Source organism: Protomyctophum bolini (assembly GCF_963924005.1).
Source record: "Protomyctophum bolini genome assembly, chromosome: 23".
Classification (NCBI taxonomy): Eukaryota; Metazoa; Chordata; class Actinopteri; order Myctophiformes; family Myctophidae; genus Protomyctophum; species Protomyctophum bolini.
Genome location: NC_137884.1, coordinates 17,900,917 through 17,973,005, shown reverse-complemented (window position 1 = coordinate 17,973,005; position 72,089 = coordinate 17,900,917). Strand labels below are relative to the sequence as shown.

General features: G+C 43.2%; 2 protein-coding genes across 6 annotated transcripts; both read right to left on the bottom strand.

Annotated features, from left to right (window-relative positions):
• Nucleotides 1-31,321: 31,321 nt before the first annotated feature.
• On the bottom strand, nucleotides 31,322-34,902 carry phlda1 (pleckstrin homology-like domain, family A, member 1). Its single transcript, XM_080757454.1, has 2 exons — nucleotides 34,122-34,902; nucleotides 31,322-33,052 (listed from the first exon to the last, which is right to left on the bottom strand). The coding sequence occupies exon 1, from the start codon at nucleotides 34,665-34,667 to the stop codon at nucleotides 34,164-34,166; it is 504 nt and encodes a 167-aa protein (XP_080613580.1). The 5' UTR covers nucleotides 34,668-34,902; the 3' UTR covers nucleotides 31,322-33,052; nucleotides 34,122-34,163.
• Nucleotides 34,903-36,459: 1,557 nt separating this feature from the next.
• On the bottom strand, nucleotides 36,460-70,567 carry nap1l1 (nucleosome assembly protein 1-like 1). Of its 5 annotated transcripts, XM_080757850.1 has the most exons (16): nucleotides 70,457-70,567; nucleotides 61,495-61,534; nucleotides 59,472-59,560; nucleotides 56,667-56,769; nucleotides 54,592-54,733; nucleotides 52,021-52,113; nucleotides 50,435-50,626; nucleotides 48,017-48,088; nucleotides 47,623-47,762; nucleotides 46,657-46,802; nucleotides 45,931-45,950; nucleotides 45,024-45,146; nucleotides 44,878-44,910; nucleotides 44,272-44,322; nucleotides 43,313-43,347; nucleotides 36,460-38,833 (listed from the first exon to the last, which is right to left on the bottom strand). In XM_080757850.1, exons 2-15 carry the CDS (start codon nucleotides 61,512-61,514, stop codon nucleotides 43,342-43,344), a joined length of 1,230 nt encoding a protein of 409 aa, XP_080613976.1. In that variant the 5' UTR covers nucleotides 61,515-61,534; nucleotides 70,457-70,567; the 3' UTR covers nucleotides 36,460-38,833; nucleotides 43,313-43,341. The 5 variants fall into 5 exon arrangements, with proteins under 5 accessions (XP_080613976.1, XP_080613974.1, XP_080613977.1 ...); XM_080757848.1 differs by lacking the exon at nucleotides 43,313-43,347; XM_080757851.1 differs by lacking the exon at nucleotides 43,313-43,347 and having other exon boundaries at nucleotides 50,498-50,626.
• Nucleotides 70,568-72,089: the final 1,522 nt, after the last annotated feature.

Below are 72,089 nucleotides of genomic sequence, written 5' to 3'. Positions count from 1 at the left end.
AAAAAAAACGTTTTTGTAATTGTTTTTATTTTTTGTAGGTTTTCTGAGCTCAATTGAGGAATTGCACGCAAAAAACCTGAACTTTTAACATTCAGTAGAGTTTCTGTGGTCTGGGGTTTTCTGGCTCAAACAAGTGCTCGGATTTTCCTGCTGACTGTGATGTCACAGCAGATGTCACTGTTTCCACTGTTTTGCCTGTTTTCATTGCAGCTCAAAAGGCTTCCAAACCCCAGAGAAAACTCCAGACCACAGAAAATCCACTGAATGTTCAAAGTTCAGGTTTTTGTTTGGGGTGTAATTGAGGTCATAAAACCTATAGAATAACGAAAAATAAAGAATTATGAAAATTAATGTCATGAAAACATGAGCTTCTGCAGTGGTTCCGGTTTGCTGTAGCATACATCGGGCATTAGACTGTGTGTCGTATCAGCTCAGATACATACTGAAAAACAAAGAGACTCTTCTTGTAGTCTGATCCACAGTTATGGCAGCTGTGGCAAATGGCAAGCTGTGGTCTATAGTGCCTCATCTGAGAGAGAGAGGAGGCTTTCCCCATGAAGGTAGCTTACAACCAACTGCCATCTGTTCCAATGATTACTGCTCTGCCCTGCAAGGAGAACCAGTAAATCACTAACATGTGGGAGAAAAACGGCTGCATGTCTCTCCGTCTCCATTGTCCCAACCACAGAAATAATAGCCCCTCCATACACAGTAGTGACAGTATACACTATGGTTAGCTGCAATGGCTGTGACCTTGCAGCTGACAGCACGGTTTGACCACCAATGTGGTCAAACAAAGCCTGTGGTAAAATTACACATCGGATACCAGTTCATGCAGCGACGTGCAGAGAGTGTTAGAGGGGCAGGGGCTGAAAATATCAGATCTACAAGCTCTCAACGCGTCGCGTTGTGACGGGTTGAGAGCTTGTAGATCGGCTGTTTTCGGGGTGCAACCCAGCACTCTGTATCTACTGGAGATGCAGGTGTTTAACGACATGGATTTCGAAACAAATGTGTTCAACGCAAAATGGTGCGTTCCAAGTTCAGGAGACTTCGGAAAAAATGCTATTTTCCTGAATGCTGCCTTCCGGCATGGCATGGAAAGGAGAGGCATTTGCATTTCTTCCACCATAGCAAATGCTGCATTTGTGGTCTGGAGAGGGCAGTTGTTTTACAGACGGGTACAAGGGCAGGGGCTGAAGCCCCCTTTGATGTCTATGTGTGCACGTCCCTGAGTTCATGGAACTCCCCTGGGTCTCCAAACTGCAGGAGAAGCAGCAATTATTTGTAGCATCTGGGGAATAATATAAACAAACTCATTTGTAAACAAGCTCAATCATCATCTACTGTATTAGCATTAAACTCAAATCCCAATCCGTGTGGTATCTGCTCCTGTGGATGGTTTGCCTACACCAAAACAATTAGGATTTACCAGCCCAATGATGGGGTGGTGATTCTCTAGCCAGGAGGCAGCTAGCTAACTAATTAAAAAATAGAGTGGAGTATTGTTCTATAAACAACAGATTGGATTCGTGGAATCTAGAGAAGACACTCAAAAGATCCCGTTGGGAGGATTTTGTTTGTGAAATGGATTTTTTTAATCCATCCCATGCACATCTCTTATTAACTCTAGTGTAGCAGCGGGCGTGGGTTTCTGGACCCACTGAAAAATCAACCATTCATTTTTCGCATAGAGATTTACAAAAATATTTATATAAATTATTATATTTTAAGCTTAGAATCAAGCCATCCAGGATGCTGGTGAATCATGACCATAAAGCCTTTGATTCTGTGAAATAATAATAATAATAATAATAATAATAATAACATTTAATTATATTATATACATTTAATAAATACCCTTTGTTTGTTTAGCAGGTTTCATTTTTCTTTCTTCACAGAATCAAAGAGTCGCGATCCTGGATGTCTTGATTCTAGGCTCAAAATAATTTATATAAATATTTGTTGTAAATCTCTATGGGGAAAAATGAATGGCCGATTTTTCAGTGGGTCCAGAAAACCGCGACCACTGCCCAGTGCCTATGCTCTATAAGCCTTTAACTTGACAGTGAAACATTGTGAAAATCAACATTAGAATGTTCAGTTCTCAAAGTCACAAAACCCAAAAGGCTTTATACAGAGTTGTTGATTAAATCAAGTAGTCAACAAATTCCTATTAGCCGACAGACAACATATTTCCTGAGTCACAGACTCGCCGAGTATAGAGGCAGGAAGTACAGTACAGTATGACATGAATTTGGAGACAAGGGGAAGTGAACATAATTGAACATAATTGCTAAACGTCGTGATGATAATACACAGGAAATACCCTCGAGTTTCATAACATTTCGCTGAGCCTCGGTAAATAACCCACGTAAGTCCTTTCATTTCATAAAGTTAATAATGACACAAGATAGTCCTTGTTCGGGAACGGAACAGTAAACTGTGGAGACGCGATGCCAAACAGCAAACCGTGAGCAGCGCCGCTGCCCGCTAGAAGTCCAGCTGGAATTGTGTTTCCGTCATGCCCGTTCCTCTACGCATAATTAGCCACTGCTGAAAGCAATTAACCCGCTCTGGACGGGAACCCCTTTTGGTGTTTTAAGCATTAGGATATACTTTAGCTGTTGAAAAATAGCAGATCTACAAGCTCATAGCACGGCACCGAGTGTCGAGTGTTTGAAAAATCGTGAAAATCTTTGAATATACATTCTTTCAGAGCGAACGTTTTTTAACTCAATCAAATCTTTGCTTCTGGGAGGTCACTGGAACAACATATTTTGAGATAGGGGACTGCGACCAAAGTCACAACATTTTGGGGGTCCTTGACATGGAAAAAGTATGAGAACTAGTAAACTACTGACAGAAACATAGGTTTGTTTTCCTAAATATTACAGGATTTAGAAGAAATGATTTAGAATCTGGTGTCGGGTCTTAACGGGTTAAAGGCCAGCAGCTATACGAGGCTAATGAGCAAGGCAGGGAAATCAAACTAGGAACTGATGACCACACAGATTATGACAACGAGTCCAATTATAATTACGATGCCCTTGTCAGCTTCGTCCCGCCTGGTGACTCTGACCCATCCACGCGTCTGTGGAACACATCAAAGTGTTGTGGAAACGCAATGCGTTTCCAAGAGCCCTGCATGGGCTTGGAGCTCAGGGGAAACCCACCCCTTTTTGCTTCCACAGACTAAAATAAATTAAATTACATTGGTATGCGTGCCATACAGTATTGTACATACAGGAGAGATCAGCATGGTTAGGTGTAGAGAGAGAGGTTTGCAGAACCTGAATGCATGGCCAATATTATGGCCGCTGTCGGGCACAAACGTGTGATTTTCATGAATGAATGAATGAATGAATGAATGAATGAATGAATGAATGAATGAATGAATGAATGAATGGCGTATTTTATGTTATATACAGTATGCATGTGTCGCACGACGTGGAAATTGTCGATCCACAAGCTTGTACACAACAGTCAATCTATATTATCTATAATCAAGATATTCCTTGAGGCTAGCCCACCTACAAGCTCACAACGTGTGGTTATTATTATTGTTTTGTGAAAAGTAACAGCTTTGGACATTCAAGGTTTCCCTCTTATGTCAGGTCTAGTTGGACCGCACACTCACTGATGTAGTACAGTACAGTACAGTACAGTGTATTTAGGCTCACCATTTTTGAGACGCACGCACGCACGCACACACACATAGACATGAGATACGAGTATAAATGCACACACAGATGTTGGCATACACAATATGCACATGCACTTGTGCATGCACTTGCGCACTCTCACACACGCACGCGCGCATGCCCACACACACACATGCCCACACACCCACCCACACGCCCACACACACACACACACGTTCTCTACTGCTGTCCCCTACGTTAGAGTCTCTCCTCTCCATCAGGGGACTCTTTGATGTATATTTGTGTGCATGGATATAAAGCACAGATCGTAAACAGCAGGACACCCCCCACCTCCCTACCGGCTCCATGATCCACGCAAACCAATGATGCATGCTATCCGGGGTGGGTGGGTGGGTGGGGTGCGGGGGCGGAGGAGGGTAGTGGGGATCGGGATTGGGCAGAGATGGATGGAGTACCCTTTTTCCTCCCTGCAAAGTCATTATGAAACACGTCACTGACAGAGTGCCCTGCCATTTTGCATTTCTGGATTGCAGTTTACCAAAAGCCAGGAAGGGGTGGGGTGGGTGGGGGGCGTGGGTTATATTTAGATGGACGGAGCACACTGGAGGGGAGGAAAAGGACAGACCACCCAACGTCTGTTACTGCCTCACACTTAAAAACCCAATATGTTTCTCCAACTGAAGTGTATATATTTACATAATATATACACGTATAAAAGTGTATAAGCATGTATGTTTTCATACATATATGCATGGCTACCTGTGGTGCAAAAGCAGCAAAATAAATTATATTGTATGACTTCAATACTACAAAAGAAAGGTTTGTGCTATATATGGGCTGACTGACAAATAAGGTAATGTTACACACCGACCATACACAATATACTGGCCAAATAAAAAGAAAGGAAAGTGTAGTGTATGTAATAATAATGATAATGTCTGCTCAAAGTCCAGTGGTGGAGAAAGTATACTCAGTACCAGCATCAACTATTTATTTTCAACTAAATGAAAAGTCGCTCAGTCAGATGTGTGCTTCTGAGATAGTACTGGATTACTTGCATTTACGTATTCAGAAGTACATGACATTTTCTAAAAGAAAAATAAATCACACCCATGTGAACTGAGCGGTACTGTACGATTATGTACCCATATGTACTGTATTCTGTGCAGTACTCTATGTATTCATACTGTACTCGTACTGTACTGTACCAAGTGTGTACGCATACTGTACTGTATGTACTCATACTCTACTGTGCCCAGACAGACAGACAGACAGACAGACACACCAATGTTACACTAGTGTAACATTGGTGTTACACTAAAAACTCAGCTTCCCATCATGCACCTGCACATGTGTGAAGCTCAACAGCACTTTGTCACATGTTGGTACCCCAGACAGGACATAGACACACAAAGTTAAATGTTGGAGACGGTGTGCCAACTGCTCATACACTAAATCAATCTTAGTGAAGATAGCAGGTCTACAAGCTCACAATGCATCGCATCGCAACAAGCTGTGAGCTTGTAGATCGACGACTTTCAGCAAGCAACACGTGTCGTGTCATGGTGTGCAATGCCTTGAATATTGCCGGCGATGTTCCGCTGTCCGCAGAAACAATTTGAAATTAGGACTGAAAAGGCTAGCTGGTCTCAACATCTTGCAATGCGACGTACTATTTTAAAATAGGGTTTAAGTGGTTGAAAGGTGCAAAAACACTCAAACTCCTCACATAGAGTATAAACTATAATAATATAATAAATGACAGCGAAAATTGACAATTTTTTTTGCCACCAGAGCATTTAACTGGAAAGAAAGGATGCTGTCAGATGATAGACAGCTATGAGAACACAGGCTGAGAGGTGGGGTCACCTTCACCTGAGACAAAACAACTGCTCTCCTGATAAACCATTCTTCACCAAAACATCCACAATAAGAGTCACATTCTGAAAGCCCTGTGAAAGCTTTCAAATGTAATCAACAATATACAGTACATCGCTGATTTGCTCACTTCCGAGCAAATCCATAACCCAACTACAGTGACCACATCCTCACTAGTCACTGCCTTTTGCGTGCCACACACACACACACACACACACACACACACACACACACACACACACACACACACACACACACACACACACACACACACACACACACACACACACACACACACACACACACACACACACACACACACACACACACACACACACACACACACACGAGCCATATGCTAAGTCTGATAAGAAAATAATGAGGCTGTTTATTGACGGAAGGCCTCCGTACCTCCTTCGGACTTCAAAGCAGTGTCTGATGACTTCTTATGAGTCATCCTCTCTCCGAGCAACCCGCTCAGCGTTCAACTGTCATCGGTGGTTCTTTCAGGAGCATTTGGACTGCAGTGACAGTCGTTGCCCATAATAAAACAGTCACCCTGTGACGCCACAGTTCTCTTTGGTCTACAGTCTACAAACAGAAACACAATGCTTTTTAAAAAAAATCTTTTTTGCAAGTAGAAATATATCCGGGTCTTACAGGGCAAACATTGGTTCGAAAACAGCTGATCTAGGCAAGACAAGGCATAATTTGTGTATAATGTTTAAGTATAGAGGGAAAAAAGTGGAAGATCACAAGGCGATTATTCTGTAATTAGGGTTGAAGTTGTTTGTGTTCTTTAATGAACTCTTCTTCTCTTGATCTTCCGGGACGCTGCACTGCGGCTCAGCGTGCCTATATTCTTTCCATTTCTCTGTTATGTCATATTGTGTGTATATGTGTTGTTACTGTATGTCATATTGTGTGTATATGTGTTGCATACAAGTCAAATATCAGTATATATCAAATTAGTCTGAAAGGTACTTTCTGGAACCGAAAATGGTTCTTCTATAGACTATGCCGAATGCTCTGAAGAAGCAGTTTTGGTTCCACTTATCACCTTTATTTTTCTGCGTGTTTAATAATATCGTATGGTGTGCTAGCCAGATGTTCTTAGCTGACGAATGACGTTCAGGAACTCCCAGCAGGCAGGCAGGCAGGCAGGCAGGCAGGCAGGCAGGCAGGCAGGCAGGCAGGCAGGCAGGCAGTAACAAAATCCAGTTGCTGCTGGCAGTCCCAATGTACTTTTAACCCCTCTGGCACAAGATAATAAAATCAACCAAACTCACCACAGTCTACACTACAGTATGTCCTGTCCTCTTGAAAGGGGAAAAACAAAAGCCTGTCCTCGTTTGTTTTTTTTAAAGGTTGAACTGAAACAGTCTTTCTTTACAAAACAAAATACGGAACTGTTCCCACGCAAATGTTTGACAATTATTTTAGCTTATTTTATTGAGACCATAAAATGAGTTTTCTGAAAGTAAGCAGACTTGCTGTACGTTTCATTTTATAATAATTATGGAACACAAATTGAATTCAACTGATTTTCCGTTGATTAATTACATCAGGCTAATCATTTCACCCATATGCTGCCCAATAGTGTCATATCCCCAAATTCAAGGTACCAAAAGTTAACTCTGCAAACTACATTCAAATTGACCACATTGGTACCCCTGAGTCGTTTTAAAACCTTGGTGAGCACACAGATCCCCAAAATATTATATAACTGTTTTTAGATCGTTTTGAAATTTGTCTTCTATTTGTAACCTACCTATGTAATTCACATACCTTTTGTTTTCCTTTTCCTGATCTTGTGATGTTTTTTTATACGATATTGTATTACTCGACGACACTGAAAATTCACATACCTTATGTTTTCCTTTTCCTGATCTTATGATGTATTGTGATGTTTTTTATACGATATTGTATTACTCGACGACACTGAAAATTAATTTAATGACTTCGAGAATAAATAAAACTTGAATGAATACACAAAGGAAACATTTGAGATTCTGCCATGTTGAACAGTTTACACTGGCCACTATCTGGCTGTTCTGTGTGACCGTTATCGTTATCAGGAGACCCAGGATTTTAAAAGGCCTCTCTCAACTCATGCCAGTTTATGAGCACTGGCAAAACATAGTCCACAACTTTTAAGATGACTGACAGGACCCATTTGGAACGTCTTAAGAGGCTCGCTGGGGAAGCTTTGATCAAAATCACATCCGACCTCTAAAACTAAACACCAAACGGTGACATCTGGACGACAGGGGCAGCACTGGCAGAGGTCCTCATCACTATGATTCGATATAGTCTGAACGTTCCTTCTACTGTAGTCTGTACACTATAGTGCTTACAGATGTTTTGCATCCTTGGCCAGACGTAGATAGATAGATAGATAGAACATGAAATTGTAACCACCTGGATTCAAACGCATGTCTTCTCTCCCCCCGTGAGACAATATTTTTTACAGCTCTAGCAGTGATTCTCAACCCGTTTAATTTCAAGCGCGCCCAGTTTGACATGCATATTAGTCTGGAGACCCCTGTTTAATGGCATTTCTATTGCAGGGACCCCAATTTAAATAGGCTAGTTAGTTAGTTGCTGCGAGAGTGAGGTCTAGCCGACACCAACTCAGGATTCCTGGATCGCTGCCCTCCACACATTCCTATCCAACATCAGGTTCTTGAGCTCTGCAGTGTTGTTAGCCAAGCTGTCGCGCCGCAGCAGGTCTACATATTGTAGCTGGTAAATAGGATAAAATCAATATTAATTTAACTCTGAGAGTGTACAAATGGAACCAAATGTTAGGGTCCATTTGATTCCATCTGTACACTCTCAAGAGTTACAGACTCTTGGGAGGTCCCTGCACACCACTTTGGGAACCAGTGCTGTAGGCATCAGGTAGGGCTACTCTGCTACTATATTATTATGCCATGTGTCCCCCAGATTCTTGTTCCGCAACAAACACACACACACACACACACACACACACACACAAACAGCTGACTCCACCTTATAAGCATTTATTTTCATTTAACCTTCGTTAAACCAGGCACCCATACATATAACCGTCCCATATGGCAAAAAGCGAATTAAGAACAGATTCTTAGTTACATTTTGTGGCCTGGCAAAAGGAAAGACCTCTTGAGGCCAGGGGAACTATCACCAAAAGGACATTAAAGTTAAAAAACAGATTAAAAACACCACAATATAATAATCACCAATAGAAAAAGGACACAATAAATCTGTACTGTACTGTACTAGCCCTCCTCCCTGGCCTGTGTGTGTCTGTGTGTTAGGCTGTGCAACAGTGACACTTGGTGGTGAACAAAGGCTATAAGGCTATTTCCGTGCTCGGACACATTTTCGTGCTTGTACACAGGGGACCCCCACACACATAGCTGTCTATAGGAGTGGTTGCACTTCATTTCTGCAAGAGACCAGAAAAGACGACAAATAAACTGAGCTAACAGCCTGAAGGACAGCAGCATGTGATGTCCATGATAGAATCTGAAAAAGCCCGGTGATACAGTTGTAAATGTTTTTTGTAGGTCATTCCAGTGAGTCTCTGGCTGCTGCTGCAGTCGACGACGAATCCAAACCAGTGTTGATTTCGTCAACTAAAACTAAGATGAAAAATGTTCGTCGACAACCTTTTTCCACTGACGGAAACTAAATGAAAACTAAGCTATGATGACTGAAACTAAGACTAAATATACTGACTAAATAGCTGATCTACAAGCCCACAACGCTGTGGGCTTGAAGATTGGCTATTTTCAGCAAGTGAAACAATCTCAATCTGTCATTATGACTGCATCAAGGCCTGCCTAAATACATTTTGTTCGACTAAATCAACTGTAGATATAGTCGACTAAACGACTAAAATCATATGATATTTAGTCGACTAAAACTAGACTAACACTAAAACATTCCAGGTGATCGTGATCAAATAAAAAAGTTGCTGCCAAAAACACTGATCCGAACGCAAATTTGGTTTTGGTAAATCTTCGACAGAATCAAGTGAGCATAACAGGTGTTGTATACAGCAAATTATGTACGCAACAGCTGACACAGATGGGGGTGGAGTGGGCGGGGGGGGGGGGCAGACCAAGGAGAGCAGAGCGATAGAGGACATCAGGCTTCCGTTGCAAGCCGATCTGTAAATGTCACGACGATAATCAAACCAGGGACGTGCGCACAGAGACATCAAAAGGGGACTTCAGCCCCTGCCCATTTACCCATCTGAAAAACAACTGCCCTCTCCAGACCAGGAATGCAACATTTACTACAGTGAAAGAAATGCAAATGCAACTCCTTTCCGTGCCAAGCCGGAAGGAAGGCAGCATTCAGCAGTCTCCTGAACTTGAACACAGTATTTTGCGTTGAACAAATTTGTTTAGAAATCCATGTCGTTACACCGGGTGCAGTACTTAGTTTAGACAGTTTTTGGTTTAGACTAGTCATTGGTTAGACCAGTCATTAGTCCTACAACTACAACCTATCTCAAACCCTCACCCTAAACCTAACCTCCCACGGGGCAGCACACCTAAACCTAACCTTAACCCATGTCTAACCAATGACTAGTCTAAACTAAGTATGCACCCCCGTTAAACCGCATCTCCAAATTCTCCACTAGCTAAAGAGTGCTGGGTTGCACCCCGAAAATAGCTGATCTACAAGCTCTCGACTCATTGCAGCGCGACACGTTGTGAGCTTGTAGATCTAACCCATTGAGACCTGGGGTTGATTCTATGGAGATAGATATGATTCTAAAAATGTCTTCTAAATCTAAAACGGTTTTCTGAAAAACCTATGTTGTTATATCAGTGGTCACTAGTTAGTTCCTTTTCACAGACAAGGATACCCAAAATGTATATACATTTCACCGGTCTGCTATTTTTTTTAAATCGTGAAAATGTGGCACAAATCTTTGAATATATATTCTTCCAGAAGACTCATTTTATTTTATCAGGCATAAATGGGTTAAGTTGATTGAGCTGTCTTTGCCACTGTGTCCACACAACGGACCTACCTTCATGGTGCGATGATGGAACTCTCCTTTCTGGTCAGTTGACTGGTCAGTCGGTCAGTATCAGTGAAAGTGGAGCACATTCTGTAGAGAGGAAACCCAATTTTACATTTAACCTTAACTTAATGTCACTGTGGCATGAGAAAGGACAGAGTGTTGTCTAGCCAGATTCCCAAAATGTCATTATTCAGTAACATGGTCTAGACTAGAGTAGTGCCAAGGTCAAGGGTGGGTGGAGATGCTAGGGGCATTCCCTGATGAAGGCTTAACCGCCCAAACGTTGCATTCTGTCCGCTACCTGCTGTCCTAAATAAAATATTGGCACTCTGGCTATTGGCGTGTGTGGCCACTTTCTTGTTGTTTCAAGATTCCCTCTTCAGGGGGAATTTGAGGACGCACAGCCCTGTCAACCCAACCACAAGACTTTGGTCTTAGAGGTGTTTAACTGAAGGTGTCAGCTGGAGATATGGCCCCGACGGCCGCTTGGACTATTCTCAATTCATCCTGAAGAATTTGACACTATAATAAAGTGTAATAAATCTGCTACAGAACTGGCTGTTACAGTATGTCTCAATTGTGACCAGGTGTGAGGTGTGTCTAATCACATTTTGCTTAATTAAATCCCATGATGATTCTCCCTGAATGCTTCCACTCTGCTGCTTCTAAACGAATTCAAACCATAACCATGTTTGACAATAAAAAGAAAAAATAGAAAACTGTGTTTCTATTACATAACATTTTTGAGGGGCCAAGGCCCCTCCTATATACAACTGTTGTCCCCACACGTCTCAATATTGGGAGGCAGACTTCGGTTCAACATTTAATTAAGGATTAAGGTTGGTGAGGGATCCGTTAAAACGACCGGATTAAGGTTGGTGAGGGATCCGTTTAAACGACCGGATTAAGGTTGGTGAGGGATCCGTTTAAACGACCGGATTAAGGTTGGTGAGGGATCCGTTTAAACGACCGGATTAAGGTTGGTGAGGGATCCGTTAAAACGACCGGATTAAGGTTGGTGAGGGATGCGCTGCTCCGTCCTTGCAGTTATGGTTAGGGTTGTTAGGGTTTGAGGTGGGTTGTTGTTCGGACCATTATGCCATCGACAATGAAAGGAGAAATTAGGTCAAATGTCTGCCAAATATGACGTAAATTTAACCTTCCAATCACATAAATTCAGTTGTTCATGAGATGATGTATAATGATAAGAGCGCCCCTCACTTCACAGTACACGGGTGTGATTTTTTCTACCTGGCCCTTCACTGCATGGAGAAAGAAAATCACACCTGTGTGAACTGAGTGGCTCTCTCTCTCTCTCCAACAGCGCCCCTACTGGTACTCATAGTCATATACTGTTGCTCATTAACGTCACACTCTCTCTCTCTCTCTCTCTCTCTCTCTACACAACAGCGCCCCTACTGGTACTCATAGTCATATACTGGTGCTCATTAACGTCACATAGGTGGGTGAACACAGACACGGACATTGCCGTTCCTTGGAGTGGTTGCACCACTCCAAAAGTGAAATATTGATTGATGCCAAGCCTGGACTGACCACACAGGTTACTACAGTGATGGATCTTTTCTCCGTGAAACAGATCTGTATTCATCCTCGCTGCCAGAACAAAAGGCTGAATATCCTCCGGGGATGCCAGCTCTGATTTATCAAACTGCCCTCCTGACTGCTTGTGAACGGCTGTATCCAGTCAGTGCCCCCACGGAGTCATATTTCCTCTGGAGTATATTCAGAATAATAGACCGTACCTCTCAGATCTCCCCCCTTCCTTCTGCCTGTAAGGGATCACAGGTGGCTCTGCAAACATGAAAGACGGCTACAGTACGCACACCTGCTGTAGCCTACAGTACACACATGCACTCAAATCCACAGTCATTTAAAACTGCAAAATGTGGATTGTTGTTCCGATACCGATACTGGTATCTGGTACTCGGGCCGATACCACCCTCAAGTACTCTTACTCGGTACTCGGAACCTGTAGCCCCGATACTCTGACCCGAGTACCAAAACATCTCCCTTTGGCTCCCATCAAATGAAAGTGTCATGGCGCAGCCCAGTCACGTGACCTTGTCCTTTCCTTCTCTAAGGCTCCTTGGTTGTAGTGAGAGGGAAGCACTACCACAGGACAGGTACGACTGAAGCATCGTGGTACCGTGTCTACTTGTGGAGCGGAGGGGAAATGTGTACTTTCTAATCATCATCATCATCATGTGAAACGTACACATTCTGCAAACTGTTAATAAATACTTCAATCAATCATCATCATCAGGTTAGGAGGAAGCGATTTTGTGACTGAAAGGTTTTGGGGGAGAAGTGATTGGACACCACCTACCCTACCCACTGCTGAGCGTGCGCGCGCGCACACACACACACGCACACACACACACACACACACACAAGTGCCTGTGACCTGCATTAGGGGCATGCGAAGATGGAAGACTAGTATAGACAGTTCCCAATCAATTAGCGCAGACTGCTGGGGAGGAAATGGATCTAAGTGATCTCTGCTGCTTCTGTTTCACATACAGACATCTCTCGTGTTCTTTCTTTCTGTGTGTGTGTGTGTGTGTGTGTGTGTGTGTGTGTGTGTGTGTGTGTGTGTGTGTGTGTGTGTGTGTGTGTGCGTGCGCTTCCCCCATGCACTCACACTGATCTAATTGTAAAAAGTGGTCAGGAGTGCTGCTGTGTGTGTGACAGCTGCCTGCCAGCCACTGGCTGTCACGTCAACCTTCACTTCCTGCACATGAAAATGCACTTTGGACGCTGACCTCTAGTCTGGGTGGTGTGGCATGCTGAGGGGTTTCCTGCTGTGACACAAGCTTATTAGCCTATAAAACTAGCGGAAGTGGCTTTTTTGTCGGCTCAATAACGAATCATGGGAAAAAAAACTATTATTTTGGTTGTTATTTTGGCAATCCGGGTCACAGACAAAGAGCAAAGCGGGCTAAGATGGTCTATACCCCCTCGTTAATTTTGCATCGGAGTCAGTTTCCCAGAAGCCCTTGCAAGCCGGCGGTTGGTTGATTTCCGGTTACGTCATCATAACGTATCCGCCTCGTCACAATGTCCGCGACAAAACCGGATTTTCATAATAACCATCTAGCAACGGTGAATTAAACACAAAACAAATAGCGGGTTTAGCGTATTACGAGTGGAATGACAATGGAATAAATGTTGTGTATGGCTGGTTATGCGCTCAAAGTGTTTTAACTGAACTAATTAAAAAACTACAATAACCAGAATGACTCAGTATAACTGCTAGGTGCAACAAGCTCTTGTAGCGCCCATTTTCCCATGTTTCCTCTAGCTCCATGTTAACTCAGAACATTAGCTTCTGTTGCCACTCGCTCCGCGAGTTGCTGTATGGGTATGGGTTTTTATGCTGTTCAGATTATGGGTTTTATGGGTAAGTCTCCCATTGGCTTTAGAGGCAGCCAATCATGAAAAACGGTCGTCAGTAGTGGTATGTGCAAATGTGGTCCAGGAGCATTTCAAGCACCAAACCAAAACGATGAAATGGAAACTGCATTGTGAGTTTAGTTTACAAAACTAACCAAAACGAACTGAACGAAATGCCCTTAGTTTTCATTAGTTCTCGTTTCCAACTGTAACTGAATATATATATTTTTTTTAACGGTATCTTTTGTTGAGTTTTAATTACACAGCAGGCCTACTGCTACTAAACTATAATGAAAAATCCCAAACTAACCTTGCTGTGACAGTTCCCCGAACATGACTAAGACTAAACCCACTTATAGAGTGAATCAACACACCCATTTTTGTGAAATTTACGTCATATGTGGAATATAGCTTACATCTGTCTGATCTAAATTCATTACTTCAGGAGCATGCATTACGTTGATGTGCATGACCCGGAAATAGTATTTCCAGGAGAGCAAAGAAATAGCCTAGACGCGTTCTAAAGATATAACGTATATGTTGATCTTTTGTGACTTGTGGTCACTGACTGAAGGTCATTGTTCAGCCATCTCCCATTGCATCTGTAGAAGGAGCAGGCAGTATTTAGCCAGAACCCGTATTTTAGGCATGCCTAAATATGGAGTCTGGCCCGGGCAAAGGCCTTTTGTGGCGGTTCTGGACAACCGTGGGTCCGACCGACTCGACACCTGGCACTGCACTCCCTGTGGGGGTGTGGAACATGTGTGTCGAATTTGAAGCAGGTGGGGCAAACGGTTCTTGAGTTACGAGGAGCAAGAATAAAGTTTCCCCATTTTAATTGATGATTATACTGTAGCATCATGCAACCCCTCCACAAGTTACAAAGCACGGCACATGAACAGATGGCTGGGAAACAATCCTGGTAAGGATTAATTCTGCCAAACTATATTCCTCAGAACCCATCTCCACCACCTCCCTCCTACCTAGATTTCTCCTCTCCTCTCCCCATGGGATTACACTGGCAGTGAGAGAGATCCAGCCAGCCACCCCTGTGCTGCTTGCTTGACAGCGCTCGGTCAAATGCATACCCATCTTCTCTCGCTCTCTCTTTGTTGCCATAGAAACAAACGTACTGTGGAAAAGTACAAGCGAATGGGTTAGTCTGGGAAGAGCATCACACAAGGGGGGGAGAGGGGTTGGTTGTTTACTTTAAAAAATAAAAAGCTTAACTAAGCTTAATTTATATACTCAAGATATTCTCAAAATGAGCTTTTCCACGATGTTCAACTGAGAAAAATGAAGCGAAGTTGTGAGAATAAGAACGTGACTGAAAGTTTGCCCAAAAAGACAGTGCTCTTTTTTTTCTCTTTCACAGTAAGGCTGGTGTTATTTGGCAGACTATCAAACCAATGCGTTCATTCCTTATAGGTCTCAGTTTGATCCGACAATGAAGGGAGGGACACTGCTGGGGCTTCGTGCGATCTAGGAGCCATCTGTTGGAAACGTTCTTGTTTCAGTGACAATACACCGTGTTGTTCTATTACTGTAGCTAGATTTCAATTATGCTAGTAATTACAAAAATGTCACTGTGCGGTAGAAGAAGGATAACAAGCAACCACACACGGTGTACAAGCACACGCACGCACACACACACGCACTTGTGTGCATTTTAATTGGCCATTACTACAGTAGGCCTACTCCTCTACACGGCTCATATACAGTATAGCCCCTCTATATCATAACATGTCTGGCCTGTATACTCCATAATGTATTAATGTTTTTCTTCTTCATAAAAAGCAGCGTATAAAGACAGTGAAGCAAAGAAGGGACGGCCTCGTCAGCAGCCCACAAACTACCACTTATTATGCAACCACGAGTCTATTTAGGGCATCTTCAGAGCATGCAGATCACCTTAGGGACCTGGTCATCAATAATGGATCGCTTGCCCCTATTTCAAAGTGGGCTCATTTAATCTCGATCACAGTCACAGAGAGAGATGTGGCACTACTAGCCGGGACGGGTTTCCATTTGGTGGCTTTGCCAAAGACCAAGTGGACCGCGTAGGGATGTCATCGCCATGACATTTAAGTTGATGATTAAACATTTTGTCCTATACAAATATTAATTCATCAATAATAATTGTGATTCATTACCACTCCAAGGAACAGCAATGTCTGTGTGTTAACCTATGTGACTTTAATGAGTACCAGTAGGGGGCGCTGTTGTGCCAGAAACAGAGCGAGAGAGAGATAGTGCTGCACTGTTGCCTGCTAATGAGAGAGAGAGAGAGAGAGAGAGAGAGGAGGGGGCGGCGGGGGAGAGGGGAGTTGCACCACTCAGTTCACATGGGTGTGATGTTTTTTATTTGTATTAAAAAATTGAACATTATTTTCTGCACATTCATTTTCTGTGTTGCTGGAGTCGTGAAACAAATACCATACTGGGGAATGGCGAGGACAGTGAGTAATTTAGAGAGAGACCAAACTGGAATCTTTTCTTCTTTGTTTGCCCCGTTGCTTGCAGGGCCGCTGATAACTGCACTCTCACAAATCATGTTGAGTTGGCGTACTGCAGCAGGTGGCAGGAAGCATGTGTACATGTGTGTTAACAGGGGTGGTCCCTGCCTCTGCACACACAGAGAGAGAGAGAGAGACAGAGAGAGACAGAGAGAGAAGGGGAGTGACAGAAAGAGCATAAAAGAAACAGAAAAATAGACACAAGGAGTGTGTAGATTAGAGGGTGGGACGAGAGAGAGAGAGAGAGAGAGAGAGAGAGAGAGAGAGCATGCAGGAAGGCACCCCCCTCCCATCCTCCCACTCACTGTCATGTTCTGTGACATTGAGAGAAACCATGATCATTTCCTCAACCCTCAACCCACTCAGCCCATGTTTTCTTACCGTCCCACACGCATCACCATCCCTCTGTCTGTGTCCGTCCCCCGTCCCCCACACACACACACACCTCTCTCTATCCCCCCCCCCCCCCCCCCCCCCGACTGCCCACAACCGCTGTCCTCTCCCCTCCCCCTATCACATGGCCCGCCCACCTGCCCACCCCCCCGTCAGCCAACACGCACAAGTGTCACAAACATTTTCCCAAGGCGGTGTGAATGAGATCATTGTCCTCCTGACCCTGGTAGTGGGGCAGTAGAGGAGAGGAGAGGAGAGGAGAGGAGAGGAGAGGAGAGGAGAGGAGAGGAGAGGAGAGGAGAGGAGAGGAGAGGAGAGGAGAGGAGAGGTAGAAGAGAAGAGAAGAGGAGACAGCTATATACTGAGAGAGCTGGACGGAAAGTGAAAGCAAAGACAGGAAGACAAGAGGAGCGAAATGACCTTGACGAAAGTAATGGGGGAAATAAAAATAAATTAAGATAAAAGACACCATTTAATTACGTATAATTAGAAGTGAAGTTGATACTGTAAAAGAATGGTTCTCAAAGTGGGGTCCGGGGCCCCCCCGGGGTCCTTGGAGGGGGGCACCACCAGCAAAGGTAGTGGCATCACAATATCATTTAACCACTTTAACCATATAAAAAAATAGCATACATATAGGACGTTATACTTCGTGTCGCCACTCGCCTTATAAGCTTGTACATCAGCTATTTTTGACTACTGTGAAACTATTTTTGAGATGGGGGTCCGCATGCAGCCAAATACATATCCTTTTGGGTGTCTTTGTTTGACATGAACAGGTTTGAGAACCACTGCTGCAGAAAGAAAGACAGTGAGAGTCAGAACAGGAGACACAACAGGACACAGTCAGAGACACATACGGTACACACAGGATACCAGAATATCCGCTGCGTGTTGTTTCGAGTCGGAAAACCCTGGCTGTGGTAAATGCGGGTCAGCCCGCCGGCCTGCGTGCTGCTAATAACCGTCCGGATGTGTCCTTATCAAAGGGACTCCTGTGGCTCTGGGTGCTGTCGAGGCTCGCGGAGAGAGTGACGCTGGTTATACAGCTTCGTCCCCCCGTGATAAGGCCTGGTGAAGGAAGCTGTGGTCGTCATTAACCCCGTGTACACACAGCCCTATAATCCCCTTCTCATGGAGCCTGCCCAGTGGGGTGGACAAATCCACTGTCCCCCTTTCACTGACGAGGTCCTGATAACACAGTCAGACACACACAGAGCATCACCCCCGGCCAGGCAGCCCAGTGGTCGTATTAACTCTCAACACTGAAGACCGTTTATTTATGCATGGCAATGCAGTCACAAATCCATACGATTTGCATGTGCCGTACGTATACGCACACAAACATACAGTGCAGTATACAAAGCGTTATTTATACACAGGTGGCATACCTTTCAGTATAGGCTCAATGACTTGAGCGCTACATTTGACCCCAGACTGGATCAAATGTCGAAGTATCTATACAGTATGTTTCTTCATTCACTGAGTAATAAAGGAAAACAGGATAGACGGTAAACATCAAAGGGAAAGTGTCATCTTCTCGACTGTTACATGTTGAGAAGAGCACAAAGAATAAGCAAAGAAGAAGAGAGGCCTCACTGCTGGGAATCAGGAAACAAAACAAAACACTCACTGACAGCGTGAGCAGAATTTAACCCATTTAGACCAGAGGAGTCGAGGACGATTCTACAAATGCCTTCTAAAATCCTGACAGTTTTCTGAAAAACTCTGTCAATGGTTCTCAAACATTTTCATGTCAAGGACCCCAAAGATTATACGTAATTGGCCGCCGACCCCCATCTGAAAATATGTTGTTTCAGGGACCCCGCAGAAGCAAAGATTTGAGCTCTAAAAGATTATATTCAAAGATTTGCACCACATTTTCACGATTTTTCGGCACCGAGTGATCTACGAGCTTGTAGATCTGCTATTTTTCAACGGCTAAAAAACACAACAGCTAAAAACACCAAAAGGGGTTCCCGCCCAGAATGGCTTAATATGCTATCAGAAGACGGTAGAGCCGCCCATAGGCGCCCACACTACCTGGGTATCAGATGTTACGGTAAACATATACTTTTACCAGAGCAGCTACTTCACAAAACCGTTGTGCGTCACTGAAAAGCTCATTGTTCCTAAACGAATGCTTATCGGATCAGATGACCGGCTGAAGTCCACATGACTTCTGCTCAGAGTTTGACTTTGTGTCGATGAGCGTTTCAATTTTTCGACTCGCTACCGCCTCAAGCTAAACTTTTGTTCAGAGGCATGTGATCTTGTTGTGCGATTTGATGTACGACGTGCCATCGAGAGATTTAACTAAAAGTCCTGATGGGATAAATGAATAACATTTTTTTTTCTCCACGAAAAGAAAACAAAAGGTGAAGTGTGTGGCAGACTGGGGCAGTTTCCTGTCTCCAAACTGTTTACCTCAGTGCAAAAGTCCCGCGGCAATGTCAAAGGAACAGACCTTCCTTGCTTTCATTTCACATACGCGCACACAAAGCCAAGCATACTGTATGTACCTGTATTTATTATAACACATAGGCTACGCACACGAAGCCAAGCACATGTAGCCTACCTGTATTTATTATAATGACAAACCACATCAATTGGCTCCGTTGCCTCAACGGGTGGTGGCTCATTGTTAATGTTTGAGAGAAGACCACAATGGAAATCTTTTTTTTATTTTGTTTTATCCCCAATTGTTTTTAACCAACAACATGTATGATTTGGTTTAATGCAATCTAACAAACTAAACTAAAACCTACAGAGCTCATGTGTTCAAATCTCAAACTCTTACTAAGGCCAGTGTAAGTTTTGAAAGCCGCCTGCACACAAAAGACGGAGTCAGGGCTGGACTGAGACAAGAATTCGGCCCGGACATTTTCACAGAATTTGGCCCAGCCTGGCCCACCACAACCAGCGTGCAGATACTCTGACTTTTCGGGTCGAGGCCCAAACAGATACTTGAAATACAAGCCCTTAACACCACCACATTTACAGTACAACTTATATGATACACAACAGACTGTAATTTTAACATTAGGCCCAGACCGGCCCACCAGAGGGTCGGCCCACCGGGCATATGCCTGGTACTGTACGTCCTGTGGACAGTCCACCCCTGGACGGAGTGCAAAACAGCTTGAGGGCAGATATGGACTGGCTGGCTCAATTTGTTCAGCACGTCAGATGTTGTTCAAGCCCAGAAGAAAAGAAAAGCTGTCATATAGGGCTGTGACGGAGGGATAGCTTATGGACCTTATGGCCAATGGGGCCAGTGCCCATGGGCCACAACCAGGGGCCCCTGAGCCGTGAGACCCATTGACAACTTTCTGTATATATTAATGCTCAAATACTCTGGCCCCCTCAGCCCCAGATCATTCATCGGCCAGAGTGCCGCCGTGATTCTTAATCTGTCCATGATCTCAGTGTTTTTCTAACCAATATCCTAAGGAAGAATATACAGTATACTGTTAGAAAAGCTCTTCAAGAAATGGTATACTGTAGCTCTCAGCTGGCTCAAAGTGCACTTATGTCCCGTTTAAAAAAAAGTCATATCTGTAAGCAACGATGCAACATGTTGTGAAAGCTACAATATAAATATAAAGTTTTCACTATTTTTGAAAAGGTTTGCCCAAATGAATGTATGCATTCATACAGTAAGGAGCCAGCTATAGGTTCACGCAAAAGAATACAGTATAGATAACTGCACCACATTAGACCCGACGTCTGTCTCAACTATAATCATAGCAATTTGTCAATTCATTGATTAGATGGTTTCATAAAGAAAAATCCAATTGTTTGTGCCAACTTTGAAAGCCACCACACAAAAGAGGGAGGGGAAGAACAGCTTGAGGACATAATGGACTCGCAGCGTTGGCTCAATTTGTCGATGATTTCACAATGGCCGCTTGCTAGACGAGATGTGCTAGTCATAGTTCAAGAAATAATACATTCAACATGGAGGGAAGGAATTGGAAGCATGACAAAACCCCTAATTAAACAAACAAAACCAACCAAGCCCAAACTGACCAATTAAGAGATCATTATCCAACTATAAAGCAACAGCTCTACACCACGCAAGAGTGACTTTTCATACAACTATGGTCGAGCATTAGAGCAATCTTATCTCATGCACAGTTCCTGCAGCCTCCAGTGATACCATTTTCATGCCAAAGCAAACACGTCGCATTCATTGCTCTAACTAATATGTGCTCTGAAAGATGACATTTTAACCACATAACATATGAATGCTAGCATCACTATTCTGGGGCGAACATTCTGCCTAAATAGTGGATCTACAAGCAAGCTTGATTGATTGATTGATTACTTAAAATACTGAAAATACAGTCAAAAGGATAGAGTCACAAAGAAAGCCGTTATAAGCTTGTTTCCGTTGTGGTCCTCTTGGGGGGACATGGGGAGTAAGGGCCGATTCATACTCCTATTTTATAGCCGAATAAAAGTCGGTTCGGCTCTGTAGAGCCTACAATTTGACGTCCTAAAGTCGTCTCTTCAGTGCTACTGAAAATTTCTGACGAGCCCAAATCATTTCGGCACTACAGCGCCGAAACAGCGGTAAAATAGGAGTATGAATCGGCCCTAACAATGCAAAACAGACAAAAACAAAATACCTTTGTATTTTGCCAGGAGACAAAAATTAAATAAACGATTTCATAAAAACTGACCAATAAAAACTGGATTTCCTTTTTTTTTTATTGTTATTTATCTATTCTACACTAAAAGGTCAGTATATACACAGTGTACGCGACGCGGTACCTAGGGTAACGCATCCAAAACTCCAAAAAAGAAATGTAACTGAGGGTCAAAAAGGGGCAAACTGTAGTACAGACCGGCGAGGGTGTATAGGCCAGGGGGAAAGGGAGGGGGGCCTATACAGACTGCCGAGGGAGTCTGGTCAACTAAGTATAGGCAGGGTTTAAGCCGCTAAGAAATGCTGACAAACTATACTATACTTTGTGAGACTGCTGCTGCTGTGCACTGGAATTCACTCATTCCTTTCCTCTCTTTTTATTTTTATTTTTTAAGATTATTAAAAAGCTTGAATGTCAGAGCACAACATAATTGGGTACATTTGGTGTATTTCATTATACTTTGTGACCCTGCCAGCTTTCGAGGAGCAGCCAGCAATCCATTTATCATTCCCAAATGTCAACGGCTCTCAGAAATTATGGATTGAATCTCTTATGAATCTTTCCACGTCCAGACAGTTTCTAGGGAAAAACATCTCTGCTGTACATTACTGGTCATTTATGCAAGGGAAACAGAGATATGAAGAAGCTAATTAAGTCATTTTGTGGACATTCCAATTCCACAGTCGTTCACTGCGCGGTGAGACTCTAGTCTCTCTAGCATTTTATTTAACTGTTGCATGGACCATATTGGACGTGAATATGAAGGACCCCAATGGAAACAAGCCATAGACTTTCTTGGGTTTAAATCCTCTTGTATTGAACTGTACTTAATTTCCTGTGCTTTTTTCTGCAAATTGTTAAGTATTCAATCAAATCAATAAAAATAAGCCCACTTATTGTTCTCAGGCAAAAGAGTCAGCGTCCATTTTACACAGACCAAAGTGAGTGACCACTGAACGCTGACCTTGACTTTGGATGGAGGAGGTTGAGTTTGCTTTGGCAAGAGAGACTTTAAGCTGCACAACTGCTGTTATCACTGCCAGACAGCCATATCACCTGTATGTGGGCGGACGCTCTGTGTGTTTGCATGTGTCATTGACTGTATAAACAGGTGTGTGTGTGTGTGTGTGTGTGTGTGTGTGTGTGTGTGTGTGTGTGTGTGTGTGTGTGTGCATGCAAGTGGGTTTCCAGCCAAATTTGTTGAAAACAACATTACACTTACCGGTATCTAACATCCTTGTACTCTAGGACGGATGTCCACAATGCTCGGCCGCCATGTGATTCACGTAGAGTAGACAGTCAGATAGTTCCAGTTACATTCCAGTTGATTTGGATGTGATCTGACGAAGATATAAAATGTAATTCTTTAAAAGTGCATCACAAATCTGTTGTTCTGCAGCAGCCAACTCCACTGTGATGCTATAGTGTTTTCATGTTAACCAGGAAGGACCTATACTGGTTGGTTGCGACGCTCCACAAGGCTACCATTGCAAGACACTGGTTTGGTGAACCACCTCCTTCTCTAACCCCAATCAGACAACAAGGGTGCAGGTGTGTCCTCTTACCATGTCTGCAGTAATTTAAATGGTAAATGCAGGCTGTAGATCAGGGGTGCCCAAAAGGTAGATCGTAATCTACCAGTAGATCACAAATGCTCTGCAGGTAGACCACATGACATGCTCCTAAAAATATATATAATTCAAAATAAAATAAAATGTCCTATTCCAGGACATTTGTAAAGCCAGAGCCGCTATTCCAAAGCCCCCTCAGGTACATTTATAAACTATTTTCAGCAATGAGAATACTTTTTTTGGTGGGTAGATCTTGTTGAGCTGGTCATTTTGAAAGTAGCTCTCAATCTTTTCAATTATGAAGGGTAACCCTGAACCGTCTATAACCTGAAACCTGTGAAGTTTTTTTTGTTTCCTTTTAATTATAACCAGAACCACCCTTAAGGGGCACATTTAAAGTATAAGTTGTGTGTTGCCAGCTAACTGCAGCACGCTTCCAACAATCCCCAATTGTAAAAGAGAATTCACACAGTCAGTATGGATGTTATGTTAATGTAACTGTGAGTGCACAAATGGAACCAAAAATGGACCCATTTGTCCACCTCTGCAGACTCTAGTTATAAATGGACGAATTATCACTGAGGATTCTACTGTGTAGACCTAAGTTTGTAGTGTTAAAAAGCCCAGACAATGTCTACTCTCATATCACAATATCAATTTATAGAAGGTCTGTGCCCACAGAATATTTAGGGAATGAATGCTGGGTGATCATTTGTTTATCACAAAAATACACACAAATTCCTTATTTTGTAGAAAATACCATTGGCTCGAGTAAAGTTACTAGAATAATTGCTTTTAAAAAGACATAAGTAATCAAAAGTACATACTTTTAAAAAGCATTCAAGTATTCAAAATAAAATTACATTTTATTCCCAGCTATTGAAGACAAAAGTGTGTAAACACAAACAGCGAAGACAAAAGTGAGGACGCAAATTGTGATTGGCCGGAATTAGATGATGTATGATGATGATATGTATGATGATAAGAGCGCCCCTCACTTCACACGGGTGTGATTTTTATTTTATTTCTATCAATGCATCGCTGTATTGTTTTCATTTACAAACGTGTTTGTAGAATCACTGCTACACAAAGCATGTAGACAATTGTATAAAGGTTTCAGCACAGCAATGCAATCGAATGCGAATCAACAAAAAGGACTGCAAGTTCCTAAAAGGCAATTTTCTTTTACCACTGGTAAACATTCAAGGCTCACATCTTGTAGATCTAATAAAGCTGTAAACAAAATTAAGTATACGCTTTCATATTCTCACATAGCCAGACAAACAACAGACATAAACATACAGCCCACTGCTTTGAAAACCCAATCCTGATACCAAGCCAATTATGCCGAATGGTTTCCAGTTTGTTTCCACCCAGTAGTATAGGCTATTAGCCCATTCACTGAATTTAGATGTCACCAGACAGACATATCAGTAAGCCAGGTCTCTGATCGTCTGGCTAGACCAGAGGGTTCTTCATCATGGCCCTTTAAAGACAGTCCCACTGGGATTTACCATCAACAAAGGGAGGGAGTTGGGTGAAAACACAGCCTGTGCTGCTGGCTGCCAATCTCTCCATTGTAGCCAACCTCGCCCTCCTGTTCGTAAACCAGAGAAGGTTACCGTTTTCTGCTATGAATTTTGGTTCCTTAATTTACCGGGATAAATTCCAGTGTACTAGTCTGCAGTCTGCATTCGATTCCGCCAAACCATCCCCTGAGTCTCATCCATGTTTGACGTGGTGAGTAGCAGCAGGCAGCGCTGATTGGTCAACTGCCATATACAACCCCTATAGGGAAGATATGGCAGCTGAACAAACAGCTTAAGCTTATCAGCCTCTTGGTCCTTAAATCACCCCATTCAGCGCAGGGGAAATCAATTCTGGCTATATCATAATATATTGATATATTGTCCAGTATTATGTGCAGACTTAACCACTTGAACCCAAGCGTCCATTTGGTCAGACTCCATAGCATATCATGTAGTGTAGGCTACAGTGTATAGACTGTATCTACCTCAAGTACTTACTGTACCACACCAGATAAATATCCAGTAAGATGTGAAAATGTTGAGAATTTGTTTGTTTTTTATTGATCTCTCTTCCCCCTTGCCCCTTCTTCTTCTTCTTCTCTTTCTTATATAAATAACAAAAACCATGGAGCTTGCACAAAAATGAATTTCACCCACTGTTTTACATAAACCTGTGATGATTTGACAATAAAGTGGTCTGATTCTGAGCATGGTGAACATTCAGCTCACATACAGATGGTAGTGGCATTCAGAATTTACGCTTCATCAGTATTTGGTGAATGTCTGATTCAAACTTGATCTTATTTTGTTACCTCTGCCTTTCATGTTCTGGTGAAAACAGCATGTACTCCGAGTACTACTTCTCAGTCACAGATTTGTGGAGTGCCCGGTGCAAGGTGACATTTCTGCTCTTATCTCAGACTTCCTGCCTTAATCAGTGAGGAGGCCACAGCTCTGCCAGCTGACCTGTGCGTGCTTCTAGCACATGGGTGGGCTGGTAACAGGTGCAGTGGGGCTGGTGTGTGTGTGTGTGTGTGTGTGTGTGTGTGTGTGTGTGTGTGTGTGTGTGTGTGTGTGTGTGTGTGTTATTATTATACTTGATCTTCATCCTCACCTTCCTCTTCCATGTTGCACCGCTTGCTAATGGCTAATTACGTCAGTGGTGGTCAAGGTCAAGGTAAACTGTATTGTCCACAAGGGAAATTTGTCTTGGGCTTTCACCCCAGCTGCAGCCACACACAAAACATTAATGACAAACAAAACCTCTCACATTCACTGCTGTTTCAGAGCCTCGTTCAACATCTTAGTTGACGCTGGTGGTACAAACGTTTTTTAAATCTGATGTACTTCCACTTAGGTTCTTTGTACCTTCTCCCATCTCTGCTAGAGCCGTACGTCAAAATCTTCTCTTATGGGGGTCCCTGGCATACCTTTTTAATGGGGGTCTGCGGGGGTAATTAGTGTCAATTTGGGGGTCCTAAAAATTACTAGGTCGGAGATCTAGGCACACATTTGGTAGGGTTTAAGTTTATATTTCAATCAATGTGGGCTGCTACCCTTCCCTTCCCCCACCCCTCCATTGTTGTTGCCGCCAACGTTTGGGGCGGGCCGGGGTTGGTGTGGGGGAAGAAAGCCAGCGTGAGTGCCTGAAGGCAGGTATTAAATTGCAAGAAGACGAGGGCTGCCATATGTCACCTATCTATGCCAATGAAGAATCACCACTGAACAACACCGTACATAAACCTATATGATAAAGCACAATCAAGACCTCAAGAGTTGCATGGCCTTCTAATGCGCCGACGCATGATTTCCCTTTATATGCTCTGAGAAAATTACACAGCTGAGAAATCAGTATCGCATGCACCGGAATCACGAACAAACACAATAGGGACAGATAATGAGCAAACCATACTGAAGGCTATCTTTCTCTGGGCCTCCCGTAGCTGGATGGAGGGACTGAATGAAGCTAATCTGGAGGGAAGAGGTTCCCTTTATCTGTCCTCCACCCACGGTGTCTTTCACACAGACAGTGGAAAGAAAACAAAACAAGGACCGACCGTGTGAACAATCTTTGCTGGGTTGATGGTCTGTTTCAGAACCTCACAGAAAGCACATGGAAACAGCCCTGTGTGTGTGTGTGTGTGTGTGTGTGTGTGTGTGTGTGTGTGTGTGTGTGTGTGTGTGTGTGAGATGTCCCACAATTATGTTTCCTGTTATTCTTTGCTCAGCCGTTTTGAATAACTGCCAGTGCCAGATAATTGGAATTGGGCTAATCCACCTCAATGGTAATTTAAAGAGACATATAACAGATATTGATTATTGCGACTGTAGGTCGCAGATTACTATGAAAACCTGAAAAGCCCGTCCGTCAGTTAGGTCAACCATATGGTTCGTGACACGTCACACCACCATAGGTCGATGCTCCATATATGGCCATCTTCATATGGTCTCCATATGAAGATCACAACACTGACCTCATCAAACCCTGGATAGCTAGCCATACATGAAGAAGACTGGATCTCCTAGATCACCTGCATCTCCTGCATATACTACATCTGCATTATACTGTATGGAGCCGGCCAGCAACTCTACATCTGACCTCAAACCCTTAGATCTCCATATATGGAGTTGACCTGTTCTGACATTGGAGAAGATGGCCCAGGACCGTGTCTGGAGAGCTCTTGTTCGTGGCCTATGCCCAAAGTTGGGCTATAGGCGTAAGTAAGTGTTCCGACATTCCATATAGTTGATCCTTCCCAGCCCGTCCTTCCTCTTCGATGTCTCCCTTTTGACTGATACCTGTCCATTTGAACTCTAGACGGTTCTCAACAGGCCCGGCCCTACCTGGGCCCTCATCAAACCCTGTACACTCAAGCCACGCTCCATATTTATGGCCAGTACAGAACAGTGGCGTATGCAGTAATTAATTATTACCTTGGCCTGGGAAAATCTGCCTGGGCACACTGTGCGCGTGAAAAATGTTGGCATTAATTCATTAATTAATACTAATTTTGAATTAATTAAATAAAAAAATTGCCTTCAATTTCCTAAAGATATGAAGTCAGGTGTCTTAGAGATTGACAGGTGTAATGTCAGGCTGCTACAAGACACTTCCCAAATGTAAACAAAAGAATCACACCTTCGTCTTCAATGTTTGTGTTTACACAAATGTTTGTGTTTACACAAACATTCAAAGCTGGCCATCCATTGTCAATGGCATTCAATGTTTGTGTTCACACGAGTATTGAAGACTGCAGAGTGTAACAACAGCTAGTTTCTTTCAATTCACTTCCAAATTACAAATTAGCAAGATAGCACCCCATAGCATAGGAGCAGACAACATTTCTTTTGTACAATCAATGAAAATCCATTCAGCAAAAAGTACAATTCAATTCTGACCTTTGATGTCTTCAATCATGTATCAATCCATAATCAAGGGCGGACGCTGTTGTGGAGTTGCCCAGATAGGCTACAACTGTTGTAGGCTACAGTATAGGCTAGCTCCTCTAGGGACTGCTGAGTGCTGACTTCCTTTCTTTCCAAAAACTTTGCAATAGACGTTTGACATTGTGAGGCTAACAATTAGAAGCCTCTTAGAGATGCTTCTCATTCATATTTAATCATAAAAAAGACGCAAGTTTGAAGAAAAACAAATCTGCCACATTCTAGAAACAAGCACATGATGACAGGGATCAGGCAGGCATGACCAATCAATCTATGCAGGTACAGATGGACAAACTAGGCAGTGCCAGTGGCTTCGGATCTAAATAGGAAAATGAATAATACACCCCACTGCCATATTTTGCTAAATTGAATGCAGTGATTGCATTCACATTATGTTATGCAATGACGCTATACTGTCATCATATATATGTCATCATTAATGGCTGTGCCGAGTTAGGTAATACCTGGGCCTATAGGCCCAGGTAGGACCATGTGTGGATATGCCCCTGGTACAGAATTCATTCCCCATGCCAAAGTGCCACAGCTCGCCCAGCAGTCTGCCGTCCCCCAGGCGGATGCTTGCACGCTTCTCGCCCTCAGGGCATCTTACTGGATTTTATCATATTGTATATGATGTAAACAGTAAACTGTGGTACAATGGGTTCCTCTGCTTTGGTGAATTGTAAATGCTTTGGCCCTCTGTGAAAGGGGCTGGGCTGTCTTCTGCTCCAATAGGCTCAGATCTTTGGCCCTCTGTGCAAGGGACACTAGTCTTCTGCTCCAATAGGATCAGATTTTGGCCCTCTGTGCAAGGGGCACTCGTCTTCTGCTCCAATAGGATCAGATTTTGTCCCTCTGTGCAAGGGGCACTAGTCTTCTGCTCCAATAGGCTCAGATCTTTGGCCCTCTGTACAAGGGGCACTAGTCTTCTGCTCTAATAGGATCAGATTTTGTCCCTCTGTGCAAGGGGCACTATAGTCTTCTGAGGCTCAGACTTTGGAACTGCATCCAAGTGTATCGGAGGGCAGTTAAATCACTTGATGCTTATGATCTACCTATCTTTTTTTGTGTGCCTTCAACAAAGAATAGTTTGTGTCACCAAATTCTGTTAGTGTTTTCTCTTTGACACTTATCTTATTGGATTACTGAATTGCATTTATTTTCTTCACTGATTATATTTTCATTATTTTGCAATGCAGGCACTTTTATGTGAAGCACATACACCACATTTTACAGACTGTGGATCAATTGCCTTCCAACTGGCTGTGCAATGTTCCAAATGTGACTCGGGTTGATACAATATAGGCTTGGATGGTTATCGATCACTGGAACGTCCTGCATGGGATTGACAAAGAGTATTCCAAGCGTAAAATCAACAAGGCGTGACAGCATTTTACTAATAATGCTGCAGGTCACTGTGACTTGACATATAGAAGCTTAACGGTATGTTTAAGACACAACAAAACGCTATGGATTCATTGTATCCCTCCTCGCTAGAGAGAGACTTAGATCCATATACTGTATGTGACAGATTAGTGTGTCCAAGCCCACAGGGAATATGGCAGCCTACATTAACACATTCTGCTGTGGAAATAGCAGGCCTCGCGCCCCTATGATCAACTCAAGGCTCACTGAAGAGCCACTTGCCCTTCAATAGGATATGAGATGCCGGTGGTAATGCCCACTTACTTCGGATCCCAGAACATCAAAGACTTATCAGAGGCCTTAAGTCATGCGTGTGGTGTTCCAGGCCCATAAGAAATCAATTCAACGCTGGGTCAGAGAGCAACGCGGTGTGAGGTTACTAAGCTCGGGTCTGACACTCACTGATATCTGAACTTTGAAGGAAGCCGCCATGGGGGAGGGGAAGCTAACAGTAAGGAATTTGAGCCATCTACTACGTACATTGTGCGAGAGAGTAGGCTATACAATCGTCTGTCAACAGAACTTAATCACAGGCGAACTCCTGGCACCTGTACTGTAACTGGCCTCAAGATTGCTGATCGTGTAGATTGCCATCCATCCGTCCATCCTGACATCTATACATCCAGCCATCCAATCAGTCAGCAGGCCATCAAAAGGCCAATCAAGGTGTTATTGTCGGTCTAAAATAGTCAACAAGATTGTATGCTGTCTAAAATATATTGTTTCAGCTCTGTGAGTTGAAACAATATCCTGTGAGTGTATTAGTGCACATTGGTGAAACAATATCCTGTGAGTGTGCATTAATGTGCACAGGGGTGAAACAATATCGGTAACAAATGAACAATGCAGTAATTATTTGGGGGACACCAAACAAGTTGGATTTAGTACAGCCAATTCTCATCGCTTCTCTCATCTTATGTGGCCAGTTTCACAAGTCAAGTAAAAAAAAAACGGTTAGATAGGAAACCCACATGCCAAGATGGAGCTTAACTGAATTGGCCAACTTGCATGCTGCTTTCTTTGCCTCAGGATATTTACAGTACTTCTTACAGATTATCTGGGTAGCACGCCACAACCCAGAGGCCCTTTAACAGAAGAACCTCTTGACACCAAACCTATTACTTCCAGATCCTCATGAAGCGCAAACGAAACAGGAAGTAGTCTATTTAAGGAAGGTCGGCATGACATTTGTCGTGCCAGAGAATAATCTCTCTCCATGTCAGGCTTCACAGCATTCATATAGTGACAGTCAGAGGGGACAAGTGCGGGCCCCATTCCACTGCTAACTGGCAGCGGGCACCCTTCTGGCATGCAGATGTGTCAAAAGTGATGCCGTCATCTGCATTTCTACCCTGGCCCGAGTTTAATAGAGTTTTCGAATTTGGAAGGGAGATAGAGCTGGAGAGACACGTGTGCATTTGACATTAGTCTGGCGGTTTATCTCCGTGGCAGCAGTTGGCAGCGAAACCATATTCTCCTCAGCTTCCACTTTTAGCTGCAGGAAAAGGGGGTGACAAGTTCAACGGTCGGTTGTACAGCATGAAAGGGTCGAGACCGACGACAGCAAGCAACAGTTAAACAGCTAATTTAACCACATGAACCCTAGCATCGCTATTCTATGAACTCCACTCGAAGTATAATAGGGTTTAAGTGGAGTGGAGAACAGATAATGCAAGTTTCGGTCTATAAGCTGCTTTTTTTTTTTTGAGAAATCACACGAGGCGCTGTTCATTTGAAATGGAATGTATATTTTCAGAGGTATGAAAACAGAGCTCACACATTCAGACAATCAGCTGGAGTGGCTGTATAAAGGGCACAGCTTAGAACTGGGTATGAGGGATGATGATGGCAGCGTTGAGGCATGTGTTCTGTTCGGGGAAGCATTGCTCCACAGTTAGTATTCAATAAAGGGCACCGCTATCACTCTGCTTGTGCGATGGCGGTGGCGATGACATGGAGACACGTGATAGGGTGGTGATGCACTGGCCGAGTTTTAGGGGCCTCGCAGATGGGTCGCACACCCCCGGCCACAGGAAAACAACACGTGCCAGAGCATCAGCCACTTTTCTAACATGATGTCGTTTCCATATATCTCTGCTGTCCAGAGGAAACCTCATAAATACATTAAGGAAATTAAAAATATACATTTTTAAGGAAATTAATAAAACCTTGTATTATTTTTTAAAATGCAATACTGCCTCATCAAAGTTGGTGTTGTGACATTAGATATTGTGAATTACTTGCATGAGGAGAGAGGTGGTGGAGTTGGCTGTTTTAGCAGACAGTTTGAGGGTCCAATGGAGTTAATAGGTTTTGTGCAATGCATTTTTTTACTACTTTCCATTTAAAAAGGGTGTAATTAAAAACTGTGTTCAATAAAACTGATTTATGGATAAAACATCAAAACAATCAAAAATTGAGTTATGAGGTTTCCTCCGGACAGCGACGATATGCAAATAATACTGAAAGCTCATCAGCCCATTTAGGGGAATCATCTCACACATTGTCTGCAGTGTATCTGTATCCATTATTACTCTCAAAGCTGACTCGGTTTGTTTCAGCTCAGCCTCAGAGGAGCTGGAGAAAGAGAATCAATAAAAAAGCTCCATATTATGGAACTTTCGCAGATTTAAGACTCAATACAAAAGCAAAGGAATTAAATAGTCTACGATACATATAACCAACGCTGGTTGCTGGTATACAATTGAGATGATATATTGCAATTATAAATCAAACAAGCAATCAAATAATACATAGGGCTATAGCTCAATTGGGTATCCCATCGTATCTGCACAATAGAGGAAAATGCATGAGTCTTTGGTTCAATTTAAAATGATAACAATGTTGTGTTTTAACCCATTTAGGCCTGATGTCAAAAACAAAAAAGTCTTCTTCTGAAAGAATATATATTCAAAGATTTGTGCCGCATTTTCACGATTTTTCAAAAATAGCAGACCTACAAGATCTGCTATTTTTCAATAGCTAAAGTATAACATAACGTTTAGTTAAAACACCAAAAGGGGTTCCCACCCAGAATGGACACATTTCTCTCAAAAGAAAATTATATCAGAAGGTATGTGGACGGCTGAAATGAGTAACTACATTAAATCCAACTAAACAGTCACTAGGCTTATTTCCAATGGAATTTGTTTTATAACACAGGATATGAACCTCTAAGCATATACTTCCAACTAACAACCATACTGTACATTCATCATCAATGACATAACACCTGGATAAAAAATATATACACATCTAATAAATACTGTAAGAGATATACCATTGCACGTGGAAATACAAGGGTTTTCTCATGCTTTGTCCATCAGTCTGTTTGTGTTTTTGTGTGGGTTTTTTTTTTGTAAGAAGTCTATATTGGAAAAAAATGGAATCGAGGAGAAGGATGCTGATCATCTCGGGGAAAAATCACTAAATGGAAGAGGACGGTGGTTCCTGGCAGATGGTTCTCGTCTCGATTGTGAAGCGACGTACAGCCAGGTTCTACGTGGATCCTCCTGTTGAAATGTCCAATTAGCCTGTGGATGTAGTGCAATCAATTAACACTGACCGACTGACTGTAGGACATGAGCAAATAACAAGAACACCAGGTCTCACATTGAAATCTCCTCCAATAAATAAATACATTGATTGCATTACATAGAAGCCATGGGAGGACATCACCACTAACGTTACGTTAGCAATGTTTGTTACCTCATCACAACATCACAGGCTTGCTATTATTATGTGTTATGTCACGTAGGCCAGTGGTTCCCAAAGTGGGGGCCCGGGGACCCCCAGGGGTCCTTGAGGGAGTTCCAGGGGGTCCCCAGCTAAATTATAGTTTGTAACCTAGACTCTGATACTCTCAGAGTTTAATTAACATTGATTTTACAATATACATTGGGATCTCAGAGATAGAAATGGCATGGGATGCATGTCAAACTGGGGGGGGTCTTTGAAATGAAAATAGTTGAAAATCACTGCTATAGCTGTAAAGATCTCTTATGGGGGTCCCTGGCACATCGCTGATGTAGGCTACTTCAGCTAGTGAGAGAATAGGGGACATTACAACATCTGGAGAGCAGCAAAGTGTGTGTGTGTGTGTGTGTGTGTGTGTGTGGGGGGGGGGGGGGATGTCGACAGACTGACTGACAGCGTTTGAAGTGTGCATGGAATAATAACTCTGTGCGCCTTGAATGATGCGTAATTTGGGATCTCATCATTCACACACTAAATTAAATCACCCACGCACCAGGGTTTAAAAATTTTGATCAATGTACTTATGCATTAGTCTTTCGTCGCAGATTATACTGGGCTATGAATGCATAAAACAAGCATTATAAAGAATAATGACATCTTAGCTGCCTTTCTAAAAAGCTGTCTCCATCAACACCGGTGCGTAAAGCCGTGTTCTCGGTAACCAGAGAACCCTGAGGCTCGTCAAAGATCAAACGGTCGGTGCCATGAAGGCGATGTATATCCAAGCGATTTGGCCGTGGGGGGATTTTCACCCCCTGTGAGGATAACTAAAGCGGGCCCTGCAAGCAAGGAAGCCGCGCCGAGAGGGAGATCCATATTTCGGGATGGATGGATGGATTGTCTTACCGCAAATGGCGAATATCCAAAGCAGCGGCCGGCCGGCGAGGGTCACGCAACGTTCGGCGAGATGCGAGCCATCTTCTGCCCCGGCGGGATCTGCACCACGAGCAGGTGCTGCTTCTGCCGGGTCGACTTCACCGCCAGGATGGCCTGTCTGTTCTTGTACTGCACCATCTGCAAAGTTATCTCCGCGTTCCAGCCCTCGTCCTGCGGACACCTGAAATCTATCTCCCGGCCCTCCGCCATGACCACCGTGAAGTACACGTATTTCCCTTTCCTCTCGACGCAGTCCACCGTCTTCATGTTGGCGAAGTGCAGCTCCTTGATCTTGCCCGTGTCGCCCCCTCCTCCTCCTCCTCCTCCTCCTCCTCCTCCCCCGTGGTGGTGGTGATGGTGGTGCTGCGGGTGGTGGTCGTGCTGCTTCGGCGGCAGCAGCAGCACGCCGTCCTCGGTGAGGACGCAGTGCTTCTTCTTCCACAGCTGCAGCAGCCCGTCGCTCCGCTTCTCCAGCAGACCCTCTTTGAAGATCTTGCCCACTCCGTTCTCCAGCATCCTGGCGTAGTTTAAAACACCAAACGGTGGTCTCCTCCTCCGCGTCTTATTATTCTGGATGCTTATCCTCCCCCTCGCCCAGGTGAAGGCATCGGACGCTGCTGTGGGGATCACTGCGGTGCCGGTGGGTGGGAGAGGAGAGCGGTGGTCCGTGTGTGTGTGTAGTGAACAAGCCGAGGCGTGTGAAGTGTTTCCCCTGCAGAGCGTCGGGAGGTCGTCCGCTTGGCAGGCGGCACTATAGAGTGGCTACTGGCTGCTCCGCACGTTGTGATTGGGGTTTTGTCAGCGTGGAGCGGCGGACGGACCGCCCCCTGTGTGACATCCACTGGGCTCATGTGGTGTCCGCGTGGAGCGGCGGACGGACCGCCCCCTGTGTGACATCCACTGGGCTCATGTGTCAGCGTGGAGCGGCGGACGGACCGCCCCCTGTGTGACATCCACTGGGCTCATGTGGTGTCCGCGTGGAGCGGCGGACGGACCGCCCCCTGTGTGACATCCACTGGGCTCATGTGTCAGCGTGGAGCGGCGGACGGACCGCCCCCTGTGTGACATCCACTGGGCTCATGTGTCAGCGTGGAGCGGCGGACGGACGGACGGACGTGTGACTTACATCCACTGGTTTTGTGGAGCCGCGGACCGGCCCCTGTGTGACATCCACTGATTTTTCAATGTCACAGTGGGGGCTCCAGTCCTGGCCCGAGTTTTAATAGGTAGTCGCAACGGATAGGGAGTAATAATGAATTAAATGAAACACGGTTTAATGGATTGTAAAATCGATACATTTATTCGTATTGGTAATCAAAGCGTTGCACACTTCAGACTGCTACTCCTGTTGCCTTATAGCAGTGGTTCCCAAAGTGGGGTCCGGGGACTCCCAGGGGTCCTTGACCCTTATGGGTCTCCAACACGTGTACAAATGGAACCAAATGGACCCGCTAAATTAACATCGATTTTACAATATAAATTGGGGGTCCCAGATATAGAAATGCCATTAAAAGGGGGTCTGTAGACTAATGCATGCCAAACTGGGGGTCCATGAAATGAAACGGGTTGAGAATCACTGCTATAGCCGTGAAAGTCTTATGGGGGGGGGGGGTCCCTGGCATATCTCTTCAAATGGGGGCCTGCAATGTCAATTTCATGTCAATTTGGGGGTCGTTGACATGAAAAAGTTTGGGAACCACTGCCTTAGACATGCAATAATAGACTATAATGCTTAATACAATACGTGTCTTGTGCATGCATTTATAAGGATGCTTAATACAAATGATCGGCTATAGCGCAGTGGTTCCGAAACGTTTTTATTTCAAGGACCCCCGGCCCCACCATGACTCAGACAGTACAGTACAAATGGGTCCATTTTGGTCCACTTGTGTTATACACACACACACACACACACACACACACACATCAGAGTTCCAGACCTGTATAAGGGTCCATTTGGAACAGCTTTGAGGAACACTAATGTGTTAAAGTGTGCGATTTCAGCTTGGATGAGTTGTAGGTTGAGACATGGTATTAATTAAACCGTTTCAGTTGGCAGGATTAACCTTAATTGTACCACTCTTGAACTGTGCAGCAAGCTATTCAATAAAGATCCATAACGTGATTGAAAGCGATTAGCAAATATAAAAAGTTCTAAAGGCACACTTCCATCTACATGAACTATTCCTAAATTGTATCAGATACAAGATAATCATATTAATCGGAGGTATAGGCCATTTATAACTTCTCATTAAATATATTTAACCACAAACGCAATCATCAAAAACAAATTAACCACAACAGAAACCACGTTGAACCAATTTATTCATACACGAACAGTTATTGAGTACATTTTATTTTATTTTTAGCATAGCATTTCGCTTTGACAACAGCTGCTAAAAAGAAAAATGAAAAAAAGGAGCCAAACAGAATCCTGTTGCACCCTTTCCAAAATAAACAGATTTGAGGTCTCCCGTCTCCCAGCAAAATGTGTAAAGTACCCTGGCTCTCCACTTGGGTGTGACAGCGAGAGGCTGACACTGGACACTATGCCAACCGACATGAACTGAACATAAGTTATTACAACTAAAAAGGCATAATAAGGATGCAGTGGGTATATGGGTTCTTTCGCTACTCTTACTTCACAATGGAACCCCCCTCCCCGACTCTTCACAATGCAACCCTCCTCCCTGACTCTTCACAATGCAACCCCCCTTCCCTGACTCTTCACAATGTCCCTGACTCCTTAAGTATTGCTCTGACATGCTTCAGTGTGGCCTGCTGGGTAGAGGAGTGGGCTACGCACAATAAGGGAGGGGGTCGGGGGGGGTTTGACCACAGAGACTGCATTTAGACTGTATACGTTCCTTCACAGTGATAGAAGTGAAACACGCCCTCGGCTGTTCAGGCCGATGGGCAGTGCCATGATGTGCCACCCAGTCTTACTTCAGTCAGTCCCACATGTCAAAAATAAAGAGTTTTGTGTTGGTAAAAAATAAAAAGGCATGTCTAATCTACACCAGATGCTTCAATTTGGACCCTTCTCTTCCATAACGAGAGCTTTCAGTTTTACACTTAAAGGCTCGATATACTTGGTTGCATGCGGTTTCGCGCACCAAAAAAGAAATAGTGGATCCAAGTCAAAATACCCCCACCGGGACAGGGAGGGTGGTGGTGGTGGAGGGGGAGTTGGACTGGTGGTTCCCCTGCCCAGAGGTGTGACACGTTGGATTTACTGCCGTCAAACAAAAGTGCTGCTCTTGGTGAGATTTGCACACACGGAATTACTGGGGAACAGCTAACCCGTTCGTTGACAGAGAAGGAAGAAGACACCACTGGTACACCGAGCGACCACACAGTAGTACAAAGTGCTATTATAGAAAAGACAACAGTCAAAACACAACCGCAGGTCCTACAGTTTAGTGTGTGAGGAGAGAAGCCTCAGAAACAAACATGGTGGGCTTGGGGGGCCCCCTACTGGCCAGCCCTCAAAACTGTCAAGTCACCGCTCATCAAAAAAAAAGAATTCTCTGGAATGTTAAAGAGAGAGTCCTGACTGGGCCACAAACAAGCCATGGGGTCTGGTGGGGGGGGGTCTGCAGAGGTGGTGGTCATGGGGGGGGATGAACGAAGTCAAGACAACATTAGGCAAGGGTGGAATACGGTGGCAGACTTCATCCTTTGCTCAGTTTTTTTTAGCAGCGCCAACACATGGTTCAGTTTCGTTTAGACTAGAGTGGGGGTCCCGTTGAGCCGGATAGGTGGAACGGACCCCTTTTACTTCCCATGCCTGCCAGTCTGCTTACTGGAATGTATCAAAGAGTGGAAAGTAGGTTAAATATGATGGCAAAGAGGTGGTCCAAAGAGAAAACTAAAAGCGCTCCAAAATGTCATACATGGCCCGATTAGATTAGCCCCGAACCGCAGGATGCAACCGTTCCTTCACACGTCTGGTTCTCTCCTTCCCTAGATAAGAACCCGATACACCTCATTTGCTGTGACCAAGTGCTAAGGACCCACCCTGCTAACGACGAAAAGTACTCACGTTTTAACCTCTTTCCTACTAAACCTGGAACTTGTAGCAGGAGGGGGTGGGGTGGGGGGGGGGGTCATGTATTGGGCTTATTTCAAGTTGCCGCGTAACGTTGCCGTCTAATTCACAGCTGTTGTCTAAGAGCAAATACAACAAAAGACTCCACGAGAACCCAAACTAGTTTAGCAGTGAGAAAAAAAAACAGTCATGCTTTTTTTTTTCTTCTTCTTTTGAAGGGAGAGGGGTTCTGCAGTCTAACTATACTGTACAGAGGAGGTGGAGAAAAACATATAATAGGTCTAGTAAAATACTATGCATGTCGAGCCACAGCTCCCCAGTATATTACCATGAGTTTTCGTAACAAAAATCTTCAAACTTTTTTTTTTCCTCTTTTTTTCAAATTATTTCTTCTACCAAGAAAAATACAAAACATTATTATAAGGCGTAAGTAACTATGTTGTTTTTTTCTCTCTCCTTTTGGTTTCTGTTTATTATTTTTTCAGATTTGTTTTTTGAGAAGCCGTTACTGTGCAGTTGATCCTCAAGGCCGTCGGAGGGGGTATGTCGAGTGGTGGTGTGGGTGGTGGTGTTGGTGTTGGGTGGGCAGGTTTCACTGCTGCTTGCACTCAGCCGGTGGGTTTGCGTCTTTCTGCAAGAGACCACAGAAATGTGGAAGAGAGTGTTGGTCAAGGAACGGCAATCTACATTTTTACACACTCACGTACACAACTACACACACGCGCGCACACACACACCCGTCAAACAGAAAACAGAGCCCGACGGATACGCGATCCATCAGTCTGTCCCGATATTATTGCAATATGCAGCAGATGGTTTCTTTACAACCACTTTCGGCTTGGTATATCTCGAATTTGGGCATGTCCAGCCGGAGGATACCGAAAGAAGATTTCAAAGAAGATTTTAAGTTATGGAATATTAAAAGTAGCATTTCTACAAGCTCACAGTGCTTGGTGATGTATTCCCGAGCTTGTAGATCTGCCATTTTTCTAAAGATGTGTTAAATAAGTTTCCATCTATCAAAAAGTTTAGTTTTTCATTCATGAGGTTGCTTACAAGTTAAATAGAATACTACAAAAAATAATCTTGGTCAAAACATGGGTGGTCTAAGACTCCAAAATTGAGATCGGAACCCCAAAAATCTGGCATCAGTCGGGCTCTACTGGGAACAATCAAAAGCCAAGCCACTGTGCAACACATTCAAAGTGACCAAACCATGGCCCTCGGCCGTGTGTGCATACTGTATGTGAACCAATGTGTTCATTGGTTTGACCTTCTAGAAATACAAGTAAAGTTTCTTTTGTTAAAAAAGGGACATGTACAGCACATTGAACATTGGTTCAACAGTGTTTTAAATGTGCTCCATAAGATGGATTGGGTGTGAACAGGCAGACTCGCATCAACGGCGCTTTCAGTGTGCCAGTGGTGGGACTTCCTTTAGATCTTGGTTGCAGAGTAAAGGTTTAACTTCTTGTTACTACTGGAAAACAAGGTTGTGGAATCTTAAGAACCATGGTTGGGAAACTTTGACAGGAAGAACAGGAGTCTCAAATATGACGGGAGCACAGTAAACACAACATAGCCCTAGCCGGGGAGCCACAGGCCCAAAAGCGGTTAAGGATTACCCTGTGACGTCATGACATGACTTTTTTCCATTCACTTGGTCTTTAAGGTCCACAGAATGAGAGGTCTGCTCTGCAGGAAACATCGCGAAAAAAAGTTTTGTATACCCAACCATAGACAACCAATATAAGGCAAAATGTCATCATACTGGGCTGGAGTGGCCACAGGGCATTTTCCCGGGGCATTTAGGCCTATGTTGTTCTGTAAAAGTGGTGGCATTAGGGCTTGTTTGTTTGCGTGTGTGCCGCGACGGAGCGGGCGGTAGAGTTTCTGCTATCTGCGCGCTGGTTGTGGTGGGCCGGTCTGGGCAAAATTCGCATGCTACAGCATGATGACATTTTGCCTTATATTGGTTGTCTATGGTGTGGTATACAAAAATGGCCACAACTCCTTTTTTGTGATATTTCCGGCAGAGCAGACCTCTCATTCTGTGGACCTTAATGACCAAGTGAATAGAAAAAAAAAAACACAAATACAAAGTATGTCATGACCCATCAGGTCCTCTCAATCTTTTGGTGCTGGCTCCCCGGCTCTGACACATTCAGATCCATTAGTACGACGTTACCTTCACGGATGCTTCTTTAGAGTCAAGGAAAACTCTTTATTTTATGACACAACATGGCCGTCATTTATTTTCATAGTATTTGCTAGAGTTGCTCCGATCGATCGGCCACGGATTTAAAATGGGCCAATTTTTACTCCAAATGACGAGATCGGTGATCGGCAATTTAACCCGATCAACCTTTTTACAAGTAGTACCACCTCAGAAATATCTGGCTCACCAAGTACCACCATAATATGTTATGTTAAAATACAGGAGCGTAGACGTGCTCCATCCTATTCAGCTATGCACAGTTAACACGGACATTTTATTTATTATTTGATTATTATTTGTGTTCCATTCCTAAGCCAATAATGCTGCTGCTCTGACGAAACGTCTAATCAGCCAAACTGATGATATTTCTAACGTTGATTAATCAGTCCTTAAATCTTCCATTAACGACTAGGTGTGCCGTCATGCTCATTTCAGCATGGCTGGGGAGCCTATTTCAACCAATGGCTTGGTCAGAAGAACTACCTCTAGTAATATTTCATGCCATGTGTCTTTTTCTATATACAGCAAGTAATACCATTTACATACCAGCATTTACAGATATTAGTTCAGTTGGGACTCTGGACATACGGGTTGAAACTGGCTAGAGGCGCTAGACACTCCTGTAAACCGGCTAGACACTCCTGTAAACCCATCTAGCTGTATCCAAAATCTCTGGTGCGCGAAAGATGATAAACAGGCCTAATGGCCAATAATCAGAAAATAAAGACTCCAAAGGAAAATTTATTTTACCACCTGAACGCGTGGCTTGCGGTAATTTATGATTAGCCTGACAGAGCAATGCTAGCACTGTTCATATGAAACCCACCTACAGTAGATAGTGCGTGCATGTGTGTGCGACAGGAGAGCATATTAAATGTCTCACATTATAAACAGATTAAACTATTACGGTGTGGACTTGTAGGTCAGTTGTGTTCCCTGCATGACACCGTTGTACAGCAAAGCAAAAACAGGCACTAACTAAGGCACAATACATAGAGCACTAACACAAAATATACCGTAGTTGGTTTCACTATTTAATTTAGCCTGTTGTTATAGCATTTGAATGCTTGGATGTTTATTATTGTACAACTATATATATACATTTTTTAAAATTATACATTTGAATATATTTCCAATATTAAAAATACAGTGCTGTACAGGGAAAACTGTCTGATACTGAACACACACTGCATCTTTAATCTGACTAAAATAATAGGCAAATATTCTGTGAAAATAGGCGAATATCCACCAAAAATAACAGATCTACAAGCTTGCGATGAGTCGTGTGCTAGTGGATTGGTTCAGCAAAGAGATTTGGTGTGGTGGGGTGGAAAAGGAGGAGACCAAGTATAGCCCCCTGAGGCACACCCCAGGGATCACGGCTGCCAACATCCCAGCGCTAAAAAGCCATATCTCTGGGAGAAGTAGCAATCCGCCCAGAGGTAGACTTATAATTGCACAAGGAAGAAGATAAAATAAAAATCATAATAAAAATAATGATAAGAGATGAACAATGACATTCACATGGATCGGAAAACACGACAAAAAAAACAAATATACATCCAAAATAAACCAACTAAAGCAGAGTTAAATGACTTGACAAATGATTTTCCTTTTGAAAAAAGGAAAATCGAACTCTTAGCCCACGTTTGAGAAGAGGGACACGTTCAACGTGGATACAAGGACTGGACCAACTTCAACATACAGAACAGAGCAGTGTTGTTTTCGTCGACTACTACATGGAAACGAAATGAAAACTAAGCTATGATGACTAAAACTAAGACTAAATATATCGACAATTTCGTCATATACAAACTAGACTAAAATGTTAAGGGACTGTTAAGAAAGTCATTTTACACTTGGTTGCGTGCTGAAAATAGCAGATAGATCTGCTATTTTCAGCAAGTGTAAAATCAGTCATTATGACGGCATCAAGGCCTGAGAAAATACATTTTAGTCGACTAAATCTACTGTAGATTTAGTAGACTAAAATCTTATGATATTTAGTCGAAAAGCTATTCAAGAGACTAATGACTAAAACTAAAATCAAAAAGTGCCGCCAAAAACAACACTGGAACAGATACAGGCACCAGAACGCAAAGCTCAACCAAAAATAAATAAAAAAAGGTTAAAGGGGAAATCCAAAAGTAAAACCAGCAACGCTCTAGGTTAGTCAGGGGGGTGGGGGGGGGGCAGGGGGTTAGGTCAGAGGCGAAAGGTGCAGGGATGGAGATGGCGGAGAGAGGGAGGGGGGGTGGGAGAAAAACCAAAAATGAGCGAGGGGGGGAAAGGTGGTTGCACTAGGGCTGGGCAATATCTCACTATGTATGAATATCGTGATATGAGACTAGATATATAATATCGTCTAGGAATTTGGATATTGTGATATGAAAATGTCCTGGTTGCAATCATGCAAGCCACATTCATATCCTTATGAACATTATCCTAATAATCCTACCGAATATTTATTTTTTTAAATCTGTATAAATCGTCACAATAACGATAAGGTATTTGGGGTCAGTTATGGTGATAATTGATTCGGAGAGAGACTCTTGGAAAAAAACAAGAAGCCAGAGTGCCAATATTTTATTAAGACAAATTAATCCAGCCTTCATCATGATGAAGGCTTAACCACCATTTTTGTCTTAACCTGCTGCGTCCTAATAAAGTATTGGCACTCTGGCTATTGGGGTGTGCGGTCCACTTTCTATTGGGGTGTGCGGTTCACTTTGTTTTTTCCAAGATTCCCTCTGCAGTTCTCTCTCCCGTGGGCTGGCACCACTACAAGGACTTGTAGGTGTGCGTTAGCATCTTTTGATTTGATTTGATTTGGTCCACGATATGGCCCAGCCCTGTTGTGCAGTAAGCAGACAGTTCACAGGCTGTACCTACCAGCACACGGTTATTTCTACAGACACCATTTAAACCTAGTGAGGAAAGATTTAAAGAGCAGCTCAAACAAAGGGTGCCCAAGTGATTGGGAGATGAAGAAACAGTCATGAACTTGGGGAAACTAAGCAAGAATACAGAATGTCAATATACTGTACAGCACTGGTTTACAACCTGGAAGTGGGCCCCCCAAATGACAGGCAAAGCAATAAGATTTGAATGATAATACTTTAATATAACAAAGTAATTTTTTATTCTTTTAAGCAATTTCTGTTTTCACTGCGATACTGATAAATACAAACTTAATGTTGGTTCCATTGATCCAAGCCACCACACAAATAGACATGGCCTGAAAATGCACTCTGATTCGGGACCCACTTGAAAACCTCAAAAGGTTGAGAACCACTGCTGTGTACAGCATAACAAAAGCGCTCATGCTCATTTTACTCTCAGGCATTCCTTACAAGAGAAACATTATGTGGGAAAGACTTATTTTCATGGGGCTGGTGTCAATTAATCTTAAAAGCAGCTTTAACGTGGAAAAAGCAGTATCGTCCAGATTAATCCGTTAAATCAATCAATTTATACAGTCTATGGCCATTATACAACTTTTCTTCCAAAGTATATTCCAATTGTCTATTGCGGAAGTTTTGAGTCAAGACATCTTAGCAGGCATTACAGCATGCAACAGTGTCACAACAGTCAAATACAATGGTGAAACCAAGACAGACAGACTGAAATAACAGGATTATAATTGATTTTTGGGTTAATTTCGTAGTCTGGCCAGGCATAAATCAAGATTGTCACAAAAAGGAAAGAAAAGCTGGTGCAAATTAAAACCCTGGTGCAAAACGAGAACAGTTTGTATTCTGTATGTTGAAATTTGACGAGTCATTGTTTAGAAGAGGTTTTTTTTTGACGTGGCATATGGCCATCGATGAGTGAATCTGGTGGTGTCTTACCTTGGGGTCGTAGTCGGGATCGTTTTCCTCGTCCGCTTCTTCCTCTCCCTCCTGAACGACATAGAGAGAGACATTAAACTATTTATTTTCAAAAATAGCAGATCTACAAGCTCAGAGCGCAGCACCGAGACACAAGCAGTGTCTCAAATACTAATGAGACAATGCTTCATTAGATATTGGATGGAGCCCGCGCACCACAGGCGCACAATGCTTCATTCCAAGTTTACAACATGATAAAGCTTTTTATTGTATTGTTCAGATAACGATCGGATCTGGAATGCTGTGCAACATTAATGCCTTGTAGTGCATGTGACCTGAAATACACTTATAAATAACTTGTAAGGTAAAATAAAATGTAAGGACTTAAATTACACACTTCTAATTTAACCCATTTTGGGCAGGAACCCCTTTTGGTGTTTTAAAGCATGATGTTATACTTTAGCTATTGAAAAATAGCAGATCTACAAGCTCAGAGCGACCGAGCGTCGCGCTATTAACAAAATCGTGAATGTGCCTCAAACTTTGGAATATATATTATTAGAGTGAACATTTTAACTCAAATCATTTTTAACTGCATCTGCAACAATCGATCATCATGAATCTTACCTCATCGTCGGCCTCCTCTCCTTCCTCATCGTACTACAAACAAAACAAATGTAGGGTTAGTAAGTTACAAATGAACAACTCTGGTCTAAGTCACATTTTTATGTACGCGCCAAAGAGAATTGCCGAATTGCTAGATGGACACTCACATCGTCATCGTCGTCCTCGATGGCCTCTCCGGTGAAGTAGAGCACCGCTCTGGGAACGATGCGCTCACGGATAAAGTGACCGATCTCAAAGTCTGCAGCCAGGATGGCCTCCGAGTCCTCATCCTGAAGGAAGCCACAATACAACCAGGTCTCTAGATCAGCACCATTCCAAACTCATACACTTATATAGAGGCTCTTCTGCCACTACAGTCTTCGTGGAGCGCAGCAACTTGTTTGACAACACCATAACTTAAAGGACAACTTTCGTTTTTTTCAACCAAGGTTCATGTTTTAGGTTATTAGAGAAAGTAAAACATGAGTGTTAATTTTTTTTTCATTTGCTGCTTTTTCGTTTTTGTGATTTTAGCCGTTTTTGACAGGGGGGCGGAAGCATTCGAGCATGGGGCTAAATATTTATTTTTTTACAACATTTTATAGCGATTTATTTTTTTAAATATTTACTATAGTCCTACTAGACCCCAAGAAATTACCTCTGGCCACAAAAGATCACAGGATCTACTGAATGTGAAGGTAGCCTACTGGGGGGAAGCCACACTGTGTCATAGGCTCAATATGTCCGTTTCACACATTCAGTAGATCCCATGATCGTTTGTGGCCAGATGTAATTTCTTGGGGTCCAGTAGGACTATAGTAAATAATAAATAAAATCGCTATAAAATGTTGTAAAAAAAATCATATTCATGCTCCCCTGTCAAAAACAGCTAAAATCCCTAAAACGAAAGAAAGCAGCAAATGAAAAAAAAACCCTCATATTTTACTCTCTAATAGAAACCTAAAACATGAACATTGGTTGAAAAAAAACTAAAGTTGTCCTTTAAGCATTAGTCACTAAAACAAATAATGTCTGGGAATTACACTATTATTCTTGAGTTGAAAAATTACTTACCAATTCTCCACTTTCAGGGACTGCAAAATGACAAAGAAATGAGGTAAATATGTTAACCACACACGCAAATGCAACTCAAAACCCCACCACTAACAGTCAATTCCCCAAGCTGAAGCTCAACATAGACATGAATACCTGTAATCGCAGCAAAAACTAAATCATAGAGTTTAGTCCCAGAGCAAAAAAATTGTGACTTCAGCAGCTTGACATAGTGTGGTTACATAAACTCAGAGCAACGATATAAGCTTTTCCTCCCAACTATTTTTTCCAAGCGCTTGAAAAGTGCCCGGACTATATTTGCACTTTTGCAGCCACCTCTACGGACAACCGTAAAGACGACTTTAGTAACGAAATAGTTCAACGTTGATGTTGTGACTTGTGAAAATAAGTCACAACAAAATAGCCAGTAAAAGACAAAACTTCAAAAACACATCAATATATTACAATATCAATAATTCCAGATGACATCTAGGGCTGTATTTTGCGTGTCTTAAGTACCTGGTCTTATTACTTAACTTAAGACCTGGAGGCGTGATCAATCCCATTTGGCTATTATGAGTGTCCAAAGAGCATTGACCACGCCTCCAGGTCTTAAGTTAAGCAATAAGACCTGGTACTTAAGACACGCAAAATACAGCCCCATGTCTCATAATATGTATTCAGCCCAGCCCTAGAATCAACTGTATTCTGCATTAATGACCAGATGACAGACAGGCCGGTCCTTACCCTCTGGCGGGGTGAAGAAGTTGAAGAAGGAGTCGTTGGGGACGGTTTTGGTTACCGTCCTGACGGTGCCGCGACCCTTGTGCTTCTGCTTCTTCTTGATTGTTTTCAACGTGACGTTTTTGCCCTTCGTCCAGTCGATCGTGCACCTGGGAAAGGGTGGAGGACAGAAAACCACTTCAGAATGATCCAGGATCAGAGCAGGGGTGGGCAACTTTGACGACGGAGAGGGCGGCTATATTTCCACTCTCACTCCAGAGGGGCCACGTTGCACATTTCTGTCGTAGCAAAAATTGCCGATTTACAAGGTCAAAACGCGTCGCGAACTTGTAGATCAGCTATTTTTTTTTGCTATATTCGAATTCAAATCCTGAATTATGTTTTGACATTTTTGAAATGGAATCCTGAAAAATAACCTTTTTATTTAATTTCAAATGCTTTTAGTTATAGTTATGTTAATTTTGTATGAACTAAATAAACGAATACATTGGACATAAAAAGACAACATTTTAATACTCCATTAAAGCCACTAATATAGAATTAAGTAATTAACGTGGATCATGTTCGCATGTTTGGAATTGTAACAGCAGAAAACGGATTGTGAACTGACTGAAAGTGTAATGCTTTATGGTGTCGTCCACTCAGTTAACAGTTTTTGTATTGAGTTGTGCTTGAAATGTACTGTAATTCTGCAAACCGTTAATAAATACTTCAATCAAAAAAGTTAACTGGTGGTCCTTGCTCTAGTCTCAAGCACCAATTGTAAACCTTTTTAATTGCATTCAGATAATGCCCTCACTGAAATGTGTAATTACATTCCAATTGATTTGGAGCTGGCATGTTTAACGACAGCCAGCTCTGCCCGTCTGCGTTTTCCTCACCCTGTGGAGCCCATGATCTGTGTCTGCGTGCATGTTTTCCTCACCCTGTGGATCCCATGATCTGTGTCTGCGTGCATGTTTTCCTCACCCTGTGCAGCCCATGATCTCCGGCCCGTCGAAGGAGAAAGGGTCGTTTTCATCGGGGACAGATCTCATCTTGTAGGTTTTTGTCAGCAGTGTTTGTGTGAAGAAGTCATTTGGCTCAAAGTAGAATTCTAATGTGAAACTCTGGAACAACAAGAGAGAAAACAGGATGTCACTATTAAAATAACTAGAACAGTGTACACTACTGTGCCATTTATATTGATCTGCCATTTGTCCAGCATCTGTCCAGGATCATTTCACTAGGTTGTCTCAATTACATGGCATCCATATTAACAGGACACTGGACAATAGGTAGATGACCGTCAATAGAATAGCACCCATGTTGACTGAATGAGCAGTAGATAGGGCCCATGTTGACTGAATGAGTAGGAACTCACCATAGGCTGTCCTGGGTCTGAGAATTTGACTTTGATATCTTGTAAGTGTTTTAGGATGGGTTCGTCGTGTTCCTGGGGAGAAAAATTATATTGTCAGATGGAGAAACGGTTTCATGTGTTGCCTGCGCCATGATGACCAGAATTAGAATCTGTCATTGTACTAGACAACGAAAATGAGGTAGCAATCCAACTCAGTGCATCACACACACACACACACACACACACACCAGTGTTGTTTTTGTCGACTAAAACCAAGATGAAAAATGTTCGTCGACTACCTTTTTTCACTGACGAAAACTAAATGGAAACTAAATGAAAACTAAGCTATGATGACTAAAACTAAGAGTAAATATACTGACAATTGTCAACAAATAAAAACTAGACTAAAATGTTAGGAAGGGACTAGTGGACAAGAAATCCAGTATAAGTCATTTTACAATTAGTTGTATGCTGAAAATAGCCGATCTACAAGCCCACAACGCGTCGCAGTGCAACGCGTTGTGGGCTTGTAGAAGTGAAAAAAACTGTCATTACGACAGCATCAAGGCCCGCCAAAATACATTTTGTTTGACTAAATCAACTGTAGATTTAGTCGACTAAAACTAGACCAACACTAAGACATTCAGTCTTTGACTAAAACTTAAATCAAAATGTGCTGCCAAAAACAACACTGACACACGAAAAACCATTCATGAAATATAAAAAAACATTTCACAGTATATTATATTGCACATCAGTCCATTAACAGACTGCACAAAGTCAAGTGTATCAGATGTGTAGTGTTGAGAGCAATGACAGCCATTCCTCAGTTTGTTTTTGCTCTGATGGCCCAATAGTGCCTCCCTGAGGACAGCAGTTCAAGTCACCTGGGCGCTTTGATCTTCTCCACCTTCTCCACCAGAGCCAGGCCCCAGCCTGCGTGCAGAGCACACTACAGACTCCTAGCACGGGAGTTGTCCAATTAGGTTTCAAACGTGTCACAACAATCTCTCACGGCTCTGGCATGACAACCATTTACTTCTCCACCTTTACACACGTCTCCACCCTCTAAATATCGAGGGTGTAAAGCGGCTTGAATTTACCCAACGAGGCGACATAGCAGTCATCCTGCGTTCTACTGCCCTCGCACGATGCACAGAACAAACACAGCCAGAAGTAGTAGCTTCATAGTCACACAACCTCTCTCCTTACCGTTGATACGGTTACATGCAAGACGTTGAAGGACTATTGTAATCCATATACTCGGCCTCTAGTATCACAATACTTGGCTAAACAAATAGATTAAAAAAAAATAATAATGTATTAGAAGTCTATGGCTTTATAAGTAGCGCCACATCTTTGTGGAGCTTGCAATGTCGGCCTATCCTGTCATTTAATTTTGCAGGCAGACACATGCGTGTCAACGGATTAGTCAACGGATTTGGGCATTCACTTCACATAATAATTTGGGGGTCCAGTTATGTGCAGCTCTGGTCCCCAACGGTACTAAATGTTTGTCCCAGTCCATTCCTGCTGAAAGACAATAGAATAGGCTATGGATATCTGACTGATCATTAATTATGCTAGTGCTACCTGATGCAATGACAACTAGCATACCAGGACAGCTCCACTATCTCCTCTCTGCTTAGTCATACAACTGAAACCTGACAGTTGGGAGGTCGAACACCAGTTTTATTTTATTTCTACATTTCTCTGACAATTGACAGGCCAAATACATATGCTTTTAATTTCTTAATTGCAGTGCAATCCCACATGTCACAGAAGGGTGTGAAACCGCCTCAGGCCAGTAGGTGGGAGCAGAGAGCCAGTTCTCCTCTGGGAGAGAATTTGCATCTGGAGTGACCTAGTTTCCTCCTCCAGCAGCAGCATATCCTATTGCATCGTCTGGTCCGTCTGTCCTTCCATCCTCACCTGGAGCACATCCACATTCTGTCTGTCTGTCTGCCCATCCTCACCTGCAGCACATCCACATTCTGTCTATCCATCCTCATCTGTCACTGAGCACATCAGTGTTGTTTTTGGCAGCAGATTTGGCAGCAGATTTTTAGTTTTAGTCATAGTCTCTTGAATAGTTTTCATTTAGTTTTAGTCATATTTTAGTCACCTGGAATGTCTTAGTGTTAAATATAGTTTTAGTCGACTAAATGTCATAGAATTTTTGATTAAATCTAGTTGATTTAGTCGAACAAAATGTATTTGGGCGGGCCTAGATGCCGTCGTAATGACATTTTTCTCACTTGCTGAAAATAGCCGATCTACAACTTGTAGACAGTCTATTTTCAGCATGCAACCAATTGTAAAATGACTTATACTGGATTTCTTGTCCACTAGTCCCTTCCTAACATTTTAGTTTAGTTTTTTTTTTTTTTCATTTTGGTCGACGAAAAACAACACTGGAGCGCATCCTTCCTTCCTCACCTGCATCATGTCACTGAGCTGAGCAGGTCCACGTTCTTGAAGACTGTTAACCAGAACTCTCACCTGCAGCATGTCACTGAGCAGGTCCACATTCTTGAAGACCGTTAACCAGAACTCCGGGATGCCCTTGGGGTCTTCCTTCTCCTCGTCCTTCTTCTCTTCCTCTACCTTTGCCTTCTCTTTCATCTCTTCCTAAAAAAAAGGAAAGAAAAACAGGAGATGATTGATGGAGGGATGAAAAGAGAGAGAAAGACAGTAGAGGATGATGGAGGGATGAAGAGAGCGAGAGAGAGAAAGACAGGAGAGGATGATGGAGGGAAACAATGATTTTTATTCCCCACCCGCACTTTAATTAAATGCTTCACTCAGCAGCGCCATCCACCAAATGCCACAACATGGAGAATTAGCATTCGGCAGCGCCGCAAAATTAAATCTCTATTCCAATCGCCATTAGCACCATCTCAGGGTGGGGTGGGGGGGGGAGAATCGAACAGGAATAAGCAGAGGGCTCCGGTTCCAAAAGAAACAGTAAAAAGATCAAAAGCGATTAACCCATTTTGACCTGGGGACGATTCTGCAAATATCTTCTAAATCCTGAATGTTTTCTTGAAAAAGCTGTTTTTCTATGTCAGTCGTTCTCAAACACTTTGTCACTTTTCACGATTCTTCAAAAATAGCAGACCTACAAGCTCGTAGCGCTCCACTTGGTGGCGCGCTATGAGCTTGTAGATCTGCTATTTTCCAATAGCTAAAGCATTACATAATGCAACACCAAAAAGGGGTTAAAGCTGCATTGTGACACGAGGAATGAACATTGTACCCTGATGAGGGTTTCATTGAGATAATGACCATAACATCTCCTTCCATGTTTTTAGAAAACCACAATAATGCCTCCTCAAAGTTGTTACTGTGACAAAAACTAGGAAATATGACCATATTACACCAGTACTAAAATCCTTACATTGGCTACCAGTGTCCCAGAGAATTGGCTTTAAAATGTTGTTACTTGTTTATAAATCCGTCTGTGGCTTTGGGCCCAGCTACATCTCAGACACGCTGAAGCCATATGAACCCTCCAGAACCCTTAGGTCATCTGGGGCTGGCCTACTGATAGTTCACCCGATAATTGCAACAAAACATGGTGAAGCAGCATTTCACCATTATGCACCACAAACCTGGAATAACATTCCAGGTTACATTAGGAAATCCCCAACCATAGCCGTTTTTAAATCCAATTTAAAAACATATTTATTTAACATTGCATATCCCAGTGATGTCCAATAACAGCTAGGTCTTGCCTGGACTTTAAATTAGCTGTGTTTTCTGTTTCTATTAAAGGTGGCATTTGTTGTAATTTATATGCTCCTATATCTTATTTTAATTGTATTTATTATAATCCGTATTCATTTTAAAGTGCACTGTTGCACTCTGTATAGCACTTTGAATTGCCTCGTGTATGAAAGGTGCTATATAAATAAAATTGCCCTGCCCTGCCAGTTTATACATCTGGGTGGGGTGGGTTGCAGCTTTGAGTCACTCCAATAAAAGATTTCTAAGCGGCATGCAGGCGTAAAAGTCACCTGTACCTGCTTACTTACTGTCAACTCTTCCTCCTCATCTGCCTTCCATTCACACTCCTCATCTGTGGGTTCGTAGATTGCTTTGACGATGTCACTCCTCTGTGGGGGAAAAAGGGTGAGAAGAATGGCAGAAAATGTCAGAATTTGGAACAGCAATCAGGCAGAATGGCATTGTATTTGTATATAATTTTAATACGATATGAATATTGCGGCCCAATATGCTGTAAAACGTTCTCTCTTTATCCATATGGTCCGGTCCTGACTCCTGTATGGGCCACGGTTGGTGCTGAGAAATATGCTCTCGAGTCTTGTGAGATCAAATTAATGATTCATAATTATCTTAATAGCCTAATTTTTTTATGTTTTAGTTTACGTGGCACAGAGTCTCGCCAGAACTCACACCAATTTTATTGTTATTATTATTTTATTATTCTATCAATTTGATTACGGTATTCTTTTATATTTTTTTTATATATTAGAATATGGAATATTCGTTGGCAGGGTGCCTGCAGTAGGGCAGCAGAGGAGGACCAGAGTTCCGAAGCACTTGCTTCAAAAGATGCAAATCTCCTCCGAGGGAGTACGATGCCAACATCTAGAGGGAAGGCTGGAGACAGCAGAAGCCCATAGAAAACTCCCAAGAAAGACACAGCTGTTGTCAACCAAGATAAACGCAACATGAGCCCACTTGCCAAGCCAACACATTAGTTCCCTAAGACAGTGGTTTGGCAGGGGATACAGCTTGCTGCTGTGTGTGCGCCCCATCCGTCCTACAGTATATCGATGCAGTCAGCTGTACCATCCTAAAAATCAGAGGGTGTCAACATTTCGGGAGTTTCAGAGGGCATAAAAAGTACAAATTTCAGATTGATAGTCCATTTGTGTGTTGGGTTTTATGCTCCGCTCGCTTGTCAGTGATGCTCTTACCGTTAATAAAAATAAATTAATATTTAAAACCTTCTGTGCGAATAAAAGGGTGAAAAACTATCAGGAGTTCCGACCTGGCCCTTCCCACCTGAAAGAAAAAGAACTGCAATATATTCTGGGCTCTGCCTGAAACGGCCTTGCTTTCTTTTCAAAACGGAAAGCATCCTTCTCCTTAAATCTCCAGCTAGCTTCAAAGAGCAGCCAAGCGAGGGGGTGGGGGGGGGGGGTGTCTGTGCTGGCTAAGCAGAGGCAGAAACGGCAGCACAAAAGATCTGTGCATACAGATGGCCGTCTGATCGAGGCCAACAGATGCTGTGGTAGAACGACTCCTGCCACAATGTTATAGAGCGCGGTGCGCCGGCAATAGTTCGTTTTTTGACGACCAAGTATGCGCGTCTCAGCTCAGGTGTCACAAAGCAGAGACACTCGTTGTGCAGTTCAATGTTAACTGTTCAATACACACAAGGTTCAAGAGGCTTGGGGGTCCCACAGATTCCTTCCTCATTAAAGTCTGTGATAGACGATTAGAGTTTCTATGAATACTTTGCCGATATACAGAAATGTAAAGGCATATTATATTCCTTAATTAAATATTTATTTGACCATTGACGATACAGGGCCAGGCGATGGCATCTGTGTATGTGCGTTCCTCGGCCACACGCGCGCGCAGACAGCGTTACATTCACAGAAAACCACCCAATGATAGAACCGCGTAATTTGATAAATTACTACTGGTTATCAAATGTTAACAACTACCGATTTCTTCTTAATTCTTAATTGCGATTAATCGATTAACATCCCTAGACTGAGACAATTTGAATATTCACATTGGCCTTTCAACAACACATGAGTATTGATAGCTATAACCATTACTTTTAATTAGAAGGGGAAAAAATAGAGTTATTCGTCTGCCCCGTTAAGTGGAAAGCTAATTTTATTTTTTATTTATGTTCAAGGCCCAAAACACAATTAAATCATTCAGGAAGGGAACCCCTTTTGGCGTTTTAACTAAGCAATGTGTTATACTTTAGCTGTAGAAAAATAGCAGATCTACAAACTCATAGTGTGGCATAGTGTGGTAGATCTGCCATTTTTGAAAAATGGTGAAAATGTGTGAAAATATTTGAATATATTTTCTTTCACAGTGAATCCTATTAACTCAAATATTGGTTTCTGGTTGGGTCCCTGGAAATACATATTTTCAGACGGGGGGGAAGAATTTTTGTAGTATCGAGCTCAGGTCGAAATGCGTTAAGAAAACACCACCAGGATGGACTGTGTGCGGTAGCCTGGTTAATAAACCAGACCGAATCAGCAGGTGGCAAAAGAAAAATTGCCTGCCGGCGGATTACGGTCTGGAGAGGCTCAATTGTACGCCCATTTCCTACACCAGAGAAATGGGGCAGCCAATCGGGACACTGTATGCAATATGGGCGGGCTTTGGTACAGTGACTTTCAATGCTTGAGACCTTTGACTGACAGTAGCTCTGACCAATTGCGTCAAAGAGAAAATGTTTCAACCCGCCGCCCTGGAAATGAAATCCAAGCCGAGCCTCCCCAGACTAATATCCCGCGGTCCGTGCGATATTAGTCTGGTTTATTAACCAGGCTATGTGTGCGGTCCAGGATGTGTGAGGTCGAAGTACGTACTTTGTCGAAGAGGGGCTGGTAGAGGGCGGCGTACTTTCTCTCCAGTTCATGGACCTCCTCGTAGAACTTGGCCTCGATGTGAGCGCATTTCACCTGGAGGTTCTTGAGGGCGTTGACGCGTCTCTTTACAACCTTTGGTAAACTGAGGGCAGGGACAGGGACACATGAGGACACACCATGGAGGACACAGGGACGGACAAAAAGGGACAGAAACACAGGGACAGACAGGGACACACCAGGAGGACACAGGGACAGACAGACGGACACACGTCAGGGGATTCATATCACAATCAGATATTATTCTAAGTCAAGCTGTATGGGGGGAAACCCAGTGGTGGTAAATAAAATAAAAACATTGTGTGAAATATTTTAAAATACATGGCCTTGATCCCTTAATATTCAGTTTGACAATATGTGCGACCATGTTTCTGGAAAGAAGTAAAACACACCAGTATCATTTATATGACATCGGCACAGAACTAAGGAAAACGACCTTTAGGCATCAAGCAAGACGTGACATTTTGCAGGAGTTGACACCAAGTTCTCAGAGGCACTTGCTCCTCGGGCAAGTGCAGGTCATTTTCTACTTGTCCAAAAGGTGTAGCCCACTGGCCCGAAAAGTAAAATTGTCCATTATAAAATGGGTAAAATGTGCGTTTGTAGAATAAGTAAATGGTCACGTTGTTCTTCATGAATAGCCAATAATATTTAATGAATACACCCGGTCGGGCAACCTGAAAGCAAACTCCACTTGCTGGGAACGTTTTATTTATTTACTTGGCACGGGCAGTCGGAACAACAGTTAGGGTCAACCCCTGGCCCTTTTCACCAAGTGGTAAAAACCAACAGAGCTTTTGTGTTTTCTCCATTGAAAGAAGTTCTGTATGGTGATAATGCTAACTAGTAATACTTGTGACGTTCCAGTCGAGAGAGAATCTTAGTGTATTTTGTAATTAACAGCTGGCCTCTGGAGACGTTGGGGGGCCCCCAGAGATTGTAGTGAAATCTCCAGCGAGTCATTAGGTTGCTAAATGGCATCATTGCTACAAAAAGCGCCTCGAGTAGGAGACGTATGTGCTTTGGTTAAGACCACGTGACCCAGCCCCTCTAGGACCAAGACATCAATAAAGGGGTGTTTGTGCTCTTCACATGGGACAGTGACGCATACATTTGAACACGGGCACACCCAGGGACTCTTCACATGGGACAGGGACGCGTACATTTGAACACGGGCACACCCAGGGAAGCAGCCGCTTTGAATGAACCGCGTCTACGTTTACGTCGTCACAAGTTAAGGACAGTCACATAGATTCAGTCTCACTCTACAAAGTAATGAGCTTGATGAGCTAATGAACGCTCGCGGGCGTTTGTCATTGACGGACAAATATCACATATCTTCACTCGTTTGTTCGTGACTGCCTTCAGATGAAATGACAACAGCAGCTCTTACAGCTATTCTTTTTTATTTTTTACCAGAATCTTATGATACAAATACAAAATCTCCACCATTACAGTCGGCAACATAGAAGAGTGTGCAGTTTTGGAGTAAAGATCGTCTTTGGTTTCTTTCAATAGAATGTGATTATAGGCAAGTTTCAGATTAGAAGTATGTCTGCTCGGCCTGGGCCGTGGCTCAGCGGTCCAGGCACCTTGGCTGGTAATCCAGTCTGGCCGCTGGTAATCCAGTGTGCCGCGGGTTCGACTCCCGATCCCGACGGCCTTTACTGCATGTCACTCCCCCATCTCTCTCCCCATTTCCTGTCAGCCTACTGTCTGTCCCTCCATAACAAAATATAAAATAAAGGCGAAAGCCACAGAAATACATTTAAAAAAAAGTAGTATGTCTGCTCTGCTCACTGGGATAAATAAATAAATAATAAAAACAAACGAGAGAGCACAGGAGACCGTCTGGCACGGTGAAGTTATGGCTAGAGCCATGCCGTAAACCAGCGCAGCGCTTTAGCCTCGGGGTCTCTCTACAAGTCCGGATGGACATCCAAGTGCCTGCTTTAATGGCAGAGTGAATAAATTATGCCATGCTTGCTTAAGAGTGGCAGTGATCGTTGAGCTCTCACCTCTCCATGTACCCCGAGGGCGAGCCCACCAGGCCGTCCAACCTCTCCTGTAGAGCGGCCAGGATCTGTGGGTTCTGCATCATCTGTACTGTGAGCTGGCGAGCTGTGGATGCACACAGAATAGGACACACTTCAAGAGCCGCGTTCACAACAGCGTAGAGCGATACATTTTGGGCCCTGCTAAATGACAGGAGACACACGTGCACGTGCGCGTGTTTGTGTATTACAGTTTCACATAGTTGACTAACAGTGGCATGTCAATTATACATGGTTAGGTTTGTAAATTAAAACAAATCATGCAATATACTGTACAACGTACAATAAGTAAACTTATATCTAAATGCCGATGTTTCAAGATCAAGACCAGAAATGCTTTTTGGATGTTAAGTCTGAGACTCTGGAATAGTTGACTGGCTACGCAAGACCATGAAGGGCAATATAAAGGCCTTATCTAGAATGCAAATTAATTCTAGATGCAAATTCTGCCTTTATCAACACCCTGAACGCAGACGGATCTCTCATCCACTTTTCCCTTCAAAAACATTAGTACACGCTTAGTACAGAGCCATGGGGGACCCCAGTACAGAACCATGGGGGACCCCAGTCAATGATTTATATTCATAGTACGACAGTGTGGAGAAGCCGACAATCTGCAAGCTCACAACGTGACTAGAAAGCAAGCGTAAATATGAGGCATAGCAACTCTTACTGTTGGATATAGGGACAATAAAGCACGAGCGTATCCCACGTACTGTAAATGGGACAGATACTCCTGGACAACTCGGGAAGCGAACCAGGATTTTGACAGCAGTGTAAACGTACAATGCACTGCTCTGTGACAGATGGACAGGTACAATGCACTGCTCAGTGACACCTGGACAGGTACAATGCACTGCTCAGTGACAGCTGGACAGGTACAATGCACTGCTCAGTGACAGCTGGACAGGTACAGTGTGGCATCAAAGCTCACTCGGCTGGCTAACTGCAGAAGGTGAGTTGACAAGTATTGACATTCTGAAATAATTTGCACCAGTTTTACAGCCGTGACAATATTCCAAAACTCAATAGTATCTACATCTGCCACCTGTCATTATCGATAATAACGCATGTCCTTATATGTGTAGGGGGTTATCGATAATCACGTGTGTGTTTATCGATAATCACGCATCACCTTTGCCATAAGACAGTGGTTCCCAAAGTGGGGTCCTTGAGGGGGTTCCAGGGGGTCCCCAGCTAAATGATAGTTTGGAACCAAATGGACCCTTATGGGTCTGTAACTCAAATGGTGTGCAAATGGAACCACTCAGAGTTACATTTAAATTGATTTTACAATATAAATTTGGGGTCCTAGAGATAGAAATGCCATTACATGGGGGGTCTAATGCATGTCAAACTGGGGGTTAAACGGGTTGAGAATCACTGCTAGAGCCGTAAAGATCTTTTCTCATGGGGGTCCCTGGCATTCCCTTTTCACGTGGGGGTTCGTGGGCTAAGTGTCAATTTGGGGGTCCTTGACATGAAAAACAAAAATAAATGGCAGTGGGAACCATGAGACAACCGTGTGCAGCGCAGACGACTGAAAAGCGAGGAGGAAGCTGCTGCATAATTTATAACCAAGCCAGCAGGCTTACTTTCTGCCTTCCGTTGCCTTTAAATGCCAACGCCAGGTTCCCAAATCTCTTCAGTGGAGATTCATGGGGTCACAACTCACTGCGTTGTGTTGACCCACTCTCATTCTCTCAGCATGCAAACAGTGGCAAGCTGGAACTCTGCATTACTCTCATTGCAATTCGATAATTTCACTGCGCGTTTGAGGCTCACGCAAAGAGGTTTTCGCTGAACGCTTGTGTGTGTTCACCGTCAGTCAGCATGGCTAGCCTTTTGCGTATTTATAGTCTAAACCATACTTACAAGTCTAATATATATATATCCACAATAGGCTGCAAGTAAGCCAATTAAATAGAACAGACCATTTATTTGAAGATCTATTCCAAGGAGGTATAAAAAGGGCGTCCAATATAAATTAAAGTTTCCAAGTGACACCCCTGGGACTCCGCTGACGGCCAGGCTGGATGTCTTTGACTCCAGAGCCCTCAGAGGGATGAAAGGCATCTCGTGGAGACAGCATGTCACTATCCAGACTTTAACCCCTTTAGACAAACATTTTCATGTCAAGGACCCCAGAATATCATCATACTATAATTCAGTCAATGTCTGTCTGTCTGTCTGTCTGAATGACTGTCTGTCTGTCTGTCACTGCAGTAGCTCCTCACCGCCTGCAATATCTCACAACGGGTAAGGGCTAGTATATGTAATTGGTTGCCGACCCCCATCTGAAATTACGTTGTTCCAGGGACCTCACCAGAAGCAAAGATTTGAGTTGAAACGCTCTGAAAGAATATACATTTTTTCACGATTTTTTTAAAATAGCAGACCTACAGGTAAAGCTATGAGCTTGTAGATCAACTAGAGTCCCCCCCGCCCTGACCCTCCCTCCGCACCCGCTGGCACCCACCCAACCTTTATCCATGTAACTACCAAACCAAACCAAACAGGGTTGTGTCGTCGTGCCTCAACCCTCATCCATGAAACTACCAAACTAAACTAAACAGGGTTGTGTCATCGTAACACAACCCTCATCCATGAAACTACCAAACTAAACTAAACAGGGTTGTGTCATCGTAACACAACCCTCATCCATGAAACTACCAAACTAAACTAAACAGGGTTGTGTCATCGTAACACAAACCTCATCCATGTAACTACCAAACTAAACCAAACAGGTTTGTGTCGTCGTGCCGATACCTTTGCTGTTGACGTCTTCTCCCGTCTCCTCCTCCTCCACCTCCTCCACGTCCTCCATGTCTGCGGGGTCCAGCTCAGCCTGGTCTTTGCTGTTCAGGGAGACAAAAATAGACCATTAGCACCCGAGACCAGATTCTACAAAATGTCTTCTAAATCCTGACGGATTTCTGAAAAACCTATGTTTCCATGTCAGTGGTGAAAATTTTATATTTCTTACCAGGGACATATTTTGAGTTGAAAACGTTCTTTGTGAAAGGATATATTCAAAGATTTGCGCCACATTTTAACGATTTTTAAAGAATAGCATATCTACAAGCTATGAGCTTGTAGATCTATGTTTCAACAGCTACATAGCTGCGTTCCAGGTCTTAATGGGTTAAAAGCCAAAGGGAGGGTCCGAGAAAATACAAAAAGCCATGAGGACGTTTTACCGGGCATTTTTGTTGTTGCTGCGAGCATATTTTATGGATATAAAGTAGTAGAGTTCAATATTGACAATGAAGGCGTTTTTAAATTCATTCAGATCCAGCCGGACATGATATTACATGAAATATTTGATGTGGTGGTGAGTGACACACGGTACAAAACCGTTTTAACGCATCACAGGACAACACCAAAACAAAACTAACGGCACCAAGTCATCACCTGCACAGCCTCCCACCGTCGTTGTCAGTGCGTGACGTAGGTCTAGATCAATGGCTGAGCCGCGCGTGTGTGTGTGTGAGTCAGTGCGATACACTGGAGCGTTGCTACTACGCGTGTCAAGGCCCATCCATCAAAAGCAGCGATGTGTCTGGATGACCGACGGCAGCAGTGTTCGAGCGCCTGCCCATTTGTAAAGGGGGGGAGGGGAGGAGGGGGTGGACTGACGTTGTCAATGCATCGCGAGGCCAAACATGACAACCCGAGAGCAGAGTAAACAAACGGCCACTTTCATGGCAGCGAAATGAGGAAGAAGTGCCATCTGTGACCGCAGCGGCCAGGCTGGATGGCTCGGCATTTTATCTGCTTACTCCAACACGAGCGCAATGAAGAAACCGCCTTGTGCAGCGTTTGTTCAACTGTACTCCTTTGGTAATTGGCTTCACTTTCAGCTATAAATTAATCAAGAGCGTTCTCATCCCAGGCACCATGTTGGACTAATGCGGGTTTCAAATAGACACCACATCTGCCCTTCATCTCACCACCCTAAAGAAAAAAAGAACACCCACCCGTTCCGAAACCAAGATGTTGCCGATTTGAATCAAAGGGTTTTCCATGATATACTACATTTCAAATGAAACATTTTACATAGGACGGTATAGACAGGAATCGGAGGACAGAGGGGGAGGACAAGCAACACGTCTCCAGTCCACATGGAACCGTTGCGATTATGTGGCCGACACCATTCGATGGACTTGAATCTATTTGACTTCTAAAAACTACAGTCAGAAACATCATTCAACAAAACTACAGTCAGAAACATCATTCAACAAAACTACAGTCAGAAAGATCATTCAACAAGCCCAACAATAATGATCCATGAGCTTTGCTTCCTCTTGATGGTAGAAAATCACCACCATCCAGTCCAGCCTACATAAAACGATGTGCATCGATGCGCTCGACACACAGAATGCACAGGGAAGTGTTACGTCATATTCCTTAACCCATTCTGGGCGTGAAGCCCTTTGTGTTTTAAGCATTATGTTATACTTTGGCTATTGAAAAACAGATTTATAAGCTCATAGCGCGGCACTCTGTGCTGCGCTACGAGCTTGTAGGTCTGCTATTTTTTTTTAATCGTGAAAATTTGGCGCAAATCTTTGAATATATATTCTTTCACAGCAAACGTTTTTAACTCAAAGCTTTGCTTCTGGGGGTCCCTGGAACTACATATTTTCAGATGGGGGTCAGTGGAAAATTATTTTGGGGTCCTTGACATGACATATTGTCCACCAATGATATAGAAACATAGGCCTATGTCAGGCCTGAATGGGTGAAAATAGAAAGATAGGGTTGAGGACAAAAAAAAGGATGCACTTACTTGCTGTCAATATCTGCCATCTTAGCCAAGTAGATTGATGCTAAGAAAGAAAAAGAGAAAAGGAAACCGTTAGACTTAGACAATAGTTAGTAGTTTGGAGTTACATCCTACTGTCACCAGAGTAGACGTGATTCAATAAGCATCAGGGATGTCAATAATCAATTAAATCATTAATATTGCTAACCTTATCGACCGATTAACCGGTTAGTTGATTCTTCGACCTTGACCTTTGACACATGACCCTGAACTTTAATTGCTTCAGTCACCTCTTAAATCAACTCAGCGCCCCAGAAAATGTATACTTTGATGTCAGAATCATCCAAATCGGCCCATTAGTCGTTGAGTTATGCCTTTCACATCATATATCAGATATAAAGGCCAAAAACAAGTAATCAGCTTCCATTTTGACATTGCAATCACATCATTTCATAAACTACAGACATGTAGCAAAACAAAAATCTCATTGTCGCTCTTTTTATGGCTTCTGGCCTCAGGACTATATTGTGGATTTTCCTGGTATGGCTAAGAAGTATAATTCAGCATGTCTGTTCCATTATGATGTTGGTCATGCCCATCCATGGTACAAACATCAGAAATGTGCATAAAAGTGTAATTTTGGAGTTTAGATAACAATGAATTATATGGTTTTGCATAATTAGATTATACCCCTAAAATAATATTCAGCTGCCCTTCTGAAACTGCCATCACACAATTTAGCACTCCGTCTCCTGGATGTCAGACGAACAAAATTATACCACATATGTCTTGTCCCTTTTTAGGGCAACAATATCTCACTCGGACTAAAGGACTAAGTGCCCCGTCTTGTCGCGTCACGCAAGAGCAGAGATGTTTCTGTGGCTACCAAGGTGTGTTCTCCCCCCCTCCCTCCCTCCCTCTCTGCCCTTCTCTCTCCTCGGATAGAACCACCCAACGATAGAACCGCAAAGTTCGATTACCGGTAATTGACAAATGCACCGACTCATTTGGTTTCAGAAAACAAACTGCTAAGAATCATTTTAAATTATTAACCCCCAATGAATCTCGTTATGATTATGACAGGCAGCAAACATTAGGCATTCATTCATCATCATTAAAAGGAACAACTATCCCAGGAACCATTAACAGGACATAAACTGTGATATATTTAGCATGATTTAATTTGATCCTCTAACTCAACTACACTTTCAAATACATCACCAAGATGGGCTTCAGACTACTGTCTCCACTGGAAACAAAATGATGGCTACTCTCTGGAATTATCCAAAGCCCCAGCAGAGAAAACAGCAGTGTTAGAATTACCCCAACATTGCCCTGGTGTATGGCAAAATGCATTTAAAAAGGCATGCATGTTCAATTTGTTCATTCCTATACTTGGTCCACACACACACACACACACACACACAGAGAGTAAACAGCCAACATCTGCTGCTGCAGTTTAAAGCACAACCCAACGCCTTTAATCTTACAACCGACCTACATATTGCCTGGGTGAAGCGTTCTCACTGCTGTGAGCAGTGCTCAGTTAATCCATACCCTGCCCTGCCTACACTAGCCTGGGCTGAGGCTTTGGCTGCTGATGACACAGGACAGGACAGTCAAGGGCCACCCGCTGACCACCCACCGATAACACCAACATGATGGCAGCACAGCATACAGCAGCACACATGGCCTGACCCAAAAACAGACCGCCTTCATTCAAATGTGCCAACAGTGCCAGAGACCGACGGGAAATGATTCGAAGACGTCGGTGGCCAACAGATTCCAAAAGCAGCCGTTTTTCAACCTTTCAGCTTGGATAACCTAAAAGTTGTTTTCCCAAGCTGAAACCCATATCTTGGGCCTATATCTAGTCGATGGCCAAAGTGGCTGGTAGACAAGAAAAACCAACAGGCAGCAGAAGACTACATTTCCCATAAGATCAGAAAAAGGCCATTACTATGGAAGCAAAGTATGAAATAAACACTGACAGAACTGCATTTGTCTATCAAATTGATATTGTACACTCATGTATCAAACACAATTGACAGATTTGTTGATAAACGAATCAACCTACGACCATTATCGTGCTATAAATCTTAGTTGGGAAGTTTGGAAACGGCTCCTAGATCATACAATTCAGCATTTTTAATACAAGAGAGCCCTTTGTTTCAGTCGAATAAAGCCACATGTGGACAGTATGAGACTCAAACTTGATCACGACTGGCACCACCTTCCCCAACCTCCTCCCAGAGCATCCCCTCAGGGGACATACTGTAGATTAGCAGGGTTTTCTCAGAGGGTATGGGGACGCCGGGACCCCGGGAGAGACATTCTCACAGACCATCAGTACCAACAGATCACGACCTGGAACCGACAGTGTCAAAACTGTGTCCCCGGGAAGGTGACAGCCCTAGTTACAGTTAGATTAGTCGTGAAAACTCCTGTATTTGATCATCAATTTATTAGATTAGATTAGACCATTTTATGGTTTTATCCAGAATGAAAACATTCTGAGGTAAATAAGTTATGTTTTAATTATTTCAAATATGCTACTGGCTGTATTCTTCTTGGAAAAATACACTCCTATGGAAAGGCTATTATTTTACTTGACCAATTTTGTGCAGTATTCATTCTGCTCATCCTGTGCATCAGAGGGAGTCATTAGTTAGTTATTCAACCATTATGGTCACCTGAAGGAAAGGAAGAATTGCCTTCACTGTGGCTATATGAACAAATACAGCATGCCTTCACTGTGGCTATATGAACAACTACAGCATGCCTTCACTGTGGCTATATGAACAACTACAGCATGCCTTCACTGTGGCTATATGAACAACTACAGCATGCCTTCACTGTGGCTATATGAACAACTACAGCATGCCTTCACTGTGGCTATATGAACAACTACAGCATGCCTTCACTGTGGCTATATGAACAACTACAGCATGCCATGCAGTCACTGTGGCTATATGAACAACTACAGCATGCAGTCACTGTGGCTATATGAACAGCTACAGCATGCAGTCACTGTGGCTATATGAACAACTACAGCATGCCTTCACTGTGGCTATATGAACAACTACAGCATGCCTTCACTGTGGCTATATGAACAACTACAGCATGCCTTCACTGTGGCTATATGAACAACTACAGCATGCCTTCACTGTGGCTATATGAACAACTACAGCATGCCTTCACTGTGGCTATATGAACAACTACAGCATGCCTTCACTGTGGCTATATGAACAACTACAGCATGCCTTCACTGTGGCTATATGAACAACTACAGCATGCCATGCAGTCACTGTGGCTATATGAACAGCTACAGCATGCCTTCACTGTGGCTATATGAACAACTACAGCATGCCATGCAGTCACTGTGGCTATATGAACAACTACAGCATGCCTTCACGGTGGCTATATGAACTAGAGTTCTCAATCTCTGCCCAAACCCGACCCGACATTTTCGGGTAGGGCCCAAAATGCATGATTAGTCGGGCCGGGCAGAGCCTCGGGCTCTGATTTTCCGCAACAATTATGTGTTGCGGAAAAACAATTATGTTGTTTGTAATGTATTTATTTATTTAATATGAAGAGGGCTGAGCTGGTGAATGTTGGCTATTAACTTTTACAGTTTAGGCTATTATACTATTATGTGACAGTCTGTCACTGAGCCGGGGGAGGAGGCGGCGATGCAGCAGCGCACCAGAGAAGTGACGGAATAGAATGGTGGTTGTTGAACTTGCTACTGCTGGCTGGCCGCTGGTTTGCGAGCCGGTTAACTTGCCATATGCATAAATGTTTTAAAAGATCATCGATTCATCCTCAATAGCTCGTTTTGGAAACGTCGGGGCTTAACGAGACACTGCTGTCTCGAACCCAGCTAAATTAGGCTACCTAATCAACGTCACCCCTCACCACGGTAAATGCTCCATATAACTATGAAAGCGCCTGCATACACGCAATATAGTTACATGATGACCAAGCAATGTTAAAGTCCACTGACTGTAGGCTACAGCTATTTGGTTTCCAAATCGTATCGCAGCACGCTGTAGTCTGCAGCTATTTAATTACATATAGGGATTAGGGTCGTCACCATTACAACATTTAAGTGGACGATTAATTGTAACATGGGAACACATGAACACAAATGTAATTTGTTTGCCTTTTAAATAAAACAAATGGCACAGTTTAGAATATATGATGAATAACTTAAATATACAAATACAGTATTGACATTTATTTAATCATTTCACTTAATACAAAATAGCTGAGCTACAATTTCTTCCATTTTTGGGGGGAAATAAAAACGCATGACAACGACACATAATTGCGATTAGGCGATGTGTAATAAATGTGACGGGCCTACCTATCAATACTTAAAGCCATAATATTTAACCCATTAATGCCCCCCACGCCACAGAAGGAAACTCAATACTGCAGGTCACCAGAACCTAAGAACGCAAGAACATGCAAAGGACAGCAAGGTCCCACTTATGTTCAAAGCCTGGAGCCATTACGTATGTATCAAGGGTGTGTACTGTACTGTACGCATACTGAAGATGGTGCAGAGCAAACGTCTATGCAAATAGATACCTATACAAAGGAAACGCAACATGGCTGGCATGTGGCGCACCTTGCTCTCCAGTCCATACCAACAGGTTACTGTATGTAAATCACAAACAATGTTTTTCTTTCTTTTTTACTGTCCAACAATAGTCTGCTCCGAGTCTGGGGCTGGGTAATACTGAATCTACATCGTGATAGACTAGATATCATCTGGGATTTGCTATGACGCAAGTAGTGTTGTTGTTTTTCCTGAGTCCGTCGCCCAGGCATGACCAATACATGATGGTCACCCTCCTTGTTTCACTCTGAAACAAATCATCTCTTGGGCCTATAGCCAATCCACAACCTCACAACAGTGCCTTGCCCAAATATGTCAATTTAACTAAATCAAATGTAACTTACACAAATTTAATTTCATTAACATTTTAAAGCAACTGATGGGGTTCACCTTCTCTAATCACTAATCATTGGTTTTTCAATGGAAAAGTTGAGCAACGTATTCCTGCCTAGTGAAAATGACACGTCTATAATAGAAGACCAGCCACGATTCCCCAGGAAGATAACCACTGAAATGTAAAAAATATTAATAAAAATAAGCTCAGACATATAATGGGTTGCTGTTGAAGTCTATCGGCAAAGATCCATTTTAAATAAGAGCTCGTCAAAGAAAGGAAACTTGATTTATCTCAAGGAAGGAACTTCATTTAGTGGAGCCGCCATATCAATGGCAGCATCTCTCTACTGCTGTGATTAATTCTGAATCCGCCTGCAATTAGCCAATGACTCGGGTATGATCGAGACACCTGCATGTTCAAAAACACTCTCATATGGCATCAGACACTAGTGACTGACACAGGCTATGTTTTTTTTCTTTAATGGGGGGGGACTGACATTTCAGATATGCATGGGAAATGACACTAACGCTTCTCACCCATCTAATGCAGTTTCAGAACAGCCAACATGCAGTCTGGCATCAGAGCATGCTGTATTAGAATAATGCCTTGCAGAGAAGAAATATCAAAGGCAAGATTATAGTCTGCCTAGCCATCCTCACATTTTCATTGTTGCCTAAGTATTGATGGCAGAAAGAGAGAGAGTACTATAAAAAGGCTTTTCCCCCCTAAAAAGAAAAGCAAACATTAACAATGCTTTAAATTCAGTGACAGAGCAAATACGAAGGCTGCCGAACTGTTTATCTTCCCCTAACCAATGAAAAACGCATGCAACTAGGCCACAGGATGTTATATAAATATGAACCTGCAACTCAACAAAATAACTACCATCTCGTTATGTTGCTTGAATAATGTTGTCGATTGCCTGCAAAGAGACACTTGCGTTCGATGGGAGTGGAGCTCTGCCAGGTGCCATTGCAGAAGATGCCAAGTCACAGATATCATCAAATACCTGCCAACTCACTCACACAGAGCGGATCAAATATCTTCACCGTTTCTCTTCCATTGCCATGTTGATGATGAACAAAGAGAAATCTCCTGATGATACACATGTTAAAAAGTAGAGGAAACCTATTGAGATCAATCTGGATAAAATGCTTCTCAAAGTGAGGTCTAACAGAGGACCCCCACACGCACACACAGGTCCTTGGGGGGTTTCCAGGGGTCCCAGGCTAAGTTACCGATAAAACCACTAACCAAGGGGACCTTACAGGTCTGTAGATCTTATAATAGGCTATGGGATCTGTGGCTGGATTCATACTTGGGCATGCTTTACATTAAACAAGAGCACATCGACCCAGACCTTCCTTTCAAATACTTCTAAAGCCATATAGTCACACTATACTGTACTCACTACTCAATCATATCTACAGCAGTGGTTCCCAAACTTTTTCATGTGAAGGACCACCAAACTGACACTTATTAGCCTGTGTACCCACATTAGAAAATATATGCCAGGGACCCCCATAAGAAGATTTTTACGGCTCCAGCAGTGATTCTCAACCCATTTAATTTCAAGGACCCCCAGTTTGACATTCATTAGTCTACGGACCCCCATTTAATGGCATTTCTATCTCTGGAAGCCCCAATTTATATAGTAAAATAAATTATAAATTTAGCTCCGAGAGGGACAAATGGAATCAAATGGACCAGTTAGGTTCCATTTGGCACATTTCTACACAATCAAGAGTTAGACCCACAAGGGTGCATTTGGTTGCAAAATATAATTTAGTTGGGGACCCCTGGAACTCCCTCAAGGACCCCTGGGGGTCCCCAAAACCCATTTTGGGAACCACTGGGCTATGGGATCTGTCCTTTACATTAAACAAGAGCGCATGGACCCAGGCATTCCTTTCAAATACTTCTAAAGCCATATAATCAGACACCTTATTGGCCAGTCAGAAGTGTACAGTGAACTTTGATTGTACAATATACATTGGGGGTCCCAGAGATCGGGGGGAAAAGCCATTAAATGGGGGGAACGTAGCCCAATTCAGGTCAAATCTGGGGGTCCTTGAAAATGGTTCAGAGCCATTAAAAATGTTCTTATGGGGGGGGTCCTTGGTCCTTATGGGGGGTCCGCAGGCTAATGAGTATCATTTTGGGGGTCCTTGACATGAAAAAGTGTGGTACCCCCTGGGGTACTTTAACTGTACTCGATCACATCTACAGGCTGTCCCACACAGATCCATCCAACAGACCAGGGACGTGCAGTGTGTGTTAGAGAGGCAGGGGCTAAAATCCCATAAGATGGCACTTTTGGACAAATATAGCAAAAATAGCAGATCTACAAGCTCACAACGCGTAGAGCACTCTTTAGCTAGTGGAGATGCGGTGTGTACGACATGGATTTCAGAAGCAATTCTCCTGAATGCTGCCTTCCGGCATGGCATGGAAAAGAGTGCCATTTGCATTTCTTTCACCATGTAGTAAATGCTGCATGCGTGGTCTGGAAAGGGCGGTTGATTTACAGAGGGGTACAAGGGCAGGGGCTGAAGCCCCCTTTGATGTCCATGTGTGGACGTCCATGCTCCCCTCTCTTCTGGGAGCAGCTTTTAGTTTTTTCACCCAGCCTTGCCTTGCCAGCGACCACGTGTTGCTGCCTAATGCTGCACACTGCACTGAAGCAACATGGCAAAGTCAAAGTCATCAGTCCCACAAAGGACTGGTTTGGTGGATGAGATGGATGCCCTGCTTCTCTCTGAACCTTAACAAATAAGTGACAATATGAATCACAACTCCTGGAAATGTGCTGGTAACTGTTAATGCACTTTCCCCACCCCCAAGACAATAAGTCATATGGCGAGTTGGCCAAGTTGTTAAGTAGTTGTTAAGTTAGCTGGGCCGACCAGTAGTGCCTTTATAGTGGAGTTAGCTTAGCCACCTTGCTATGCACTAAAGACACTTTATATAATATTTTAGCGCACATTGTATGAGAAATGCGAGGCGAAAATATAGGCGATCGGATGTAGGCCCGTGTACGAAGAGTGGCCAGCGAATAAAACGACCAGTTTAATTATTAATAATCATTAAATAAATGATCCCAAAATAAAAACTACTAACTTGCATATTGATCAATTAAAGGCCGATTCAGTATTCTATTCACAGCCCGTTCTTCAGCATTATAGTTCTCATATTATTCCATTATTATGAGTTATACTTATTTGGTGTATTTCTTTTATCAATAATTTAAAGGGGGGTGGAAACTTTTCAGAATATCCAACACAAGACAACATACACATTACACACCCTCATCCCAAGAAATTAGGTATTTGTCTAAAATACAAGACTGACTAGGTGCCAACAAATGCCTAATAATAATAATTCCACCACGGATCATTGGAGGAGGTTTTGCTCACTACTAGTACAACAAACTAGGTTTCCGAACCGGTTTAAGCCCCTTTCGGGGGACCCTCCGGCCCGGTTACCGTATTCTGGACGGCGGTACAAAAACGGTAACCGGAGGGTGCCGAAAAAGGGGCCCCGAACCGGTTGAGGAGGATCCATGATGGGTTCTATTAAATAATCACCGGTAGAGCTGCTGCTTTATTCACACGTTAAAACAACCATCATGGAGGTTGGATCCACCGGCCGTCACAATCCGGTTCCCACTCAAAGTTTAACCATTTTTCTCCACCTTAAATCGTCCGTTTGGATTTCACGTTAAAAAGGGAAATAAAGGGTAGGAAAAGCCGATGATTTTGACGGGGGATACAACATTTAGATTTGGCACAACTAACCACCCTAAACCCGACAGTAGTCTGTCTCAAATGGCTGCTCCTGCTCGTCTGTCTGTCTGGTTCAACTAGCATGTTTTAGCCTCCCGTTCGGTTCTCACACCACGCTACAATAATCCACATCGTTCCGCCGGTTAGTGGCTCTGCGTTCCCCGCATTCTGCGCTGTGGACGGTTCGAGTCGGAGATATGACCGACCGTTAGACATTTATCTGTCCGCCCCTACCTTCGGTGACTGTGGACCGGGTCGGGTGACGAGGCGAGGCGGTGTCGCTGCGCAGCGAAGCGGTCGATCCTCCAAGCTAGCAGGAGAAAAAACACTCCGCTCTGATGGCGCTAAAAAAAAGGGAGCGAGATATCCCGCCGCCGCCGCTCATATACTTCCGACGTCATCACGTAAAAACCCAGCGGGTCACCACTGACAACGCCACTCGTGGGAGGGGCTTAGAGGAGAATTCCCGGGTAAAGGCAGGCCTGGCTCGCTCGTCAATCATGTGTGTGTGTGTGTGTGTGTCACTGTCACTGTGTGTGTGTGTGTGTGTGTGTGTGTGTGTGTGTGTGTGTGTGTGTGTGTGTGTGTGTGTGTGTGGCCCACCAGTGGTTCCCAAAGTGGGGTCCGGGGACCCCCAGCCCCCAGGGTTCCTTCAGGGAGTTCCAGGGGGTCCCCAGCTAAATGATAGTTTGGAACCAAATGGACCCTTATGGGTCTGTAACTCGATCTGAGTGTGCAAATGGAACCAAATGGACACACTCTATGAGTTAAATTAAAATTGATTTTACTATATGGGGGTCTCAGAGATAGAAATGCGCGCTATGTGCCCCCCCAAAAAATGAGGGGGTTAATCCGTCTCTGGATTTCCCATCGCCATCGATGATGTCACTGGTATAGAGGGTATGCGCATGACATCATCATCATACCCGGAAGTTATACAGGAACACCTACTGAGTGGCAAAAAAGTTATACTTTCTGGCCACTCGATTTGCTACTCACTTTATGCATGTGCATACCCAGGACTCTAGGTTTCTGAACTGTCCACAGCCAAAAATGTGCCAAAATCAGTAATATGTTTAATTTTGTGAACCATCCTGTAACCCAGCTGACATTAGAAGGAAAAACATTAAAATATTCCCTGGGGAGCCTGGTCATAAGTGCACCTAGATCAGTTCTCTGGACATCAACCCGGTCAAGAGTATGTCAAAGTCAAAACCAAAAGATTTGGAGGCTATATCTTTTACCCCTGGCCTGACCACACAAACTATAAGCCAAAACCGAACATGAATCATTCCGTCAGTGAATCCGTCCAGTATATTTTACTAGCATATAGAACACGCTGCTGCATGCTTTGCTCAAACTCTGTGAGCAATATGTATCTGGCAAAGAGCCCAAAGGTCACAACAACTGTGATCGGAAGCCTCCCACAGGAGGGAACGTTCCTACTGTAGGTGTATGTGGGTTTCACTTCAGAAATAGCATTTCTTTTGACTCGTGCCTTTACAAATAACACAGTCATGAATGAACAGTGATGAAGTATTCAGAGTTGGTGTAAAATATACGCTGTATAGATGTGATTTTGGCGGCCTACTGCTCAAGGAAAGGACAGTGATTGAAGGAGACGCTTTACAAATCTGTTTACATTCTCCGTGAATGAAGCAACTGTTGGTCGAGAAATATCGTATAAAAAATATTTTAAATATTGCTTCGATGCGCTATTAACGATGCTATTAACTTTAGGAAGTATTAAGTTGTTTTTTTATTAGCACGTGCATTCCATAATTCCATACGGATAGACCACACATGGGCATATGGGCACTGCCTGCTCACTTTGCCTAAAGAAATGGCAACTAAATACGGGGAAGCA

Bases quoted from the DNA above. Each gene is read 5' to 3' on its own strand.
- phlda1 (XM_080757454.1), bottom strand. From the start codon at position 34,667: ATGCTGGAGAACGGAGTGGGCAAGATCTTCAAAGAGGGTCTGCTGGAG.
- nap1l1 (XM_080757848.1), bottom strand. From the start codon at position 61,514: ATGGCAGATATTGACAGCAA. The intron at 54,734-56,666 runs GTGAGAGCTCAA...CCCTGCCCTCAG, and splicing joins CCCTCGGGGTACATGGAGAG to TTTACCAAAGGTTGTAAAGA. The intron at 38,834-44,271 runs GTAAGACACCAC...GGTCTCTTGCAG, and splicing joins ATCCCGACTACGACCCCAAG to AAAGACGCAAACCCACCGGC.